This window comes from Perca fluviatilis, chromosome 19 (assembly GCF_010015445.1).
Source record: "Perca fluviatilis chromosome 19, GENO_Pfluv_1.0, whole genome shotgun sequence".
Classification (NCBI taxonomy): domain Eukaryota; kingdom Metazoa; phylum Chordata; class Actinopteri; order Perciformes; family Percidae; genus Perca; species Perca fluviatilis.
Genome location: NC_053130.1, coordinates 29402958 through 29455642, shown reverse-complemented (window position 1 = coordinate 29455642; position 52685 = coordinate 29402958). Strand labels below are relative to the sequence as shown.

Genomic DNA, 52685 nt, shown 5'->3' with positions numbered 1-52685 from the left:
CCAGGAAATGAGTCGGGGGGGGGGATGCAAGCCATGGCTGAGAGACGGAGTCAAAGCCCTAATGCACTGTTGCATGTACAAAAATGTTTGAACCTGCACCCAAACACTTTTTTACTGCGCCGTTTGGTATATTTGTCCCAGATATGTCCTCCTTTCTCTGTACTCTGCATGGTCGGATCCGACTAAAAGAAATCCAACATTGTCCGCTGAAACACATTATTTTTTTATGTAATCAGTTCAGTTTCTCAAAAACTGTACAGTAAAATACCTTCAAATGTTACATGTTTATAATTGGAGTCATCCCTGGATAATATTGAAAAGTTCAGCAAACTTCTGAAGAAAAACATTTATTAATTTATGAGAGTTTAAAAATAAGGACAGTTCTAATGTGTTACAACATCATTTGTAGTTATGTGCAGTGAAACAAGTTATGGTCCTATTCAGGAACATTTTGAGCAGAAATCCATTGTGCTTCTCAGAAAACCTAATATGGAACGTCCTCCTCGCTGTCATCTGCTGTTGTGAATGTATATAGACATATAAAAATCTAGACTGAATATAACACACTTTTTCAAACGTATTTTCAGGAAAAGAAAAAAAACTGTCACGCGAATGCGGTATGTCCCCTTGACAATTATAAGCACCCTCTCCCAGTTTTTTCTTATTTGAAGCCCACACAACTGTTTACAAAAACTGATGTGCTGCGTTGGGAAATAGAAAAGTCATTATTTTAGCTTAGTGCCATCCCCTAGTTTAGTACAATATTCCACTACCACACTTCAAACTTTAGCATCACTCTCACAGATTGTTTACTATGTTCATGTATGTTGGCGTCCTGCAGTGGTGGTAAAGACAAAACCTTCTATGATCGCACGCTACTTCACAACATCACCAAACTTTGTCTTTTGATATTGTTTTTATTGTGAGAACCCTATCGGCAGAAAATTACATATTGTGCGTTTAAGTATTCTAGTGAGCAAACATTCACAATTCCCCAGACCCTGGAACTGACACACATAAATGGAATACAGCCATTAACATTTTAATTGACTATGGTTGTGCTTTTCCCATCATAACATTTTGACATATCTGCTGTCAAAAGCCTATACACCTCTTAAAACTGGGAAAATCGTATTTAGTAATTTTTCCGTTTTAGACCATGACTGAAAGTGTGTCATTCTATGCGATGATACACTACCTTCACTTGGGGAAACGTAGGCATTGTAATCCAAGAAAAAGTGAACGACTGACCTGGTAACTTTGAGTAGTACATTGTCAAATAATGTGCTGTTTTAAGCTAAGTTTTTGTAAGTTGATATGACTTGTTTCACTTTTCTGCTGGTGCTTTTGGCTTTCTCTCATTCAATAGTGGTTAAAGGGCATTCAGCATAGTGTTGGGATGATTAAATGTTTAATTTTTCACCATACAATAGGCTTTTCATACCACAGATATTGTGTCTTGTCAAACTCAGTTGTAACTAATGATGTTAATAATGGCTACAAGTTGGTATTGAGGTGTATCCATGTATTGTGCATTCTGGCTTACTACTACAGTAATATTAGAACAAGCAGTACAATTTAAAATATATCCTTTGACTGCAGCCTCTGTGGAACTGCTCAAACTGCAGGTGGATTTCCTGTATGCCCCACCAAACACAGCTGAATTTCATAACCCTTAATTACATTTCTGGTGACTTTTATTTGTTCTTTTGTGCTAAGCTAACTTCTTGAGCCAGATAGCATTTTAACTGTTTAAATATGACTCTGAAACCTAAGCATCCTAGAAATGTAACCAGTCCAATTTTTATTTTTATTTTGTCTTTGAAGCCTTTCTGGTGTCTGACTTGGAGGCATCAAGGATGATCCTGGTAAATAAGCCTGAAAAAAAAACCCAGGATTCAGGCAGCCCCATGTTCCAGGAACTGAAGGGCATCTGCATGGCACTGGGCATGTCCAAGCCTCCAGCAAACATCACCATGTTCCAGTTCTTCAGTGGAATTGAGAAGAAGGTCTGTTGACAGAGATATGATGTGCTCTCAAAGAAGGGTTAAACATGCATTTCAAGCTGGCCATTCTTTAAATTCCTGACAATAGATACCGAAAAACACGGTGTACAACCACAGTGCAAAATTTGGATTGCAATGTGTCCCCTACCACTGAATCTGTGGATTGTTTAACTTTAAACTTCCTTCTAGGAGCTGCAAACCCAACTTTAAAACTTCATTTGTGAATCCATTTTCAAAAGAGTTTCTGTCCTTACAGTAAAGGCCTATTTTAGTTGGAATGATGTGACCTCAACATAGAATAATAATAATGATAATAATTTGCAATAAATATTGTCAGCAGGTTCAGTCCAAACATATGTCATGTTTAGTCACAGTGTGAGAAGACATCTGGTTGTACATTTCTGCTTTTGTCAGTGTGGTTCAGTGTATTGTATCTGCTGTTTGATTGTCTATTCATGCAATCATAATACACACATCTGCACGTTGTCCCTTTTTTCATAGCTTAAAGAGGCCATAAGTAGAGTCCCACCAAATCACGTAGGAGAGCCCTTGATGAAGAAGGCCCTTGGACCTGTTCACTTGGTAAATACAGAAAAACAAAGAAATATAATATACTTGAGTAACACTGCATGCAAGTGAATAACTGTTAAATTAATTTTCTCTTTTCTTTTTTCTCTTTTTGTCAGGAAAAAATTGAAGCTATAAACCAAGCACTTGTAAATGAGTATGACGTGAGAAGAAAAATGTTGTTGAAACGTCTTGATGTGACAGTGCAATCTTTTGGTTGGTCTGACAGAGCAAAGGTATGTGGAAACTTGGTATCCTTCTAAATCTGAAAATGGGGCACTATGCACTGGAGCAAGAATAAAGCATTTTAGACAGGAAGTATTTGTACACTTTGTGTTTGTTTGAGCAAAAGTTAGGCATCTTGTCCATGTGGGTTTCTTCTTTGCCCTGCTGAGGAGGGAAAGGAGTTATTGAAAAGGAGTTTAACATGGAATGGAAAAGTAAGAAAGGAAAACGCATCAATGCATGTAAACAATTAAAACATGTTAAGTGTTTCTGCAAGAATCTTTTACAGGGCTGCAACTAACGATTTATCAATGAATCTGATAATCATTTTCTTGATAGTTTGGTCTATAAAACATGAAAGGTGAAAAATGTTATATAGCTCAAGGGGATGTCATCAAATAGCTTATTTTGTCCAACCAACAGTCTAATGCCTGGGCCACACTGCCTACCTGAGCACCGCGTGTGCGTTGCTTTTATTTGGTGACATTCACAGTTCTCAGCAAAAATAGACGGCTAAAAGGATCTTACGTCAGTCACAATTTCAGTGTCAGTATCTGTAGAATATGTTACGGACTGAAAGAAAATATGAGGGTGTTTTTTCTGCCTGCAAGGCGACTTTGGAGGCAAAAAACACTATCGAGCCTCCGGTTTGTTTTTAACACTTTAACACTGTTAATACTGTTATCACTGTTATTTTAACACTTACTGTTTCAGTGTAAAAATTAAAACCCTCTAGCGTTTCTGTGGACAGAATCTTAACCTCTTCTGTAATGACATAATGCAATTAAACATTCTATTATAGCTGACCATTATCAAAGGCAATCTCAATGTAAACCAACAGTGTCTCTGTGTGGACACACAGTTCAACAAGGTTGTCGTCATTATCAGGTAAAGCTAGGCAGTGTGGCCCGGGCATACAATTGAAAGATTCACAGTATACTATAATGTGAGAAATCCTCAACAATTGTTCTTGTTCAACTACATGTGAAAAATGTTGTAGCAGTGCTTCTGCATGCCTGTAATGGAAACTGCTTTCTGCTTTCTTTTTTTTAGTATTGTGTGTTTGGATTTCTGCAATTTGAATGAATAAAATTAAACTTTATTTTCGTGCCATACCATTAAAATGGTCCTTCCCAAATGGACTACATGACTGCTTCCGATGATTGACATTAATGTTCCAAAAAACAAAACAAAAAAACAGTGCTGTAAACCACATACTGTACACTTGATGTATTGCTTTCCTAAAATGAATAAGACTTCCTTTTGTATGTCTTATTACAGACGCATGCTGATAAGTTGGCCAAAGTTTACAAGCCACTCCGTTCTGCTCTTGGCACCAAAAGCAAAATCTCTTCTGCCCACCTTCTTGCTGCTCGACAAGACTTCTCCAAGATCCTACGTACAAGCAGTGGCAAGATAAGAGAGAAGACTGCTTGTGCCATAAATAAGGTAGGTTAAACACAGTTTAGTCACAACGCTATTTTCTTTGTCATAGGTTATTCAGACACTGTTTTTATCGTGTTCTCTGTTTATAAGTGATGTGAGTCCATGTTCTTATGACTGTTCTGTATCCTTTAAACAAAAGTTTAGCTTTTTGATGTTTGATAAAACTTGCAGGATAAAGCAGATGTTTAAATTAATCTTTTCCACGTCTGTGTGTGGGGGGAGGCCGAGGACAGGGAGGGGCTAGACAGAGCTTGCTTTTCAAAATGTCTAACTCTGCCTTTTAATCAGAAAAATATCTAGTTATAGATCCAAAATAGAGTAGGATTAGGATTTATTTTCAATAAAAAATGTTATACTTCCAAGAACTATACCCTCCTTCAGCAATCCAATGAAGGAAGCCTGTAAATGGATATTTTGCTGATTTAAAACCAGCTCTGTGTCATGGCACTGTGTTTAGATGAAGTGTTTGGCTTCACTCTGTGGCGCCAGTGCACAGAGCTCCTTTTGAGCTACTTGGCTTGCAGACTTCCTTTTAAACCGTTTTGTTTTAAAGTGTGTCTTTTTTTCCAGGTTCTAATGGGCCGAGTGCCAGACAGGGGAGGCCGACCCTGTGAGATCGAGCCTCCTCCCCCAGAGATGCCCTCCTGGCAGAAACGTCAGGATGCTCCCCAGGGCGGAGGACACTATGGTGGGAGTGGGCACGGAGGCGGCAGGGGGGGCTACGATCACTACTCCCAAGGTGGCCGTGGAGGATATGAGAGAGGAGGCGGAGGAGGACATGGAGACAGGGGAGGTAGAGGAGGAGGCGGCAGAGGGGGGAAGGTACAGGGAGGCTGGGTAGATGGAGGAGGGAGAGGCGGTTACAACCAGGGCCACTATCAAGATGCAGGAGGACATCAGGGGGGAGGAGGGAGAGGTGGTTACGGAGGAGGAGGGAACAACCAAGGAGGCTTCCAGGACCCTGGTTACCATGGAGGAGGAGGAGGAGGAGGAGGAGGAGGTGGAGGAGGCAGTTCCCATGACAATTACCAAAAAGATGCAGGTTGGCATCAGGAGAGAGGTGGCGGTCGAGGAGGTCGTGGGGGTAGGGGAAGAGGAGGCCGAGGTGGTGGAGGAGGAGGAGCAGGACAAGGAGGAGGCTGGGGAGGGAGAGGGGGCCAGAATTTTAACCAAGGAGGACAGTTTGAACAGTTCTTCCAACATGGCGGGCAACACTACAACCAAGCTGGCTTTAATCAAGGCAGGCAGTACACTAGTTGAAGACTCAGTAAAGGGCATCGCAGCAGAGTCTACTCAAAGATCGACTCCTTAACATGTGTGAACAGATTTTAACTGCCTTATCATACAATTTAGAATTTTCAGCATGGTTGAAAGTTGACATAAATGTTAAATGATGATCTAGGAGATGCATACCATATGTTTGGGAATTATTGTTTTAGTACGGAGGGCTGTAATGTAGTCCCTAGCTTTTTCATACTGGTGGGGTAATGTTTTCTCTTCCATGTCAACACTGTAAATGGTTAGTCAATTAGTTGGACTCTGCTGTTTTGACCTCATTTTGACACTTAATTAGCCTTATGTTGTTTTTTAAAAGACAGAAAAAGGGTCCTGAGATTTCAGTGTTGGTGCACCTACTGTGTATCTGACCTTTAGAAGCGCACCTTCAAAATCCTTAAGTTTCATTGAATTTGGCAATTACTTGAAAACATCTTCATCTTTCCAGTCTACATTTTGTTTCAGTAGATTTGACTGGAATCTCCTTTGTTACTTATTTAAAATGCCATATTGTACTACTCATGGAAGATTGTGTGGATACAAATATGGATGTTGGAAGGTTTGCATGGGTGTGTGTGAATGAGCAATAAAATCTGAAATGAGAACATTATTACTTTGTGGTTGAATTGGCTTTTGTAGGGAGGGGTGGCCCTTATTTAAGGGGAATGGTCGTCGTTTAAAATGACAATGTGTTTTTACACCAAAGGGGCTCTTTTTTCCCAGTATTAATGTGTAAGGTAGGGTTGATTAGTTATTCAAACAAAGAGAAATACTTTACAATTCACTTACTTTATTATTTTTTTTTTAGCTTTTATAGGCTAAGGTTAACAGGCAGGCAATGGATTTCACCCTTGGAAAATTTATGAAATTGAACATGTTTGAAAATATTGGTTGGTTGGCAAAAAACATTTTTTTAAACAAGAAAATTATGTTGATTTAAGAGAATCAGAAACCACTATTATAGCCTTTTAAACAATGATAGGCTTGCCCAGCTTGTTAATAGCCAGTGTATGTTTATTTTAGCTTCCAGTTTGTTAGATGGCACCAACATTTGGTCTAATCATAACTGGCCTGGCAACCCAAAAGCCAAGGTTTTGCTTCCAGATTTGTGTGCTGACTTATGATGTGGGGGTCTGGGGTAATTCATTTCCTGCATTTTGGTGAATTTGTATGCACCTATTTCTACCTTTTTCTGAATACATATGCCTGAAATATCTTTATGTAAAGGGAAACATTACAATCCAAATATAAAAACATAATGGAAAATATTGCAGTAAGGCTGTCAAGCATTCTGTATTGCTTTCATCTATTTATTCTCCTTTAGATCGACTTTTCTCAGCACACATGTAGCTTAGGCATCATTTATTCTTCCCTCTTTTGCATCTTTTGTTGGGGAAGTAACCTCCGTAAATGTGCATATGACAATTATTCACCTCAGTGATACATTATTAATTTAATTTATTAATGAACCCCTGAACTGTAATATTTCAGATGTTTGAGCAAGATTTCTGCTTGCACATTCAAAATATAACTCATCCGTCGTGATATTTTGTGAAAAATAAAGTTATAATAAGCTATTAGCCTACAAGAATAAAGTCACTATATTTCAGAAAATAATCTACCTGCACCGTAGTCTGCTGAGCATTACGTGATTGCTCTGCTGATATGGTAGATCTCAGAACTTCTGACAGACACAGAGCCCCGTTTGAGACGTTTAGGGAAGTGGCTGTACGCTGCTCTACATCGGTGGTGGAAACCCGAAACTTGTGGCAGAAATGCACGGAGCACAAACGCGACACATCTGCCGCAGCATGTCGACAGTAGAGCGCGTCCATAAACCTGAAGCTGCACAGCTTTTTACAGTGAGAATGGACAGTTATTTGTCTGTCAACTTTTCAAAATACATTCGGGGCTGAATGTTTGATGCTGAAGGAGACGGAGCTGAGATCCGGCAGGGTGTGTTGTGGACCTGAGGAGGCGGTGCTGCGCTTGGCCCAATTTAACCTCTCTCTCTATATATATCCATCCATCCATCCATCGTCAACCACTTATCCCGCGCACAGGGTCGTGGGGGGGCTGGCCAATCCCAGCATACGTCGGGCGAAAGGCGGGGTACACCCTGGACAGGTCGCCAGTCCATCGCAGCTCTCTATATATATACAGAGGTTAAATTATATATATATAACAACATATAAAGTAATGGTGCTGTGGTGACCCACAAGTAAGACTGAAAGAGACATTCACCAAGGGACTGTACCTTTAAGGGAGAGGTGTTATGATATACGAGTTCCGGATTAACGTTGTGTGGCCGCTGTTGTTCTCATTCGCTGTACAGTGTTATATACTTATGGAAGTGGAGAGTAAAGCTGACTCAACGCATCTCAGTCTCTTGTCTCCTCACTTATTGCACTCCACATTGGTGACCCCGACGCACGTTGGATACGGCTGAATCATGTTGAACAACGACGGTGGTGAGAATGCTACTACTGCGGCGCCGGCCGCTGCTAGCGGCGCAGCTAATGTCAGCGCTATCTACGCTGCCACCATCAAGTTACCGGACTTTTGGCAGCACAACCCACGGCCGTGGTTTCAACACATCGAGGCACAGTTACAGCTGAGAGGAATAATGCAAGATGTTACAAAGTATTTCCACGTGGTATCGGTCAACGACAGCCAGGGCTATGGCGCTGTTAGAGGCTCCTCCGGCTAACGGCAAGTACGACGCGCTCAAAACATTCCTGTTGAAACTCTTTGAACAGAGCTGGAGAAAGCAGACCGCCTGCTGTCCCTGAACGGCCTTGGTGACAGCAAGCCGTCCGAGTTAATGGAGAGGATGCTGGCTGTGGAGGCAGACAGGATTTTCCTTGCCAACCGGCAGCAGTTTGTCCATGTGCTGCTGCCCCCCCAGCACACGTCTGCCCTGCTTCCACCCACGGAGGACAGCCCAGACACCGCAGCTGCTGTGACGGCCCGCCGACAGCGTGAGGACGGGTGGTGTTATTATCATTCCAGGTTTGGGGCTAAGGCCAAGCAGTGTTGCCAGGCAGTTTTGGAGCCCAAGGAAAAGCCAGGGCCGGCGCTCATTAGCAGCTATGGGCGCTGGCCGTGACCGCAAGCTGTTATTCGTCACTGACACCTTGTCCGGCCGGCGGCTGCTGGTTGATTCTGGGGCTCAGCGCAGCATCCTGCCGGCGAAGCCTGTGGACACCATGGCTGGCGGGCATGGCCCCCCGATGGACGCCGCCAACAGCACGCCCATTCTTACCTATGGCACGAGGTATGTGGAAGTGTGTTTCGGCGGGAGGCGTTTTGGCTGGGACTTCGTCATGGCCGCCGTGTCTACGCCGCTCCTGGGGGCGGATTTCCTCTGTGTGTACAGACTGTTGGTGGATGTTACAAACTGCCGCCTGATCAACGCCCTCTCTTTTGCTTCGTACCCCTGCACGTTGGGAGGGGTGGGGGCGCTTTGTTTGTCGAACACACTTGCCACCAGGGACCTGTATCAACGCCTGCTTGCTGAGTTCCCTGTTATCACCACGCCCACGTTTTCATCGGTGGTGGCTAAGCATGGCGTGGAGCACTACATCACCACGGTTGGTCCACCAGTCTATGCACAAGCCCGGCGCCTCGACTCGGCCAAGCTCGCGATTGCCAAGGAGGAGTTCGCCACCATGGAGCACCTCGGCATCATGCGCCGCTCCAACAGCCCATGGGCTTCCCCCCTGCACATGGTGACCAAGGCTGATGGTCAGTGGAGTCCCTGTGGTGATTTCCGTCGCCTGAACAACGCCACCACCCCAGACCGGTACCCAGTGCCGCACATACATATACATATTAGGGGCGGCTGTGGCTAAGTGGTAGAGAGGTCGCCTGCCAATCGGAAGGTTCGATCCCTGGCCCTGCAGTTCCATGCCGAAGTGTCCTTGGGCAAGACACTGAACCCCGAGCTGCGCCATCGGAGTGTAAATGTGTGTGAGTGTTTATCTGATGAGCAGGTGGCACCTTGTACGGCAGCCTCGGCCACCAGTGTATGAATGTGTGTGAATGGTGAATGGTTCCTGTACTATGTTAAAGCGCTTTGAGTAGTCGTTAAGACTAGAAAAGCACTATATAAAAACCAGTCCATTAATACAGGACTTCTCCGCCCACCTAGCCACAATCTTTTCGAAGGTGGACCTGGTGCGCGGTTACCACCAGGTGCCCGGCCACCCACAGGATGTCCCCAAGACAGCAGTCATCACACCCTTTGGCCTTTTCGAATTCCTACGGATGCCTTTCGGCCTCAAGGGTGCAGCACAGACGTTTCAGCGCCTCATGGACTCTGTGCTGCGGGACATGCCGTTCCTGTTTGTTTACTTGGACGACAGTCTTGTGGCCAGCGCGTCCGCAGACGACCACCTGACGCATCTCCGGCAGCTGTTCGGCCGGCTCAGTGAGCATGGTCTCATCATCAACCCAGGCCAAGTGCGAGTTTGGCCGGTCGTCTATCAATTTCCTCGGCCACCAAGTCACCCCGCAGGGAGCCACCCTCCCTGCCAAGGTGGATGCCGTCGCCGGTTTCCCACGCCCATGCACTGTGAAGTCCCTGCAGGAGTTTCTGGGCATGGTGAACTTCTACAACCGCTTCCTCCCCCATGTGGCCCAACTCATGCGACCCTTGTACGACGCCTTGCGGGGTCGGAGGCCGGCAGATGTGTTGGATTGGTCCCCAGCGATGACTGCTGCTTTTGATGCTGCCAAAACTGCGCTGGCCAACGCTGCTCTGCTGGCGCATCCGTCTCCTACCGCCCCAGTTGCTCTTACTACAGATGCCTCTGATTACCCCGTGGGGGCTGTGTATGAACAGTGGGTGGGCAGAGCCTGGCAGCCGCTGGCCTTTTTCAGCAGGAAGCTCCGTGACAACGAGAGGAAATACAGCGCCTTCGACAGGGAGCTCCTGGGTCTTTTCCTCGCCACCCGTCATTTCCGTTTCCTGTTGGAAGGCCGGCGATTCACGGCTTTCGTTGACCATAAGCCGCTGACGTTCGCCATGGCCAAGTCTTCGGAGCCATGGTCTGGTCATCAGCAGTGTCAGCTCTCTGCTCTCTCAGAGTACACCACAGACATTCAGCACGTGGCTGGCAAAGACAATTTTGTCGCCGACTGCCTCTCCCGAGCCATCGCTGGGTCCGTCCACTTGGGCCATGGCTGAGGATCAGACCGCGGACTCAGGGGTGCAAGCCTACAGGACGGTCCCCACGGCGCTGCTCATGGAAGACGTGTTGTTTGACACAGCCAACGCTACACTCTTCTGCGACGTCTCCACTGGCCAACGTACCTGCTGGCTGGAGTGGAGGCGTAAGGTTTTTGGACTTTCCCACCCGGGGGTGAAGGCCTCTACCAAGCAGGTGGGGGCGAAGTTCGTCTGGCCAGGCATGCGGAGGGATGTCAGGGCCTGGGCTGCTGCCTGGGTGGTGTGCCAGCGCGCAAAGGTGACTCGTCATACCAAGGCCCCTTTGGCACCTTTCAAAGTGCCTGAGAGACGTTTTGATCATGTGAATGTGGACCTGGTGGGCCCACTTCCCCCCTCCCGTGGTTACACCTACCTCCTCACCATTGTGGACAGGACCACCAGGTGGCCGGAAGTGGTTCCCCTGTCCTCCACTACAGCAGCTGAGGTGGCCCGGGCATTCATTATGGCTTGGGTGGCCCGTTTCGGCACACCGTCCGACCTCTCCTCGGACAGAGGTCCGCAGTTTACATCGGAGCTTTGGACTGCGGTCGCTGAGGTCCTGGGGGTAAAGGTCCACCGTACCACGGCCTATAACCCGCAGAGCAACGGACTTTGCGAGCGGTTTCATCGTGACATGAAGGCTGCGCTCAGGGCCAGCCTTACGGGCGGCGACTGGGCTGACCGCCTCCCATGGGTTATGCTTGGCCTTCGCTCTGCCCCAAGGAAGATCTTCAAGCCTCATCGGCCGAGCTGGTGTACGGCCAGCCTCTGCGCGTCCCGGGGGAGTTTCTTCCGGATGCCACAGCCCCGTGGTCAGTTGCCTCCCATCTTGCTCTGTCCCTGGACGTTGCCGATGCTTTCGTTCCCATTCCAACGTCTCACCATGGCCTCCCCCAGTCCTATGTTCTCAAGGATTTACCATCTGCAAAGTATGTTTTCATCCGCCACGATGGCCATCGTACCCCGCTGCGGCCCCCCTACGATGGGCCCTTCCGTGTCCTGGTGGGAGGGTCTAAGAACTTCGTTGTGGATATGGGGGGCAGGCCTGAGCGGGTGGCTATAGACCGTGCTCATGTGGATGTTGGCGAACCGCTTCAGCTGGCCCAGCCCACACGGCGAGGGTGCCCCCACGTCGAGGGCGCCCCCCCTGCGGCGGCCTCGGCCCCTGCCCCTCGCCCTTTGCCCTTTTCCTGTTAAGTGCAGCCGTTATGGCCGCCTTGTCCGCCCCCCTACACGTTGACCTTTCTAGGGACTGTTATGAGCTGGACTGTTCTGTTTTGCACTAGCGAATAGTGTCCTATGTTCTCTTTGGGGTACCTGTTCGGTCTGGCCCTGTTATTATGGGTGAATTCTGGGGGGGCCTGTGTGGTGACCCACAAGTAAGACTGAAAGAGACATTCACCAAGGGACTGTACCTTTAAGGGAGAGGTGTTATGATATACGAGTTCCGGATTAACGTTGTGTGGCCGCTGTTGTTCTCATTCGCAGTGTTATATACTTATGGAAGTGAAGAGTAAAGCTGACTCAACGCATCTCAGTCTCTTGTCTCCTCACTTATTGCACTCCACAGTGCGTTCTTTTTGTCCACCGAAGTCGGTCTGACAACAATGGCCGAGTCTTGAGCAGAAAGCAGAGCAGTAGCCTAACGTTACGTTAATCAAAACGTAATTTTCATGTATCAAACTGTGAAATATATTTGTGTAATATGTCAAAGACTGGGTGAATAGAATCCTAAATGTTACTAAAAATGTTACAAAAATGTGTTGACCTGGCTACCTGGTTAGACACTTCCCCCACCCTGAACACAAAGGAAACCACATAACACATTACAAAGGCAATCGTTTTTCTCAGGGTTGTTATATGTGGGTGATTCTCCAACGATAGGAGCTCTTTTGGCGCTGTGAGCTAATGGAAAATTCACTATCTTAAAACACACTTCAGATCCACATCATTGGTTATTCTTATTTTTTTCTTAAAAACTGTGTAGTGGTGGAAAAAGGCCAAGGACACAAAAGTTGGAGAATCACACGTGTGATAATTAGTTGAGACCTGAAAACATAGGTCAAGGAACTCAAGCTAAATCATGGCTACAATGTAAGTAACGTGTGTGTGTGTGTGTGTGTGTGTGTGTGTGTGTGTGTGTGTGTGTGTGTGTGTGTGTGTGTTTTAGTGTATTTAGATAACAACACGGACCTGTTCCTGAACCCAGAGAGGACCCTGCTGTATCCTAGTCCTCTTTACCAGCATGAAGCTGACCCCACAGCATACTATGCTGATGGGGACCTATCGATCGCGGTCAACCTTGTTGAAGCTGCCAAGATAATGGAAATAATCAGCATAGTATAATCATAAGAATAACATTAGTAAGGATGTTAATAATCTTATGCTTACTGACATATTGCTTTTTATGTGTTCTAGGCAGCTGCCCTGAGGCACCACCCACACCTCTGCCCATGCGGAAGCATGATGTCTTCACCAAGGAGCACACACTATTCATATTAGACATGATGAGGCTACACTTGGAGAGGGAGGGAGAGGGTTTCCCAAAGTCACTGACAGACCTCAACAGCCAACTTAAGCTTGGCCGGAGGAACAAAAAAGACCTGTGGGCAGATATGGCACTTAAACTAACTGAACAGTTCAAGGAGACATTCTGCCCTGACAAGGTGTCCAGGAAGTGCAGGGCTACAGACGTCTGAAGCAGCAATACACATGTTGTGTAAGAAGCAAGCAGCCATAATGATCATGACCACAGAGTCAATGCGGCTGTTCTGTATGTCACGCAGATGCCTCCATTTGCACTTCATTCTTCCAAAGGCCTGCTCTACAATGACCCTCCCCCGGCTGATCTTTGTATTCTGCTGATTGTCTGCCTCCGTGAGAGCCCCATTTTCACGTTTTGGAGTTCTGATGAATGGGAAGGCCTGGCCAATGTAGGCACTATCTCCAAGCAGACAGTGCTCCCATTGCCATTGTGTGAAGAAGGTGGAGCTCCTCAGCATTTTGGCGTCATGCACCCTGCCTGGTGGTCCAGCAAAGATGTCGATGAAGCGGGCCTTCTCATCCACAATTCCCTGAAGGAGTACAGAGTAGTATGCCTTGCGGTTCATGTAATCCCCTCCTCTTATGGGTGGCCTCTGGACCCTGATGTGGCAGCCATCAATAGCCCCAATAACCCCATCAAGACCACAGGAGATGTGAAAGGCAGCAGCAGAGGTAGCTTTGGCCAGGAGATAAAGGTGTCCCCAATGCCTGACATGACGGTCAGCACTTGTCGGATGATTCCGTGCGCTGCTGACTGCGACACATCAAACTTGTCAGATATCTCCCTGAAGCTGTTTTGATTGGCCATATACCACAGGAACCTTAGCAACTTCTTGTCATCTGGCACCGGAGTCCTTCCTTGTGTGTGCTCGCTGTGTAGGCCGTTCTCCTGCAACGTTGTCAAGAGGTACTCAAACTGGTGTTTTGAGATCTTCAAATGATGAGCAAAAGTGTCATCATTCCAGTTGAGCATGATTTCCCACTCTGTTCCCGTCTTGAGGATGATTTGTCGCTTTGAGCGCAACATAATTGAGATCAGTGCCCTGATGAAAGAGAAAATATACGTTATAGCTAGAATCTAATTAAAAGGGATATTCCATACATCATCCAGTAGAGGCTGCACAATCAGAGCATCTATCTAACAAAGAAAGCAGACTGGGTGCGTCTATCTAACAAAATGTCACAGAATATTCTGGAGTTGGCTGAGCTTTAAGATTTGTTCATATAATGTCAAATTATGTGCCTGCAAGTAAAACAAAACTGTAGACAAGTTTAGCATAGCGTAGTCAAGGTCCTGCACACTGCAAGACACAAAGGTTTATAACAATGACATCTAGAAAAATGTATCTCCTAACACTGACAAAAGGTGGTGCTCCTAAAAATGTATTTAAGTTAGGTCCCTACAAAATTTGACTGAAAGAGCTTGACCCCCTCAAAGTGACTACATTACATGTTTAGGTGGTCATTTCAAAGTTTTTTTCCCAACAAAGAAAGCAGACTGGGGTGCGTCTATCTAACAAAGAAAGCAGACTGGGGCACCTATCTTTGTTACAGGATAATGTATCCTAGTAGGCCTACAAGCCTTCTGCTTAGAAAACCTTTCGTTCAGAATAAAGTTCCACTAATCTCTTTCAACATCCTAGGTACATCTAAAAACATATGTCACACATAAATAAAGCCTTTTAGGCAAATAATAACATCTAACAGTGACGTTAACGTTAAATGCTTTTGTTTACCAGGCTGTAACGTTAGCAACGGAATGTTCGATTAAAACATTTTCATAGACTACTATCAAATAAGCTGAAACATGAACTTACATTTCTATCATCTTCTTCCAGATTTAGATGATGAAACACACACTTGGATTGTAGCTCTGTGTACCCTTTAAGAGCTAACGCAATCGCAACTTTCCTTTTCCTGGAGGCGTCCATCTTTTCTGCGACTCGTAGTATTGTGTGACAAAAAGAATGCAGCAACCACAACCCGCGGTTATCCGTTACACGGATGTGACGTCACACTCGAGCTACTGCACAATGTCATTGAATAAATGCAGGAGAAAACGGGGTTCCGGCAAGATGGCGGGTTGAGCAGACGGGTTTTTCTGAGCTCTTCACAAGTAGTCCCAAAGTATAGTTAGAAGTTGTTAAATGTCCACTCTGAAGTGTGGAAATGGATCCGAAACGTGTCATTAAACCAGCAACACTTAAAATGGATACAAAAGGAAGGAAATCCTCGCCTAACGTCGAAAGAATAGAAAACGTACATGAAGAGGAGCATGCCTATGCTATGGATGTATCTCTGCTAAATAAAAGGGACCGCTCCGCTAATGATTCTGCGCCGCCGACACCTACCAAGCAACCTGCGGAAAAGAAGGCCAAGTCAACTGAAGTTGGTGAGAGCGATGAGGTCTCTAATAAGACCATTTTGGAGGCAATACTGACCCTGGAAAAGAGAGTGGATGTAAAGCTAGCTGACTTAAGTGAGCGAACAAAACAAAGTAGCGCCATGATTGCTAGCTTAGCGAAGACCGTCCAGTTCAACACAGAGGTGCTGACAGAATGTAAAAAGAAAGTAGAAGATCTGGAGAAACAAAACGACCATCTTTGCAAAGAGAATATTGAGCGTCAAAGAGTCAAAGAACAAGAAAGGTACAGGATGAGGTGGTGCCTCCGGATAAAAGGTTTGGAAGAGAAAAAAGATGAAGATATCCGTGCGCAGGTCACCCACATCCTGGTTATGATTGCTCCGGATATGGGGTCGAAGCCAGAAGAAGCGGTGGACATTGTCCACAGAGTCGGAAAGAAGATTGAAAACAAGATCAGGCATATCATCGTTCTTTTCTCTAAAAGATGATGGTGAAGGAAGAAATCTGGCGTCGGACCAAAAACTCTTCGAGCAGGGCATCCGTTTTGGCGAGGTGCTTCCACGGGAGGATTAGGAAGAAAGACGGAGGTTGTGGCCATTAATTGAACAAGCAAGGCGGTCGGGAAACTTTTTTTCGGGGTCCACATGGATACATCGACGGACGGCAGATTGGTGAAGACAGATGAAGCTGAAGGAACACTGTCTGTTTACGATCTTTAAATTAGTGGAAACTTTTGGAGGGATGAAACTTTCCCCATAACCCTACGTTTTTTTTTCTTTCTCTATTGGTCTGAGTGAGTTAAGCTAAATGCTATTAAACTAGCTTTTTTAGTTTTCTATTTCTGGTGCTCATGGTAAATGAGAGAATTTGTTTTGGTTCTTTGAATGTTAGGGGCTTGAAAGACATTGTTAAAAGAAAAGCGCTTTTTTTGTTTTGCAAAGGGCAAAAATCTCATTGTTTGTTTTTACAAGAGACTCATTCTTCTGAAGCTGATGCAGCTTTTTGGACTAATCAATGGGGAGACAAAATCTTATTTAGTCATGGCTCTAACCGATCTGGAGGGGTGGCGATATGCTTCAACAAGTTCCCCGGAGAAATATTGACTCATTGATCCGATGGAGAGGGACATTATTTGACGGTGGTATTGAAGGTGGAAAATGTATTCTTTATAATAACCAATGTTTATGGTTATAATAATGATGCTCAAAACAAAATACTGATGGAAAATATCACACGTGTGATTTTAGAGCTACAATTATTGTACCCTACTGATTACGTCTTAGCAGGAGGTGACTGGAATATGGTACCAGATGAATGGGTTGATAGAATGCCTCCCAGATTATGGAAAGCACAGCAAAATGACATTGTAGAAAGTTTTATAGCAGACAACAGTTTGATTGATGCGTGGAGATTCCTTAACCCTGGGGTTAAGACATCTTCTTGGTTTAAGCCTAATGGAGAAAGCAAATCTAGGATTGATTACTGGTTGGTTAGTGATAACTTCCTGACATATGTTAAACAAACTCAAATTTCTAAAGTTTCATAGATCTCATTTTAGAACCTTCAGTGAGGGAAATCAGAAACAAAGGTTATTGGAAGTTCAATTCTAAGATGTTACAAAATGAGGATTATTGCATTAAAGGGGTGATGGAATGATTATATAGGGTATTTCACACTGTTCCTTATGGTCTCCTAATGGGGTATGTAACATTAGTTGGGCTGAAAATGGCCTGGTTGATATTTTATTGCCCCTTATGCATCCCTGTGTTTTGGCCCTATTTGTAACAAGAGCTTTTCTTCCAAATATGGTATGGTCATGAATATTTAGATGAGCTGCGCGCTGCTTGGTTGAGCCTTATCCCCGTACACACACGTAGAGACGCGCGCTGATTGGTTGAGCGAATCGCCATACACACGCATTAGAGGTTGCGTGCTGATTGGTTGAGCGAATCCCCAATACACACACATTAGAAACACGACAGAATCTCATATTCCAGACACTGCAAGGTTTCCTTACCAAATTCACTTCTGAGACTTTTTTATGCGAGAAATAAACTATATAAAGCTCAAATATGGGCCGTTTTACGAAAATGGATGGCTAATTGCAAATTTGGTAAAACTGTGTGTCGGAGTTCAACTGCCTGTGTTGCTGCCTCGCCGCCCGGCCTGCCTTCCTCCACAGACCCCGGCCTGCTGTGAGCTCGATTGAGCTCCGGCAGCCCACAGCACCTTATACCCGCGCAAAGTCACCGTTTGGGCAAATGGACTACTACCAAACACCGCTGCCCTGACAGAGCTCCAGGGCCTGCATCTCCTCTCTTCCTGCTAGCTAAATGGCCCGTGTGTGAGAGTGAGAGCGCGGTCAGCGAGCTTGTTACACCAGCAATCTCTTACCACATGTCTGTGGTGTCTTTAATAACAATGCTGTGGTGATGTATGGAGAGGAATTCGCCGACACTGTTCTTGATCGTAAAAGGTTTATTACATCAAAGAATTCAGCATCAATATACAAGCTTCTGCAGAAACTTGGAGATACGACAGACCTGGTCCCAAAATAAGTCGCTCTAAGCTTCTGCTGTTGAAATGCTGTATATATGCAGAGTATTTTGTAACATAAGACATAGTTATGTGAGGGGTAGAAAGCAAGAATAGAACAAAACCCTTATAAGTCTCTAACAGAGACATATTTGATTACACCATAACATTACATGAATTAATAAAGAACTTTAATTGAGCTGGAGTACGAAGGTGGTCGCCTAGGGCAGAGGGGCCGTGAGAGAATTTTCCTGTCTAGATTGATTGATGGATATTTGGAAAGAAAGCTGCCGGACAGGTTTTTTGCTCTTAACCTCCATAAAATTTTGTCTACAATTCCTGAAAATTTGTTCGCTAAGTTTACATACAAGAAACCCGAAGTAATGGAAAGTGTTATTTTGCTGTGATCTTATTCTTTTTGTTTTCGAGACTTTATTAGTCTCGAAGGGGGGATATGCATGTCACACACATGTCACGCCGCTTAGCTATACAACATATACCTAAATGTCTTATAAAGCTAACAACGGTGTCCGATTTCAAGTTAATGAATATTTGTGAGCTGTAAGGGTTTCGTTAGCTGCGACTGTCCCTTTAATCCTATGTGTACAGATTGCGGCTAGTTAGCTTCATTTTTGGTCGTAATTCGAGTATATTTAGGGCCCGAGCGCCGACAGCGGCGAAGGCCCTATTGAAACTGAAGGAATTATTCTTTCTTTCTTTCTTTCTTCTATTATTTTCCCGTCAAATGAATTGGCTTTTTGAGGGGCTTAATATATTCAAAAACTCACGCCACATATACAACATCTAACTAAATGTTTTATTAAGCTAACAACGGTGTCAGATTTCAAGTTAATGATTTTTGTGAATTTCAGAGGAATTCTAAGAGGAGGCTAGCTAGCTCTCATTGATAGAGCTCCATCCAGCCGCAGGCTCTATCAATGAGACTCACGGACAAGCGGTGTTTATTTCCCCAATCGTTTGTTTAAATAACTCAACACATTATAATTACACACATTAAAAGAGTAACTGGAACCTGTGGTAAGAGAATGCTGGCGTAACAAGCTCGCTGACTTTCACTCACATACACTGGGCATTTAGCTAGCAGGAAGAGGGGAGTTGCAGGCCCTGGAGCTCTGTCAGAGCAGTGGCGTTTCGTAGTTCATTAGCCGTGGGCTGCCAGTCGTGACGGAGCTCAATCGAGGTCACAGCAGGCCGGGCGGCGAGGCAGCAACACAGGCAGCACCGAAGTCCGACACACAGTCGGACAAAATTTGCAATTAGACATCAATTTTCGTAAAACGGCCCATATTTGACCTCTACATAGTTGATTTCTCGCATAAAAAAGTCTCAGAAGTGAATTTAATGGTAAAATAGCATATGAACAATGTATACATTTTCTGAGATCTGCACGACCTACATTCAGAAGACTACCTGATCTCAGGTCAGTTGTGTAGCCTATGTAAATGTTGGGGCATGACCGTTCTCTTAATACACCCACGGCTGTGACAAAGGTTCCGGATTTTGAGATGCTTACGCAAGCAACTAGCTTTGTTGAGATTCGCCTGTTTTCAGCAGCAGTTTCAAAATATGAGATTTTCATAGTAAAGAGGTGTCAATGGGATTTTGAGCTTATATGTATGTCTTATTTACCCACCGAACCCCTATTTACCCACCGTCGTTATTCAACTATGACAGGGTAAAATCAGTTTTGCATTCTATCACCCCTTTAAGGTTAGGGAAATCATAAGAGCTAATGAAAATGATGATTCAATTGTAGGTTATATTGGTAGGTGGGAATTTACTAAATTTAAGATTAGAGAATTCACAATAAAATTTTGCAAGGAATTAAATAGGGAAAAAAGACAATATGAAAGTAATTTATTGCGGGAAATTAATCAGTGTTGCAGTAATTTGGACCCAAATGATCAAGGGAAAAACAAGTTAATGGAGTTACAGGTCCGGTTAGATGAGATGTACCTTGAAAGGGCACAGGGGGCCTTTATTAGATCAAGGGCGAAATGGATCGAGGCAGGGGAAAAAAATTCTTCATATTTTAGTAGTTTGGAAAAAAATAGACAACAGCGAAATTCAATTACTAGTTTAATAATAAATGGGGTAGAACGTAAAGATTTTAGAAGTATAGATAAGGAAGTGTTCTCATTTTACTCCAACTTATACTCCTCAAATTATTCTGGTGTAGAGGCTGATTATTTTTTTTATAAAATCAAGACTGCTATCCCATGCATTGATGATCCCTTTAAAGATACCTGTGAGTCAGATTTGACAATCGAGGAGTTGGATTCAGTTATTCTCAAGATGAAGTTGAACAAATATCCGGGGACGGACGGGCTCACAACAAATTTCTATCAATTCTTTTGGAATGATGTGAGAAATTTACTATTTAAAGCGTTACGGGAAGAAAGAACTGATGTCATCTATGAAACAAGGTTTAATTACTTTGATTCCTAAAGCTGGTAAAGACAAGAGAATCTTAGATAATTTGAGACCAATTACACTATTGAATACTGACTACAAGCGTTGTTGCTACTAGGCTAAAGGGAGGTATGTCGTCCATCATTGGTGAGACACAATCAGGCTTTCTGAAAGGAAGGTCGATTCACAACAACATTAAACTTGTTTTAGATTTACTTGAGTACAGCAATATTATTCATGGTACTGGTTTATTTTATTGTTAGATTTTTACAAAGCGTTTAATTCTGTTGAACATCCTTTTATTTTGAAAACTTTACATCACTTTGGATTTGGGGAGACATTTATGAACATAATTGGGATGCTATGGAATCAATAGCTCGGTAGCTCTAGGGCATGGCACCTGTCCTCGATTTGAGATTAAGAAGGGAATTCGTCAGGGTTGCAGCAGCTCTCCACTTTTATTTATTATGGTAGCAGAAATGCTGTCCATTTTGATTCAGAATAGCTGTATTGAAGGGTTAGTTGTAAATGACAGACAAATTATCATAAGTCAATTGGCTGACGACACAACTTTGTTTCTAAAAAATGAAAATCAAATCCCTTTAGCCTTACAAATTATCGAACACTTGTCAAGAGCTTCTGGTTTACAATTGAATTTAGATAAATGTGAAATGTTAGCACTTCATGATTATCCCTTGCAACCTCTATATAAGATAAAGGTCAAGTCAGAAGTTAAATACTTGGAGATTGTTATTTCCAAGGATAAGACAACAAATGAATATATGGAACAATATAGAAAAATGTAAATTAATCTTAAATAGGTGGCTGCAAAGAGATATCACTATTTTTGGGAGAGTTTTGTTATCTAAAATGGACAGCTTATCCAGACTTATCTACCCCGCTTTTTCCTTACCCATCTCTACAAACATGATCAAGGCCATAAACAAAATTAATTTTAATTTCAAATGGAGAAACAAATGTCAGTACATAAGGAAAATCAACATGGTTAAAAACTATGAAGATGGAGGTGCGAAGGCCATTGATTTTGATATAATTAATGGTGTCTTGAAATTGAAATGGTTAAAATCTTTTATTAATAACAGTCTTTTTGGTTTACTGTCCCCAATGACAGATGGTTGAAAACTATACCAATGTCTCTGAAATAAAGGGTGAGAGAAGATGTTAGGTACTCCAAGGTTTCTCCTGGTCTGAGGCAGCTCTGCATCCAAGGAATTGATTTCTGTGATTATAAATGTACCAACAAAGTTATTAGAAATATTTTATTGAAGGAATATTATCCCAATCCAGTTAAAAGACAATATATGATGAAAGAATTTGGTGATGGAGAGGTTAAGAAAATAAGGAAAAGTTATATCTCATTTCCTCTTCTCCCGAAGGTAAAAGAGGTCAATTTTAAAATTTTAAATGAAATCTACCCGACAAACGAATTTTTAAGACTGAGATTCAATTTTGGTACTAATAACTGTGTTTTTTGTGAAAAAGAAATTGAGGATTTAGAACATGTTTTTTTTCTGTGTGAGTCGGTGCAATCCTTCTGGAGAGATCTGCAGAGCTGGCTTCAGACCAGGGAAATTGAGATACCACCTCTGTCAATGAATTATATAAAGTTTGGTGTCTTTGTTGAAGATAAGAAGGTAGATTTTGCTTTTAATAAGTTGGTGCTGCTAGGAAAACATTTTATACATAAATGTAGATATTTTAAGACCAAACCCTCCCTGATCCATTGGAAGAATGAGTTCAATCTTTTGTGCAAGTCATTGAAACGGGTTAAGGATAAAAAAGCCCTTTTTTATTATTATATTATTATATTTATTTATTTGTTTTATTTATTTTATTTGATATCACACTTTAGGCTGATTTGTAAGCTCCTAGGTTTTGTTTTATTTGCTTTACCCGAGGCAACAGTTCTGTTTTTTGAGATGGATTTGTGATTGTGCCTTGTTTGTTTGTATTTCTATGTTCTGAATAAATGAATAAAAAAATTAAAAAAAATGCAGGAGAAAACGTGAAGAGCTTTTATTTTGAATGATTTTTTTTGCTTGTACGAATATTCTTGTCTAAGGATATTTAAAGTAATATTTTATGTCGCAAATTCTATACAAATAATTAGCTCCAGGATATGAATTGATGTAAGTTTAAATCATGCTTTAAACTACTGACCAAACATAGACATTTATTCTGAATGAATGACTCCGGATGTTATCCTCCTGTGTTACTATATTTCCGGTGGCTGCCACAGGCGCTGCCGTGGACCCTATATATTGTCTATGCGTGGGACCCCGTAGACCCATACATACATACATCCATCACCCTGATACGCAGCCGTGTGAAAAATATATAGCACGTTTTCCCTTTCACTCTGTGATACGGGAGTTAGCATTTTCTCTTTAACATGTACCGCCAAGATAAAACAGCACACGGACCGCCGCCGTTCGGACCTCCACTACCCCATGGCCCTCCTTTCAGACTCCGAGGGCCCTGTAGTGGTCCTCCCCCTGGACACTTGCCACCTGCACCACCGGATAGCCATTTTTTCCACAACAGGCCACCAAGAGGGGATTTTATCAGCGTACGTACCCAACAGGCTAATAACGTCAGCTCAGCTGGCTAAGTTAGCTAACTAGCTAGCATTACATGATTCAGACAAGGGGATGCTAACAGAGCGTTATGCTAGCCAGGAGAGGTATGGTGCATTCGCGTGCTCCTCGGATGGTCCCATATCCCTAGTTGGGAAGTTGTTCTTTTGAATTTGTGTTTTAGTCGCTTTAGTTTAGGAGCTTTAGTCGTAATGTGGAAACAACATGGACGCTACAAAGACGATGTGTTGTGATGTATTACTCGAAGCGTTTCAACAACTGTTGATAGCAGTTTCCAGTATTTATTTTCAGTTTGTATTGTCAGTCATATCTCCACAGCGCTGCGAAAGAAGAAGGGGTGCTACGGTTCACAAAACCCACAGTTCGGTTCGTATCACGGTTTTAGTGTCACGGTTTTCGGTTCTGTACGGTTCTTGTTATATTTTCTTTTAATCTTTAACGCTCCAGAAATATACTTAAGCATATGGTATATAGCTTAATTATTCACAATGTAGGATACAGTATTAAAAAATTATATAGTTATATCATGTAGCCTAATCATGCACAAACGGGATTTGACGACTTTAAGCACATTATTAAGACCATCTCTGAGGAAAGCTAGGTGAGATTTTGATACAGCAAGAGGGAAGACATTGTCGTGATTTCAGCAAGCTTTTCATTTATTTGGCAAAAAAAAGGAGAATGCGTATTGCCATCTACAGGAACTTATGTGCCTTTTTGCACATGAAGTTTGAAATATTACAGAATATCAATTGAAATAACTTGCATTTATCAAACTGCCAACTTAAGTGTAGCTCTTACAAAAATGTATCATTTAAAAGAAAAAGAGGAACTCTTAAAGCTCCGTCTTTTGAATAAGTCAGAATACGTTAAACATAAAAACAGTTTACATTGTTAGTTAATTTCATTTCCTGGCCTGGGACACACATAAGGTTTGATAAAGTACTTATTGGACTTATCATTGTACTTACAATAACGACCGTAGCGGTCAGGCCCTCCTGTATACGTCTCCTCTCCGTTTTTACCTGCATCCACCGTGTGTGTGTGTGTGTGCGTGTGCGTGCGCGCGCTCACGTCAGTCGCGGGGAGAACTGAGCAGCCCCGCCTGCTGCAGAGACCCGACAGGATCTAAACTGCAGCCACTTCAGCGAGTGAAAAAACGTTACAGCGTACATTGATGTTAAAATGTATACAGGTTGGCATGACGGCCTGAAATGTTTTGCACGGTCTTTCGCTGTACGTTTTGTTGGTAACTTGTTCACACCTCTTCTTTCGCGCGAAAGGGAAACACACTGAGGTCACATACGGGGCACCTGACGGGCACGAGGCCACATTGTGCATGTGTCGAACCGTGCGGCACACACACACGTTCCGAACCGAGACAAGCGGACCGAACGGTTCGGATGTTTTTTCATGAACCGTACCACCCCTAGAAAAAAGGTCTGGCCCTTCCACACAACATTCCTGGATAGGAGAAAAACCCTTTGGTTTATTGACATTTCTTTAAACCACTCAATCATATTGGGCGGCGCTAAACGCCTGATGCCGCAATGATGCCACCCTGCTCAGATCTATGCAGGGTAAATGGAAGTTGAACGTCAAGGATATAGACCACATCCTCGACGTTCCACTTCCGGAATTGCTCTGGTGCTGCAGGAAATTGTTCTCTGCATGGTAAATTGAGACCGCTAGCTAGACTATCTGTCCAATCTGAGTTTTCTCTCGCACAGCTAAAACAACTTTGAATCTACACGTTCTTTCCCGAGGCTATTTTGAAAGTTTGAAAGGGCTCTCAGCGGAGCTTAGCACTGCCCATGCAATTGTGATTGGTTTAAAGAAATGCCAATAAACCAGAGCACGTTTTTCTCCCATCCCGGAATGTTATGTGGACTAGCCAGAACCTCCTCCGCAACGTGTGGAGGATGGTCTGGCAAAGCGAGACTTAGAGCTGGGCAATATATTGATATTATATCAATATCGTGATATGAGACTAGCTATCGTCTTAGATTTTGGATATCGTAATATGGCTTAAGTGTTGTCTTTTCCTGGTTTTACAGGCTGCATTACAGTAAGTGATGTCATTTTCTGAACTTACCTGACTGTTGTAACTGTTCTATTATTTACCTTTACCCACTTGGTCATTATATCCACATTACTGATGATTATTTATCAAAAATCTCATTGTGTAAATATTTTGTGAAAGCACCAATAGTCAACACTACAATATCGTTGCGGTATCGATATCGAGGTATTTGGTCAAAAATATCGATATTTGATTTTCTCCATATCGTCCAGCCCTAGCGAGACTAATCAAAGATTGACTATTAAGCGCAAGAGGCGTAACTAAGTTTAGTTTTCGTTTTCCAGCGGGAAAATTGACACTTTTGGTTTTTTGGTTGGGGGTTAGCTAGGATTCTAAATGGAACTGTTTTGGTGTTGAGAAAGATTTGCTGCAGTAAGTTAAATGTATTAAGCTTGAGACATATTTTAGTTACTTTCTTTACTTAGTTATTTTTGTAAACAAAAAAAACAGTGTGCAGCTCTATTATCTGAGCAACTACAAGTATCGGATTGGGACTCTGTATCAGTAAATATTCAGTATTTAAAAGATTGGGATCGGATTGGGAGTCAAAAAAGCTGATTGGGGCATCCCTAAACTCAACCTTGTATAATAAGATTAGCCAAGGTTTTCCAATAGTGCATACAATGTCTAGCTAGGTGAATATAGTAAAAGCTTTTAATTGGAATATTCAATGTGAGAAGTTATTGCTGAAATTCGGGCTGTTTCAATATCCGCATCACTGCAATACAGGTGACGTGCCACACAAACTTTTTACTTTTTGCTCGCTTAAGTTACAGGAGAACAGATGTTGTGTGATATGAAATATAATGAAAACAATAACCATTGTGTAGTTATCCTCCTAGACTGTATCCTATCCTATATTCAAGAGATTATGCAGAAAAAAAACTTAATTGCTTGTCACTTCAGCTTTTCACAGGAGGATGGAAAGTCTATTAAATAGGCAAAATGGGGGATTTCTTTATGAATTCAGATTATTATGAATTATTTCTACAGGTAATGTTGAATGAAAGCAAAGACATTAATGTTAATGCTGCAGTGTTTACCGTTTACATCAGTCTAGCAGCTAGCGGAGTTTCCTTCCTAGTTTATAGCTTAATCCTGACAAAACCACACAGTTAATTTTCAACCTGCATTCACGTTTTGTAACAGAGAGGCTTAATTTGGTAGCGAGAGAAACAAGCTTTCTGCTCTCTGCTCAGCTGCCAAACCGCTGTGCTGCGAATCGTCTCGTCTGCAAACTTATCTTTTTTTTTACTTTATTGACAAGCTCTCTGAACAGTTCAGCTTTCTGAAGTGTCTTTGGAATTGATCAACGGAGAGGAGAGAAAGCAGCGCAGCTGTAAATGAAAGCAATACACAGTAAAGACTCTCACATTTAGCCAAAATGTTAACACTGTTGTAATGTTTGTATACAGTCTATGGCTGCCACATGTGTTGTAAGGTTTAAGCCAATGTTTTTTCGGGGGTAACGCCATTCACTTTACCCTCAGTATTGACAACAGATAAAGCCACCATGTCTTCAAGCTTGTTGTTCGATTGTTCACTTTTAACTCCCTTACATCATCTTTGTTATCTCTTTTTCCTCTCTCTTTTCCTCGCAGTGGCACTCATACGCTACTCTCCATTACCGCTCGCTCTCCTTGCGCGACCACACGGGCACTCACTTAAGGCACCCTGCCATTATCGCTCTAACTTGCGCTACTCTCGTAAGGGGGTTGCCCTTTGCTTCTTCGCTGCGGTAAGAAAAAAACTCTACCTTCACAGCCCTAGCTGAAATATGGTTCTTTCTTTGTCGTTTTGGCTGCTCCAAGCCCCTGTACAGTAACACCACAAATAGATCAGCATCAAAATCCAAGAAGCGGCTGGCTTGACAGGTTTTTGCAAACAACGGCTCACTTGACTGTTAGAGGTGTGAATCTTCATTGATCTCCCTATTCAATTACGATTATCAGGTCTTCGATTCGATATCTCGATGCATCAGGATGCGTCCAAAAATTTTTCTATTAAAGCCATATAGGATATTTGACTTGACAAACTTGCATTGTCAAGTGCAATGCCCAAGCTGCAATACGTAACTTTAGACTGGAATGATGAAGTGTTTGGGTTAATTTTTTCACTTTAAAGTAGCTACCACAAGGTTGACCTATTTTGGATTAGTCATATACCACCCTACTTTTAGCCAGCAAATCTATTGTGCTGTATTGGAATAACTGACCCCAGACAACTCTTTAACAGAAAAGGTATGGTTTACTGAACAATAACTTAAATGTACAAATAGTATTTAGCCGTTAGATTGAATAACAAAAAAAAACATAACACAAATCACACCTTTCAAATATGCTAACTTCAATATTTCTTCAAATGATACAACACAACTACCCCTTTACCCGTTTCTCTATCAGTTTCCACTTAAAACACTCCAGCTGCACAAAATTTCAATTTCAAGTTTCAATGTAAAACTTACTCAAACCTTATTAAACCACTGTGTTAACCATATACTGTATATTATTATTATTAACACTCTATGGTGTTAACACACACCTACCCATCCACACACGACGAGAGGAAAAAGAATGGTGGGCCACTGCATCGATGCAGCATCGTCCATGTCCGCATCCCGATGCATCGATATTTGATTAATTTCAACACCTCTATTGACCGTAGCCTGTGGCAGGCGAGCGGCACCCGCCATGTAACTGCCGAGCCTCTTTAGTTAGCCAAGTAGTCCAGTTGTCAGTCAGCTTGCACATCCCATACACAGTGGCACACTCTCAGCAGTTGAGAGGCGCCTCCCTCGCAGTCAGCTTGACCGCTACGTTACAGGTGCTGCACTATGCCACTATCATGGATCGCACTAGCTATCTCTCAGCTAGCACTCCCCATTCTTCAGATAGCTGTTTGTCAAAATGTATTTTTCGGTCAATGCAACTGATTCAGTAAGAGCAGATCACAATTCTCCAGGTTGGTGCTTAGGTAACATTATCATTATCTATTGAATACAGCTACACAGATGTTATTGTAGCTAGCTAATGTCCCTTACCCGGATTTTCCATTGTGCTGCGTACCGGCTGTGCTGCAGTTTTGTTCCGTCCTCCGCCATACCACACCAGGAGCATCGCAAAAGCGGAGCGTCTTGCCTGCCCAACTCGCAGATTTTATTGTCTCTACAAGTACTTGAAAGAACAATCACTTGTTTATTAAGCTAGTATCTACCTTTCACTTCAAGCACACCTGCAATTAAACTTCATGCCTTCTCTTTTCTGGCGATGTCCTTTTAAAAAAGGATCTGTGGTGTGTATTATGTTTTTCCATCTTCAAGATGAAACTTTCGTTGTCCATGGTGTTGTAGAGGAGACATATACGATATTAGGGGGTGTTTTTTGGTCAATTGACTGGATGGTCCTGCTGTTTCACTTTATGCCCGGCTGTCCGAAAGCCCTGTGGCTCGTGTCAAAATGGACATGGCGCGTATCTTTAGCAGAGCGGAGAGCTGCTTCATGCACGCTTCTGGGACGCGCGTATGGAATATCAAGCACTGACTTGTATGGCCACGATTGCTCATGTGGGTCGAGCCGCCGCCAGAAACCTGGAAAACGGTTTTAAAACTGTAACGTTAATACAGCGTGTCGGAGGAATACAGCGTCTCCTGCAACGGGAGTCAGAGGAAGAGGGGCCGTCACAGCAGTGTTTGCTAACATTAGCTTCTTGTCTCATCTGGGGTCTGATAAACAGTAAATTCATCAAAGTCAGTGTGCCCAACACTATTTTCCAATAAACTGTAGCTGTCAAATTTCACGGGACCCGCGTGAGTGCGGATTTCATGTCGCGGCTTTCGTCACGGTTTATCACTTATTGAGTGAAGTAGTGAACTCGCTCTTTTGTTTATTTGGTTGCCATGACTTTGTGAGTGATTACGTCCTGTCACTGTTCCAGTTGCTCTGCTCGCCCTAGGGGGAGAGAGAGCGAATGATAGTTTGCTTGAGTTCAGTAGAGCAGACGGCTCTACGACTTTGTCTTTTCATAAACAGCCGAAGGAACGGTGGTGCGTGGTGTACATAGCGAAACCCTGTTGTGCATCTGTCCTATTTCTGATACCGTGGCACTGGAAATTTTACCGTGGCGCACCGCCACTATGCTATCAACCTACAGGAATCACTGGCCACAACTGAATTTTGGTCCACATAACTATTTTTTATGCATGCAACTTTATCTTAGCATCCTGGCTATTGTCTACACACTTTTCCAATTTTCCTGACAGCCATGCTGCAGAGGTTATTTCAGTTGCCTGAAGACAAAGAGTGAGGTCAAATTTGTCAGCACAATACGGATAAGCCACATCCATTGGCTACAGTGGACCTGGCAGTATGATGTACCTGCTTTACATCAAAATGGGTAAGTCAATAGAAAAAAAAAATAATGTTCTTTTTTTTTAAAGAAAAATAGAGTAGGTTGTTGCTTTTTCTATGCCACCTATTACATATGTTTAAACGTGTATGCAACCTAAGACTTTTCTCATTTAAAATAAAGGTGATTGTTTTTTGCTAAGACTATTGTAAAATTAAGTTTATGCTTCTATATTGTGTGATTTACTGTGTAGTAGAAATTATGATATTGTGATACATATTTTCAATTATTTGTGGTCAATCATTTTTATGCTTCCCATATTTTGCAGTAAAAACATTAAGGAATCAAGGATTGGCAGAGCCATTGGACCTGCATGAAAGGTTTCTCCAGCATTCATTTATACAGTTGCTGTAAAAAGAGGAAGAAAGCTTGCAGATCCACCGAAGAAAGGACTATCCTTTCGAATGTACCTTATTTGTATGCCACTTTGGACGAAAGCATGTGACAAATGGTTTACCTTTTGATGTTTTTTTTTTCTTCTTTTTGGGGGTGGGGGACCACACAGCTTTGTGCATAATCAGTCACACTTAATGTTTATTCTTAAGTAAAAATTGATAATTTTCAAACTTTGCCTAGAAATGATTGCATGCGCGTATTACAAGTTCTCCTTTTTGTACACAGTGTTGATAAATGAGGGCCTTGGACAATATAGCCAGTTCTTGCCTTGTTTAATACTGATATTGCAGCAAAAGAGAGGGACACCAGCCTTTCCAAGGACAAAAAACCCCATCTCAATTGCAAATGCAGAGAGGAAAAGGTGGATGACTAGCTGAGTCTTCTGTTATGTTGTTCTCCTTTCAAGCTACATGTGGAAGGTCCGGAACTGACAATGAAGACCAAAATGGCTTGTGGAAATCAGAAAAGCAGAGATGAGAAAGGATCCTCATGGTTTTCAAAGCATCATTCAAAACTAACTTTGTTTAAGACATGGAGAAATCCATTTGATTTGTGGCTTTTGTGGTTGTTAGGCTTTGTGGGGGAAACATGAAAGTCACCTTTTTTATAAAGGTTCTGTACTTGACATTTAGAACATTAATATAGCAATTAACAACTATTTTATGTAAAGATATAGTGGAGCATTGTGTGTGTGGTAATCCCAGCTTCTATTATTGCGTTCTATTTACCTCGGAACTTGGAAGCCAAAGCTGGGAATGCCGTCACACCCGAGTTGAATGTGTTCCACAAGTTGGATTTTCATTGTTTTCATTAGCTCTAGCCAGGTTAGCCATTGTTAGCAATGCCAGTTTATAACATTATGCTGTTTTTTGTGTGCATACAAACAGCGTAACATGTCCACATATAGAAGATAAACAGCACTGTGTGTACGACATATAACTGCTTATAACTGTATGTTAATACAGCTTTCGCACGTGTTGATGCACGGAGCAGCCATGTTTGATTTTTAGCTTGGGGAAGTTGTGTCATTCCTGCTTTCTGTTATATTTAGCCATACTAAGGCCTGGCCACATAAATCTGCTATTTTAAATGTGACTGGGACAGAAGTATAGTCATGGTGGTCTATCAGTCCCTTGTTCCAACACTTTCCCGATTATAATATTTGAGCAACTGTTGGATGGATGGACAGCCTTTACTGCACAGGACCGCTAGAGTGGCTGTAGTATTAACATCTTGTTTAAATATCAACTTCAATAAGTGCAATTATTAAGTTGAAATAAAGATGAAACTGAGTGTATGCTAGACACAATGAATGTATTATACCCTTCTATTAACTATAAGATTCGTATTGGATTAATTGTTTACATTTTTGGCTGTTTTATATAACTGTGCTTTGAAAGTTTCTGCATTAGGTTTGCTTGTCAATTTTGTTGGCTAAAAAGGCCCAATTAAGACTTTTGCTACAGTAAATCGTTTTTAAAACCATTATCTACAAACTAAAGGAGATCTTATCAGTGTATACAATGTTGATCGAATATATGTAGAGACATAGATGAAATAAGGGTTTCACTTTTGCGCATCCAGTTGACAATATTGTGTCTCACATAGTATGCATTGTCATAATTTCATTTACTGTGTATTAACCTATGATAATGTCTTCATGTTGCTATAATTTGTCTAAGGGAATTCAACAGTGGTGGTACTAAATATATCAGTTATAAGAAAACCTGTTTGCTGTCTTTCTTTAAGCTGGTCCGGTTTGTTTTTTTCTGTTCATGGTCTCAGCAACATGCTACACATTGTACTACTACTACCATTCTCTTACAAGCACATCCATAAGCTGGATTTATGCGTTAAGGGGTTACGGCTAGCTATGGCGTTGCTGATGGGCACCTCCTCCACACTTTAACTACACCTAAGGGCTACAGTGTTATACCAAAAAGGAATGCGATTGGTCACCTTAAGCTGCTTGTATTTTTTTGCTTAGAGATTGTTGAGTGAAGACATTAAGCCCAAAAGTCAACGGATCACAATAAGCTATAAAACTCAAAAGCATCTTTTGTGCTATGTATTTATACAAAATAGACTAATATAAAATAAAAATTGTGCATTTGGAGGAATGTTACAATTATATGCCAATGTAAATGCCAACTGCTTCAGTAATTGTATTGCATCTAAAGGCTGTTTGAAAGCAGCAGGGATAAGGAGTTGGTCTCCCGTTTGCTTTTTCCTTGTTCCAGTGCAAGATATATCGAAAGTGTCGCAATAAGTACGCAATATTTTGTTTATATTGTAGAGTGCTGCATCCCGTCCGTTGGCTGTGTGGCTTAAGTGTGTTCGATTTAGAGCCCGGTTCTGTTTCATTGGCCAGTTACCGTGCCACTTGTACATGTTAGTGCACGTCAGCGCACGGGTCCACTACGTGACAAACCCTATGGAGCGTACCACATGTGTGCATATTTCAACAGAGTGACAGTGTAAGTGAAGAAATTGATGGAGACAACAAAACGGAACGAATCAGAGAAGCGAAAGAAAAGTTGTGTCCTGTTCTCTTTATTTTATACTGTACAACCAGTAAAACATGTCCTGTTCTGTAGACATGGTCATTATTTATTTATTCATGTTGGACCAGTCCAATATGACGGTCAGTTGAAATAAACCTTGTGTTGTAAGAAAACTTGTTCAATTTGTTAAGAATCTATTTTGATGTTTTCCCGTAACTTTTGTAATTTTACATATTTAAAAAAATATCGAAATTAATATCTATCGCAATATTTAGGGCCCGAGCGCCGACAGCGGCAAAGGCCCTATTGAAACTGAAGGAATTATTCTTTCTCTCTTTCTTTCTTCTATTATTTTCCCGTCAAATGAATTGGCTTTTTGAGGGGCTTAATATATTCAAAAACTCACCAAATTTGGCGGTCGCATCAAGTCTGGTGAAAATTTACGTATTTTAAGGGTTTCGGGAATAGGCGCACAAAAATGGCTCGCTAGCGCCCCCTACAAAGTTAAGAAAATTGAGCCCCTCCAGTGCGTTTAACGTAGACTCACGAAACTTGGTACTCATTACAGCCATACCCTAAACCCAACAGGAAGTCCGCCATTTTGATTTCAAAGTTCGAAATTAGTGCGATTTTGGCCATTTCCACATGTCGTACTTTAACGAACTCCTCCTAGAGATTTCATCCGATCAACTTCAAACTCGGTCTGTGCCATCTTAAGATGTTAAAGATGAAAAGTTGTTAAAAGAAAAACTTTTCGTCATAGGGCGTGGCGGGGCGGCCATTTTGTGCATTTCGCCGCCAAAACAGGAAGTGGGTGTAACTCGAGTGTACGTTGTCCGATTACCTCGAAACTTTTCAGGATTCATAAGAGTCCGACCCTGAGGACAAATAAAGGCCGATATTTACTTAAAGTCATAGCGCCCCCTAGTGGCAACAGGAAGTAGGCCTAAAAGTCAAGGTGCTATATTTTAACGAACTCCTCCTAGAGATTTCATCCGATGGACTTCAAACTTGGTCTGTACCATCCCAACACCTTAACGATGAAAAGTTATTAAAAGAAAAACTTTTCGTCAGACGGTGTGGGCGTGGCGTGGCGGCCATTTTGAGTGTTTAGCGATGACCAAAGAAGTTGTTGTAACTTGAGTTCATCCGATTTACATTAAACTTAGAATGTGTGGTCTACATGTGATAATGAGCCGCCTCCTATAATATGACCACGCCCACTCACTCAGGCCACGCCCCCTTTCATAACATTTGAACTGTTTAAGGTAGAGTCTTGTGTGAGGTGTCATTGAACTCAGCAGAGACTTCTTTCTTCATTGGTGATGGTTTGACCCGCCCCCTATGTTGAAGCCCCGCCCCCTTTCTTAAAATTTGAACCATTTAAGATAGACCCTTGTGTGAGGTATCAATGAACTCAGCAGAGACTTCCTTATTCATTGGTGATGGTTTGGCCCGCCCCCTATGTTGAAGCCACGCCCTTTTTAATAAATACTGACCCATCTAAGGTAGAGTCTTTTGTGAGGTATCATTGAACTCAGCAGAGACTTCCTTCTTCATTGGTGATGGTTTGATCCGCCCCCTATGCATTAGCCACGCCCCTTTTCACAGCTAATGAACCGTACGACGTAGAGTCTTGTGTGAGGTATCGTTGAACTCGGCGGGGAGTTCCCTTTTCATTGGTGACAATTTGCTGCGTCTGAGTGCCGCGCGAATGCACGGTCGCAAGGAGCGGAGTCCGCCGGTAACTCCGACGCGCACCGAGGCGCGAGGGCCTGTCCATCGCTGCTCGCAGCTTTAATCATAATTGATATCGCAATCTCACATTTTGTCAATATCGTGCAACCCTAGTGTGTTTCCATTCACATACCCTACAACGGTGGAGTAACGCCGACATACACGTAATGTCCTTGTCTTATACACGACTCTCTCTCAATGGCTGTTGTAGCTGAACTCGAACCCGCAGGCGAGTCTTCCAGCTTCAGCGTTTTCTTTGCGCTTGCCATAATGTGACTGACCCTGCACGCTATTCAGCTTTTTGTGCGAACCTCAGTACATGTTGCTAGCAGTGTACAGTATCAGTGTCAGTTTTTAATTTTGGCATTTTCTGTAAAGGCAATATTTCAGAAGAACTCACAAGATAATAGTTACGAGTTTCATAGGATCAAATGGCCATCAATCAGACTGATGGCAGGTGAGCGAGGATTTAGTTTAGTTAACTCTAACGTAAAACTTTTACGGAGTCAGTTGGATAATCGCATCAAATAAATTTTATATATATATATAATTTTAAAGGCCTGGCAATCATACTTTATCAAGGCTAATCTGTTACTTACAGTTTTCAGGTGATCTGCCAACCTCATAGATTGTGATACACCAGTTTTCTTTTGGCACATCTGGCACTCAACTTTTTGGTTGTCATATTCGCAAATTACTGGAATAATTACACATTTGAAAGTGCTAGATGCTTGACTTTTTTGACATCTTGTTAGTTGCACCCGAGTTGCTAACCCTAACATAGTAAAACTTCTAGTCACGTTGCTGGTAACGCTGATGATGGGATGAAGTGAGGCAGGCTGTGACATGTTTTTCCGTCGGTCTATCAATTTCAGGGCGCCGCACGTAAGCCTACACACACGACATCCCCGCCCCTAACGAAGCATTCGAATACTGATTTGGACGTTGATTACCATGGTAACAACATTCATGTCAGCCCCAGCATAGACCCACGTGTCCTGATTGTTCCCGTACTTTACACAGTAACTTCATTGTTGCTGATAGATACGAAATGCCTATTTCGTTTCAGGTACACCAGTGTTATTGATTTCAGCTGATGTTGATTTTCAGTCTGTTGACCATGTCATTTGTTGCAAGATGTAGCTGAACAGTAGAATGTGATATGACTCCTTGGGAAGTTTATAATCGTACTTTACACTATGTTGTAACAACAGATCATTTAAACAGTTGCTCAAGTTGTCAAGCATTCAGTGTATACTTATTACTCAAATATTGAACATGTACAAACCATAATTCCAATGAAGTTGGGACGTTGTGTAAAACGTAAGTAAAAACAGAATACAATGATTTGCAAATCCTTTTAAACCTATATTAAATTGAATACACTACAAAAACAATATATTTAATGTTCAAACTGATAAACTTAATAGTTCTTTTGCAAATATTCACTCATTTTGAATTTGATGCCTGCAACACGTTTCAAAAAAGCTGGGACAGGGGCAACAGACTGGGAAAGTTGAGGAATGCTTAAAAAAACACCTTTTTGGAACATTCCAATGTTGAACAGGTTAATTGGTCATGATTGAGTATAAAAGAAGCATCCCCAAAAAGCTCAGTGGCTCACAAGCAACGGCGTGAGCAAATAGTCCCCCAGTTTAATGTTTCTCAATGTACAATTGCAAGGAATTTAGGGATTTTATCATCTACAGTCCATATCATCATAAGTGTCAAGGCCAAAAACCAACATTGAATGCCTGTGACCTTCAATTCCTCAGGCGGCACTGCATTAAAAACAGATTACGTAAAGGATATTACCACGTGGGCTCAGGAATCGGATAACCATGGTCAGTTAACACAGTTCGCCGCTACATCTACAAGTGCAAGTTAAAACTCTACCATGCAAAGCAAATTTGTTGCAGTCATCAAATTCAGTCATCAAGTTTATCAGTTTGAACAATATCTTGTCTTGTAGTAACCCTTATGTTGTCTTCCTGTCAACCTTTTTTTCGACGCCTCTTTTTCCAACGTTCCAATTTTTCTTATACACATTTCAGCGCTTATTTCTACGTCCCATATTTTCTGATATAAAACAAAAATTGAAAACGGGTCAATGTGACCCGAAGTCAACACAAGTGATATTCAATTGAATATGGATCAAAAAGGATATTCAAATCATTGTATTCTGATTTTATTTACGTTTTACACAACGTCCCAACTTCATTGGAATTGGGGTTTGTACAACTGTCCCCTTTTGATTTACAAGTTATTTATAATTTGTAAATTAAATCAAAGTATCTATTATGCTATTGCAGTTCTGTGTTGTACAACGCTATAACATGAATTCTGAATACTCTCAGCCCCACTGTAGCAGCTTCTCCATAGACCGTAGTACAATGATTGGTTTGGGAGGCAGCCAGCAGATCGTCCCTCCCGTACAACCACCGCACATTCAGATCCCACAGTGGAATCCCACTCCTGTGCAACATCATTCTCTGGACAGTAGGTACGTGTCTATGTATTGAAGCTGCAGTAGGTAACTTTAAAAAAATAAGTTGTCATTTTTGCTGAAACTGTCACTATATCCTAACAATAGTACATGCGACTGATTTGTCGTAATGGTTTGCCTCCCCCTAGTGGTCCACATCATAGGAAAACAACCAATCAGAGAAGAGGAGCCGTTAATGCAGTGCCAATGGCTGCACGTCAACTGCGATCAAACCCTGATCAAAAACAAATCAAGATTATGTTACTGCATTGCCTAATTCTCGCCTCAAATGTTTCCAGAAACATATTTTATGTGTATTGTTTAGCTGTAAATTGACCCGGCTGCCATGTTGAAAACAGTGGAGCCAAAATCAAGCACCGCTGGCCGGAGCAACCTTTCTCATTTTACAGACCCTAAAAAAATCTTGATTCGTATTTGATCGGGGCTGCCTAGTTTTCTTTATCAGTGCAGTTTGATCAGAGTTCATGAGCAGTTAACACTGCTGAGACTCCTCGGCTCTGATTGGTTGTTTTACATTCATGCCATTAGGAGCACCAGGAGGAGGCAAAGGAACGTGATTTTATTTTTTTATTTTACAGATTATCTGTCTCATGTACTACTGTAAGGATATAGTGACAGTTTGAGCAAATATGACTAAAATGTATTTTGTTTAAGTTACCAAGCTACAACTTTAATTAAGACTAATCAGGAACAGTTGTACTAATGTTTGAATGTATATTTTGAGTTTACTGTCGTTTGAAACACATGCTGCTTTTCAGTGACCGAGCTGGTGAGGAATTCCTGAGATGCATTGCAGCCAACAAGCCTCTCCCGGACTATCTCAAAGGGAACATGGCATACAACCTGGCTGACGCATTTAAGTCGGCTAATGTCCTGAAAGAAGCAGTCAAATCAGACCCTGAGTTCCAGAAACATGCAACCAGGAGCAAAAGCCGTAGTCGAAGCCGCGGCAAATCTCGAGCCAAGAGTCGTGCACGAAGCAAAAGCCGAGCACCAAGCCCAAGCAGAGGAAGGAGCAAAAGTCGTGCCCGTGGCAAAAGCAGAGCAAGAAGCAAAAGCAGAGCGAGAAGCAAAAGCAGGGCCAGAAGCAGGGCTCGCAGTAGGAGTCGGAGTCGCAGCCAGAGCCGAAGCAAGAAGAGTCACGTACGGAGCAAGAGCCGGGTCAGGAGGTCCAGGTCACGAAGCAGTAGTAGTGAAAAGAGCTATGTCAAAGAAAAAAAGAGAAAAATGAGCCACAGCTGCAGCAGCAGTGTTGGCAGCAGTACATATCTGACAGGGAATAGTCTGCTAGAAGGACTAAAGCTGGTCATGAACAGCAAAGAACTGGATGAGCGGTTGCCCACCCTCAAAGATGCCATCCTCACTATTCAGGTAGAGCTTACCATTCATTCTCCAAAATGTTTTGTTTCAGTCGGTTATCAGTGTAAATCTGCACAAAAAGTGTAAATTATGACTACTAGCATGTAAACCATACACAGAAGTGTATCTAGTGTTTTTATTAAGATAATCTAGCAGTACAATTTTATTTATTTTTTTACTTGTGGCCTACTTTGTGTAACTTGATTTAAAAACATGATGCCTCAGCTCTTAGTGGGTGGGATGATAATGGTGATCCGCCACAGACTGAAACAAGTGGTACCAAGGTGATAGGATGCTGCTGTGCTGAGTATAAAGAAATTTCTAAAGTAATTAAAGCAGAACCAAATTATCCCATTTATAACCGTGGCGTCCACAAAAAACAGTCCTTGAGACACTTCCCACCAAAAGTTGGAATGTATGAAAACAAACACTTACAAGATAGTTCAAGTATTTAACTATTTATCGAGCTATCAAATACCTTTGGCAAGCACTAGATAAAATACTTAAAATTGCCAGTAATGTGTGGGTTTCATTCATCTCCTGAGTTTCAGATTAGATTTAAGCTGACCTGCAAAGACTTTATTGCATGTATGAACACTGGCAGTTAAATTGTGTAAAAAGTGTATTTCATTGTTCTGAACTCTTTTGTACAGGGCTCAGACGACAGCAAAAAAAGGGAGTGTGTACCTGATGAGCACAGACATCAGCAACATGACCGTAATGAGAATTCAACATCGCTGGAAAATGACAGTATGCTCCTTCCCCATGACAGAGTAGGCAGTGACTTCTCTTGGCTCCAGGCACAAAGTCAGGAGGACTCTGCAGTCCTGAAAGCTAATGAGCTTGAAGATGAAGAGTCATTCTTGTATGGAAATGAAGAGGCTGGAGGAAAACAAGCCAATAAAACCTCTACTGCACGTTTTTCAGTATTTTCCCAGATGGGAGAACATGCCAAACTACAGGAAATGGATAGTTCAGGCAGTCAACATCATCAAAACAAGTCCATATTTAGTAGCTTTGGGGATTTGCTTGATCTGAAGCAACCCCTTCAAATTACTTCCTCGAGCATAACCTCTGCCAATCTGGACAGCAGTGAGTGTGAGAAGATCAAGAACATATTAAAAAGTCTGGGCACAACAGACATCAGCGAGTTTATGGTTAAGATGCAGGGGCAAAAGGAGGGGACGCAGCTGTCTCCTGCATGTCCCAGTTCAGAGCGAACGGCAGCAGGCTTAGCACTGAGTAACCCAAATGTACGGCAAGCTCTGGAGTCTTTACAGTCGCTGATCAAAGGTGAGAATTCTGTATTTAATAAAGTCAATTTTTTTTATTGTTTTAATTAACTTTGGTTATGCCAGAGGTTTTAACTGTGTATGTTAAATATGTGTGGTTACAAATTTTCATAGGCATGTCTCATTTAGAATCATAAGATGTGTCAAGTTAATATTGGATCTGTTTCTCTCCAGTTTTCAAGGATAAGATTATGTGACAGCTGAACGTGGAGGTGTACCCAATAAGTCTGATCCACCTGGCTTGATGAATTATCCTCTTTGTTCTTATTGTCTAATGCTTTTGGTGTAAAATACAGGATTATGTTGTTTCTTCCTTCAGCGACAAAAGAGAAGCGGGAAAAAAGTGATGGCAGTGGCACATCTCAGACATCCTCTGATAAACACAAGGTAATGGATATCCAAGCTGCGTCACTGACTATTCAACATTTAATTGATAAAGTTAACGCCTTAAAACAATGACCACAAACACCTTCATTTTGTAAAATATTGCTTGTGTTTCCCAGGCAGGTGATGATGAGGAAATGAAGAAAGAGAAACAAGCCAGAATGAATAAAATGGAATCATTGATGAAAGAACTGGAAGGATTGTTGAAACAGGATGGTAAAGCAATTTTCTCTATTGATTATCTGATGTTTCCTGTTGACTTTAGTATCTTCCACAAGCTAAAATACTCCATATGCTTCACTGCTTTTCTTGTCCCTTTGCAGGATTAAGTTTTCTGACACCAGTAATCGGGTTTTACTGCCAGAAATGTGAGGAGTTCATTGGAGATTTGAATAGTGCTGAAAACCATGCAGCCATCCACCGCCACAGTGACTCTAGCAGTGTAAGTATAAGTCCTGTTTACCTCTGTGTGGTGATATTTTATATTTTCATTCATTAGTCAACAAATCCCATGAAAAGGCAGAAACCAACAATAATGTGGTTTTACTAACACGTATTGCATTAGGGGTGTGCCAATTCAAATTGTACATGGTAATACCGGTAACATTTTTAAGGATATATAGTGATAATGCCTAATATTTCAACTTGTTGACATAATGACTTAAAGCGCCCATATTATGCTCATTTTCAGGTTCATAACTGTATTTTAAGGTTGTACCAGAATAGGTTTACATGGTTTATTTTAAAAAAAAACACCATATTTTAGTTGTACTGCACAGCTCTCTCTCACTGCTGCAGATCCTCTTTTCACCTGGTTTCTGTTTTAGCTACAGAGTGAGACCTCTTTTCAACTTCTTCTTCACTACTATCTTTGATTGCGTCGCTCGGCCAGCGTAGCTCAGATGTAGAGCATGTCAGCTAGCTAACTCTAGAGACAGTAAAAGAAAGCCTGTTTCTCCAACTTTCGTCAGTTACAAGGCAGGATTAGCTGGGAGACTTCTAAATGAGGGCGCACATGTAAGTAGTTCTTTTGGAGATTATGGTGAACTTGTGTGTGTTGTAGCAGTGCTTTGCTATTGAGAACGACGTAGCATGCTAGCGTTAGCATGCTAATGCTAACGCTACGAGCTAACGGTTGTGGTTAGCCAGCTCATTTCGGACTGTGACGTCACAGTCCGAGCCGATTTTGACCAGCTCACCAGGAGACTGAAGGCAGGACACATTCAGAAACCGTATCTCACTCAAAACGGCATGAATGGATTTTTTTCAAAGTTTGTATGTGTGTGGAAGCACCAGAGACACAAAAGAACACCCCAAATCCCAGAAAAAGTGATTTTTTCATAATATGGGCACTTTAATACTGTTAAGCTCATCAACAACAAGTATGGCTGAAAGCGAAATTCATTGTCCTGAGTTCACATCAATTCAAAATTTAGGAGGATCATGAAAATCGTGACCACAGCTGATTGATTTCCTATTTTGACCCATTTGCCATTTTACCAACTAATTCATTACTCTTTTAGCTACTTCTTTATCCAAATTAAAGCCAGCAATTCAGTTTAGCATCAGCTTTTACAAAAACTTTCATACAATATTGGAATTATTCAACATTCATATTAACAAGAACTTAAATTTCCACTTTTTCCTACAACTTCTCCTTATACATTGAAGCCAGCCATTTATGTAGTTACAACTTTTTGGAAAAACCTTAAAATAATCCACTTTTGTTTCATAAATGATTGGTACTATTCAACATTTCAATGAAATTCATGCTAATTAAAACCATTCCCTCTTTAATTATTGTCACTATCTTCTTCTTACGCATTTAAGCCAGCAATCCAGTTTAGCTTCAGCAACTTAGCTTTTCAGCTTTCACGTGCATTTTCTGCAGGAAATTCATTATCTAGTTAGCTATATTAGCCACCATCCTGGTCATACCAGACCATTTAGCTTTAGCAGCAAAGCCCCCAAGTATACTGAAGTAAGCAAGGGTGTGTTTAACCCTTGTGTTGTCCTTCGGATCCCAGTGACCCGAAGGACAACACAAGGATTATGTACTTCCGTTTACTTTGTTGAGAATTGCTCTCTAAACAAGGGTTAATACAGCACCTTAGTTCTTGTTTGTACAGCATTTTGGTCAGCTTAAACTGTGTTTAAATGTGTTCTAGAAATAAACTTTACTTACTTACTTTACAAGAAACAGGGTTTAGAGAGCAATTCTCAACAAAGTAAAGGGAAGTACATAATCCTTGTGTTGTCCTTCGGGTCACTGGGACCCGAAGGACCACACAAGGGTTAATGGTTTATCAATTTGTTTAAGGAAGATTGTGTTATTTGTTTAATAGTTTAATTAGTAGTTGAGGTAGAATTTTCATGTGCTGTGCACATTGTTTGTTTAATAAGTATAAATGACTAGGTTTTTTTCAACTAAATGGCTTTTTCTTTACTTTCAGGACAAACTTTACATTTTAGCCCCATCACATTATATGAAAAGCCAAATTTGTGGATATTATGGGGTTTAGTGGCCACCTCTGTCTTAAAGTTACAATCTCCAAAATCTCTATTTCGTAATCTTTGGAGACACCTACAAGCAGTAATTCTATAATTATAATTGCAGGTGTGCTTTTGGTTCTCACTTCCCAAACAGTGTCGCCTTATATTGATTTTTCCCAGGAATGTTGCCTCAGACACCCAGTTCATAATACTGCAAATGCAAAGACTTTCATCTGTGGGCCATGTGTTAATCCTGATTGGGTTACCTCATTCGGCAACAGATAGTGACTAACGTCTTCAAGATCATTACCTTAAGGTAGCCATAAACATATTGGTTTCTATGTCTTCATGCGGCAAAATTGTTTTCTTTGTTTGTTTTTAGCAGAAAGTGCAGGTGGACAAGCATTCTGGGGACAGCAAGGGACACTCACACCATGTTAGCAACAGCACTCAGCAGCCACATACCTCAGACAGGAGAGATCACCGGGACTACAGTTACGCTAGAGATTCCGGAGACCACAGGAATCACAGAGCCAACCAACGAGACTTGAGGCACGAAAGAGATCACAGAAGCAAACTCCACGACGACTGCAGAAGCCACAGGGCGGGGCAGGACAACATCTCCTTGAAAGAGGAGATGAGGAAGGAGAGGATGCTCATAACGGTGTCCCGTGGACTGACACCTCCAAACGTCAAGGTAAAGGAGGAGGTGAACAAGGAGCAGACAATCGGAAGCCACAGCAAAGTCAAAGTGGAAAACACAGACCGCAAGGACAAATCATCAAGGGGCAGCAGAGAAAAAGATGGCAAAGAAAAAGATGAAAGTAGTGATAGTAGTGACGACAACAAAGGACAAACGCTGAAAGCAAAATCAACTAAAAAGAAAAAGAAGAAGAAGGAGAAAAAGAAAAAGAAGGATAAGTCCTAATTGTTGTCACTTTCCATATTCATACTAGACTGATCCCTGGGATGATGTTGGCAGCTTCTTACTGCATAAAGTTTCTAAACTTAAAGCTCCAAGTGTTATTATTACCCATGGGAACAACATTGTTTTTTCTTTTTCTCTTCCCGCTTAGTAATTTTTTTTTTTTTTTTATTGGTTTGATCAGAAGAGGGAGGTAGGCCTCAAGGAGTGATTCATCATTGTGCTTAAAGGAACACACTGACTTGTTAGGAAGTGAGGTGGTTTGCAGTAAACCATAGTCGAAAAGGAAGATCAATTATAATTTATTTTTGTGCATCCAGTACAGAGACCTGTCCTACCTAAAGTTGGCACCAAAGGCATCCTTGACTGATCTATACTTAATGCACAGAAATGAAATGATAACAAATATTTTTTGGCTGTGCATTTTCCAAAATGTCAGCATGCTTCTTTTCGTAAGAGGCTTTCAACTGATTTTTAGGTTTATATGGCATGCCTTAAGTATGCCCTCACATCCTGGTTTCGTGTTTTACTCAGTGTTTTAATTATTTTTAGAAATTAATCTTTCTCAATACTATTACAACCGTGTATATATTTTTCAACTACTAACAGCATTGTAGTGTTAGAAATGTCATGTGTACTTTTTTTTGCAGTTGAGTTCCATTTTCTTACTGTCTGTGTTTTTATCCGAAATACAAGATGACTTAAGTCTGGTTCCTGTGGTGACTTTCTAAATAAAGAATGTGTACAATTTAAAGAGTTAAATGGTGTCATAATTGAGTAATCAGATTAATGCTTTATCTCTTTGCAGTGTGTTAGCCATAATCAATTACCCAAAAAGCAAAATTTTAAAGGTGGGCAAAATAGGTAGTGTGATATAAAGTAAGCTGCTTTCGAAACTCAAGAGTAATGCTAAATTATGCTGCCTGCATTACGTTCATAGACAAGTGTTTTCTTCCTTTATGTACCTCACAGGGGCTGTAGTGTTATACAAAGTTGAGGACTTTGACACCACACATCAGGGTTCCCATCCTGAGTCCTGTCTGTGGTTATATTTCGGCAGCAATAGCACTTTGTGAAAGGTGGTAGTTTCAGTAAATGGTAATAACACGTCTATTGTGAAACCAAGAGCTGTGAGAGGCTAAACATTACTACAAATAATTCTGTAGTCTTTTAATGCTAGATCAGATGTTTTGGCAGATAACAAATGAAATGCATTGTCAGAATAAGCAATCTGCAAATAAACATTCTATAAATGTAATTTCTAGGAGACAGGGTTGTTCTATAAGCACAGTATTTCTGCAGCTTTGTCATATATTTGTTTATTTAAGAAGGGACAATGAACAATAACACAAGGAGTCCAACATGTAAAATGTTATTTGATATGAATATAATTGCCAGACTGAGCTCATGAAGTGGCGTATGTATGACACACCAATTCGTATGCCATTTTTGGTGTGTTATCAAGACGCATACTCGCTTTTTAGCGTGTTTATCAACACTGTTTGGCCTCCATTGACTTACATTACCTTGCGATTGTGTGTGAATTTACGCTGTGGCGAGTAGTATGAAAGGGCGAAAATCTGCTCGTAAACTCAACCATCCCTTTCTTCTTTTCCTAAACCCAACCACCTTCTTCTTTTCCTAAACCCAACCGGTTATTCTTTTCCTAAACCTAACACACGTGTCACATTTCCTAAACTCAACCGTCGATTTCTCGCGATATGTTTACATCCGCTGTATACAGTGTATACATACACGCGGATAGCTCAAAATGCTAACAGCTAACATGCCACTTGGCTTAAGAAAGTGGGCGTGTATGTTTACGCAAAGTCATGATGTCATGTTGAAATTGCGTAGAAATGGTTTCCCTTTTCTTTTAGGTTTATGTTGTTGTTTTTTCGATATAGGTTGCATTTTTTCTCACATACAGTATAAGGCTGTTGCCATATTCAGGGATGCAAACAATATCTGAACAAATGACTGAACAAAAAAGTGTTCAGTCTTTACTTTTTTGACTCGTCATGACCTTTTGCGAGGACCTCACATCACATCTCTAGGTTACTTGGTTGTTTTACTGTACTCTAGCTGGACCTTGGCTGTTTACATTCAGTTTGATGAATGAGCACGGTTGTAGAAACTGCTGGCTTCTCCCTTTGTTCTCATCCGTTTTTCTCTCATTTTTTCTTTGCACTGTGAAAGAACGGTGATGTTTTCTAATTCACATGATGTACAAGTTCTTATATTTATTCCCTGCAGCCAAAGTGAGTGTTGAAATCCAGGGCATACTGTAAAAAAAACTATACGAGACATGCCTACATCTTTTCACAGGAACAGAAAAGGTATGGACAATGAAGCTCTGCTATACTGTCAGACAAGCATGCCGGTGTTTGAGCTTTATGGATACAAAATAGGAAAGGATTCCCTCAAATGTGTTTATAAATAAGATGATGTTAATTATGTCTTTAGCTGTTCTGTCTCAGTTGATTCCAAAATAAATGGTCCTATAAACTTCATGCCAGCTCCTAAAACAAGACCGCAGAGGCCACTGACATACATATCCATTTATAATGCAAGGTTTATTAAGGTTTAGGTTTATTTATATCACATAAGCTACAGATCTCCGTGCTTGGAAAACCTGTCATAATAAAATGAAGTAAAGACAAACCGGTTTTGTTCTTGTATGTATGTATGCATTTCTAACATAATTTATAGAGAATTTAATAACAGCACAGAGTTCAACATGCTGAGTGCACAGTCAGTGGTGGAAGAACTATTCAGATTTGCTCTTTACTCAAGTAAAAGTAGCAATACCACTCTGTAAAAACCTTTTTATAGCATTATTATATTCAAGAATCAAAAGTAAAAAATACATAATTTGGGAAAAGGTCTCATTGTGGATGTTACTATTATTGTTATATTACTATGAATGAGTTATATTATTATGACTGGTGCATTAATAACATGTAAGCAGCATTTTAAGGGGAGACACTGCAGGTGAATAGGAAAATATTTGAACCAATAGATATCACCATGTGTCAGGGTCCCACCGTCAACGGCACTCACTCCTCTCTCTCATTCTCCAGCACACACTCCTCCCACTGATTCATACTCCTCATCACTCACTCAGATCAGTCGCTCCCAGTCCCCTCAGTACTAATTACACACACCTGCACCTCATCAAGCCATATCCTCAGTTCACCACCTGCAGCTAATCAACAACCACCTACATAAGCAGCACAACCACACACACTCTTTGTCTAGTCTCGTTTCTACACGACGCTCTGACCACTCACGTATGTCTAGTTCATCCAAGTTTACCTTACCTGTAGTCCTGTATCCTGTTGTCTGCCTGCTGCTCTGAGCCTGACCTACTCTGCTGCTGGATTCCTGCCTGTTCTCTCTGTTCTCAGTTTTGGATCATTGAAATAAAGCTCTGTTTAACTACTCCAGTCTGTCTCCTGGTCGTTCCCTGACACCATGAAACTTCCCCAGCTAATTATTTACAATAAGACACTTTTTTTATTACAAGCTTTATGAAATGTTATGGTTAAATATGCAAATGAGGTAGTATCTTGCTAAATGTGCGCTACTTTGCATACATTTCCAGAACAGAAATCAAAATTCTTGTTTCATTTTGTTGACATATTAGAACACAGGTTTTTACAGAGGGGGTTTCGGATAGCTCTTTTTATCACTTCATAAATCAGAAAGTATTGTCAACAGCTATAAAAAAATTGCCATGTTTTTAAATATAAATCAGGCTATGAATGATATCTATATATGATGAATTAAAGTTTTCTAAAAATGTTATGTTTAAATATGGAAATTAATTATTATCTTCTGCTAACTTTTGGTTTCATTTATGAGGAATTTACAGGTGCAAATAGAGAAAGTGTAGTAAAATAAACACCTAAATGTGTATCTTGGGTGTTTTTTTTCCCACTAGTCTTAAAGAAGAAATATTATAGAAAACTCAAATGTCTTTGCTTGTAGTGTCTCCCTTTAATGTAGTTGGTCAAAATGAAGCCAAATTGAACTACCTTATATGCTGTTGGGCTGTTTAATGCAGAGCTTCATATTTTTTATGTTTATCAAAAGATTTGTATTTAAAAAATTTTATTTTAAAGTAACAAATTACACACTAGTACTACAAATTAACACATCATAAAGTGGCCGAACATGGAGATGTCTAAAGGGATATTATCACACAGTCAAAGTGAGATGTGAAGTCTCAGTTTGGAGATGAAGTTTCAGAACATTTAAATGATTATATTCCATCATTGGGTCCATAGTGTGCCAGAATGCCCTCGACTACAGCCCATTTTTTAAGAATTACAGTTTACTTACAATGGGTTCTCAATTTAAAAGAATACTTGGGTCCTATGAAAACTGCCGAAGACAGACACTGAGAAAATAAATGGCAACATGACAATGTTATAGTGGGCACAAGTGATGAGGAAACATTATACCATTTAACAAATCAAAAATATTGTTCATTTTTAAAGATACAGAATTGTAACTTGCTTACAATTAAGATAGTTTCTGAAGAGCTTTTCCTCCTTAATAAGACTTGACCACAAGTTGAGGTTAATAGTTCCTTTCAGAGGCATTGTTTCTGCACTTTATAACATGTCACAATACGACTACAAAATATATACTTACATTTGTTTAACATGAATAATCTTTTGCAAATAAGTATCACAACATGACACTGGAGGGGACACAATACAGTTAAGTAATGGTCATCTGATGTGTGAAGTAATACTTGTAATGATAGTATAATAACCATTACTAATAAATGGTATATTGATAGTTTATTGGTCTCATGTTATTAGCTATTTTACTGTTACTGTTAACAATGAAATGAGTAAATATGATGTTTACTAGTTATTAGTAATGCTAATGATTACCAAATCAATAAATACTTTGTAAAGCATCTATGGACATTATTTAGATTGTTATTATCAGTTATACATCACCAGAAAAGATTTACAGTACATACACAGAATACTGTACATTTACATTTATATAATACTACTACATTTACCTGACAGTGAACACCACCCGTGACGATTGTGATTGGTTTAAAGAAATGCCAATAAACCAGAGCAATTTTTTCCTCACATACCGGAATGCTTCGTGGACTAGGCAGACCTTCCACCGCAGCGCTGTGGAGGTAGGTCTGGCAAAGTGAGACTACATTTTCTGCTGCTCTAACCATTAGCCAATTACAGTAATGTGCTCTTTGTTAATGCAAAATGGAGGAAACTAGCGAGCACTGCTGAACAGATAATCATGACACAAAGCCATCTGCCACGTAATCCGAGAAAGCATTTTTGACTTGAAACCATAGACAAAAGAATAATGGACAAATGTAAGGTTTCCAGAAATCCAAAGGATTTACAGTCACGTTACCACTTTGCTCCAACCTGCCTGTGTCTTTAAGCACACAGCACAGAGTAACACTTACAATGAAATAGCCTTGGTTGTTGGTGCATACATACATACAAATTGAAACATTAATATAAAATAAACAAACAATAGATAAAGAAACAAATATGTAATGTACAATACAACTGTTTGGGGACGTCGTTAGGCCTAGTTTAGGAGTGCTGAAGCTGCCCCAAAATGTTCCTAAGCCCCCCCCCCCCAAATAATAATAAGAAAAATGATTTTATTTTTTTACAGTGCACTCTGTATCACTCACTACTTTGAATCAATCTTCCTTCACCATTCATCTGTTTGTGTCGTCGTGCACTGCAGTCTGTCTGTTTTATTTATATTTCACGAACTGTCAGCTGGTGGAAAAGGCAGAGACGGAGGCTCAACCAGCCCACGTAACGGTATGTGGATGAGCGAGGTAGAGAGTGACTGAAGAGAAGAGTGCCTGGCGCCATTAGAACAAAACCGTAAATCTGAGAAATAAAACGTTGTTTTCGCCATTTATCACTCAAAATGCAACTGTAGCGAGCATTTCACTATCGCTAACGTTATCCAAATTCATATTTAGAAACAACAAATAATATATCCAGCTACAAAAAAGCCGGAAAGTCGAAAATTAGACAGAAGTACAAAGAGTCGATGGCTATGAAGATGATACACCGTCCTGTCTCGTCTCATTGGTGTCTTTCTTTGGTCTGAACTTGCTACTGCACACACAGTGAGTGATACAGAGTGGAATTGTAAGTTGCTGTTAATGACTTTTACTTGCTTAACTTTAGCTACGTTTACTTGAGGTAAAGATAAAGGGATATTTTAGCTTGCTATATTAAACAATAGCCTAGCTAGAGTGAATTAGTGAAATACAAGAAATAACTAATTATCTATCCAAAGTTCTCTATTCTTTGCCATTAGTCTAGCATGCTCTCTCTATAGTATTAAAAACAATATCAGTCGCCACAGAATGTTGTCACTGAAAACTTTATTTCATAGTGTCACTGTTAATGCATTTTACCGTTATCCTTCAATTTATTGAGCAGATGGATACTGGAAGATATTTTGAGGGAGGGAGGGAGGGAGAGAGAGAGAGAGAGAGAGAGAGAGAGACTGATTCTGAGGGAAGTGGCTTGATTGAGGTCAGTAAGTGGTCTGCAGCAATGGTTCTCAAAGTGGGGTCCAGGGACCCCAGGGGTCCTTGAGGGGATTCCAGGAGGTCCCCAGCAAAAGTGAAATAACTTATTTTCACCATAATTCCATCCATAATTAACAAAATGTGTCATAGACTTTCTTTAATTAAACATCTAAAAGCCCAATCAGATGGGGACCCATGGACAAAATCGAATCAAATGGGGGTCCGTGGTCTAGTTTCTGTCAGTTTAGGGGTCCTTGATGTCAAAACGTTTGACAACCAGTGGTCTACAGGGCTAAAGTGTGGGGTGTTTTGTTTTCTTCTAACAACAGGCATTTGTTGGCAGGTCTAGGCACTAAGGCAAAGCCTAAACTAAATTATTTTATATTTATTATATATGCTATATTCTGACCAACTTAAGTTTCTGCATTAATTTACTGTAATAAATTAAACAATTATGTAGATTTACAGAATGTTGATTAATGTGCATTGTCCTAATCAAATAAATCTTATGTTGTAGGCTAGGCTATACATGAGCATACATACATACATATCAGTCCCTCCAGGAATTTGTGATGTCTGGCCTAAGTACGTTCCCCCCATGCAGCTTTGATATATCTAAAAGCTAACATTAGAATAACGTAAGTAAGATTTTGCAATGGTAAGTTTTGCAAAGCCTGGGGGGTAAGCCCCCCGTGTCTTTCAATCCTAGTGACGTCCCTGCGTTGTCCTACGGGTTGCTAGTGCTAGACAAAGATTAGCAATGCCACGAAAATATTTGTCATGAAAACTTCATTTGAAGTACCAATGCACAAATACTTACCAAAACATGCTTCCGCAGATTAGATGTGGAGTTATTGAATGCTGCCAGTTAGTCACCTTTGGCAGGCACATCTGGCATTGCATGATGATACTATTGGCCCTCTTGAATTTAAATGAAAAATGTGGCCAAGGATTTTTGTAGTTTTGGGCAGCAGAATTCGATGTTTCAGCTAGCATTTCTACTGAAACAGTCATCACTCCCCTGATCCAACTTCATCTCGTTCTCAATCTCCTACAGAAAGACTTGGCGCCTGGTAGGCAGCTAGATGCTTATCATTCGTCACTGTAGTGGTTCCGGATGCAATTCTTTTTCTTCCTCATACTGTTAAACAGACATCTTTTTAAGGCTTAAATGAAATCCACTGATGGTACATTTTGATGAGGCCTCAGCAACTTCTACCAGACAAATGGTCGAAAACCCAGCTTTCGTGAGTTGATTTACACACCTCATGTGCCTGACTAGTCACATCAAGTTGTTGCCATAGGGTATTTCCACTTTTTCCTGAATCACTGTTGTTGCTATGTTAGTTCTGTTTTATTTATTTGAACTCTTTTCTGCCCTTCTCTCTCAGGCCCAGTATAACATTCATCAGATTTAAAGGTGCTGTAGGTAGGATTGCGAAGATTCAGGACTAAGCCAAAACATTTGAACAGCAACAACTTCTCAGTCCCTCCCCCCCTTTCTGCTAAAGCCCAAAACGGTCTCCTAAGCACCTCCCCCCACAAGGGCGAATGAATGCATGTGCATGAGCATTGATTGAAACGCAGTTATACACCCCTGCTGGCCCTGATTGGTGCATCTGAACAGGGAGCTGTGGATTTTTCCAAATTGCACTACAGGCCAGAGGAGCCGGATATTTTTTTAATGACCTGCTTCATGTAGTTCTACTGGAACATAGGGTCAATGAGAAAATATGACAGAAAGTTAGTTTTCTAAGTCTTACCTACTGCACCTTTAAGTGTATGCGTATGCATGTCTATCTACACTGTGTGTGTAGGTCTGTATGTAAGTTTACGAGTATTTTTTTAGATTAGATTCAACTTTATTGTCATTGTGCAGAGTACAAGTACAAAGACAGCGAGTATACGATATATGTGGATATATGTATGTATACGTCTATATATTATGTGTGTGTGAGTGTGTGTATATGTATGCGAGTATTTGGCTATGCATGCATGTATAGGTACATCTAAAGGGGGGGGGGGGGTCTTCCCATTACAATTTAACTACTCCTTTTTGGTTTTGATTGTTGCCTGTTTCATTACTGGTTCTGTAATGGATTGCTTGCTTATCTGGACATTCCTTGTATTGCCACCTCATTGTCCATGGGGTGCTTTTATAATGTATATTGTCCTTGCCCTGGAAAAACTCAATAAAGAGATTTTTAAAAATGAGTGAGAGCCTTTAAACTTATGTAAAGGGTGGTATTGTACATGTGCTACTTTCATGTAATATATCAATAATCATGGCGTTTTTATGTTCAATAAACTAAGGACAATTTACTGATTTATTGACCGAGTTATGCAAGAAAATTAGTTAGATTAGAGAGCCATATTTTAGCAAACTTTACTTTTTGGAACATACAAAGCATGGTAGGGCAATAGAGAAATGCATTATCTTGCAAGTGTTTCCTTGCTTTTCCGGCATGAAAATTAAATTTTTGAATTACATGAATACAAGTCAACCATGTTTCCTGAAGAAGCAAAGTACCATCAGGCTGAATGTTTGGTACCAAGAGTATACCTTTGGATAAGGTATAGCTTTAAATATGTTATAGTAGTAGTAGTAGTAGTAGTAGTAGTATTTTGGAGTAATATGAAGCTCTTTTATTTTTAATTCTGATTTAAAACTAATTCATTCTGAAGGGAAATGGAGAATAAAGTGTGTTCAGATCACTCCCTGTCTTATCACAAAAAGTGTGCGTATGAAACTAACACCGGAGAAGATGCCTACCATGTACTTGTCTTTGTCCTCTCTGTCCAGTG

General features: G+C 41.1%; 2 protein-coding genes across 3 annotated transcripts in view; both read left to right on the top strand.

The window, feature by feature from the left end:
- The window catches only part of fam98a (family with sequence similarity 98 member A), an 8905-nt gene extending 2776 nt beyond the window's left edge, over nucleotides 1-6129 (top strand). The window contains exons 4-8 of the mRNA XM_039784355.1: nucleotides 1828-2009; nucleotides 2508-2588; nucleotides 2693-2809; nucleotides 4080-4247; nucleotides 4815-6129. Coding sequence (XP_039640289.1) covers nucleotides 1828-2009; nucleotides 2508-2588; nucleotides 2693-2809; nucleotides 4080-4247; nucleotides 4815-5504 — 1238 coding nt within the window. The 3' untranslated portion in view covers nucleotides 5505-6129. The remainder of the gene's footprint in view (nucleotides 1-1827; nucleotides 2010-2507; nucleotides 2589-2692; nucleotides 2810-4079; nucleotides 4248-4814) is intronic.
- A 16721-nt stretch (nucleotides 6130-22850) lies between these two features.
- Nucleotides 22851-44065, top strand: si:ch211-195b21.5 (zinc finger protein 318). 2 transcript variants are annotated; one of them, XM_039783735.1, is made up of 8 exons: nucleotides 22851-23198; nucleotides 36708-36853; nucleotides 37615-38227; nucleotides 38869-39508; nucleotides 39827-39894; nucleotides 40011-40107; nucleotides 40215-40333; nucleotides 42770-44065. In XM_039783735.1, exons 1-8 carry the CDS (start codon nucleotides 23022-23024, stop codon nucleotides 43310-43312), a joined length of 2403 nt encoding a protein of 800 aa, XP_039639669.1. In that variant the 5' UTR covers nucleotides 22851-23021; the 3' UTR covers nucleotides 43313-44065. The 2 variants fall into 2 exon arrangements, with proteins under 2 accessions (XP_039639669.1, XP_039639668.1); XM_039783734.1 differs by having other exon boundaries at nucleotides 42767-44065.
- The last annotated feature ends 8620 nt before the right edge of the window (nucleotides 44066-52685 follow it).

Coding starts and splice junctions, on each gene's coding strand:
- si:ch211-195b21.5 (XM_039783734.1), top strand. CDS start 23,022: ATGTACCGCCAAGATAAAACAGCACACGGACCGCCGCCGTTCGGACCT. Junction 38,228..38,868: donor ATGCCATCCTCACTATTCAG/GTAGAGCTTACC, acceptor TCTTTTGTACAG/GGCTCAGACGACAGCAAAAA. Junction 40,334..42,766: donor GCCACAGTGACTCTAGCAGT/GTAAGTATAAGT, acceptor GTTTGTTTTTAG/CAGAAAGTGCAGGTGGACAA.